Genomic DNA, 57929 nt, shown 5'->3' with positions numbered 1-57929 from the left:
ATTTCAAATTGAAGATTCAATGATGAAGATGATAGGCTAGGTTTTCTTTTGATCATTCTCATGTGAACAATTATGTAAGCCATTATGTTCAATCTTTCTCATACTCATATTGGATTAGATGTTTAATTCTCATTAGTCTTTTACATCTAATGTTGTTTGGATTGTTGAATGATTACTTGTTTATGACTTTGAATGAAATTCATCTATCTTTTGATTTCAAATTATTGTTTATCATGGATTATTGAAAGAATCTCTCATGAACTTAGTATTTTTATTTCAATGAATTAGAAGTATAGTTGTGTCAATTCCCCGGTTTTCATTATCGTGAATCATCATAACCGACTAATCTAGTTCTTGAATTCAGTCAATCCAAATGTTATAACAAATCATGTCTATGTGATTTCCAATGAGTACAAGTTAGATTACATATTAAAAACATAATTGGGAGCATGAGAATGGTCTATCTTGTTTAATTGAATTATTGTGTTAAGTTCATAATCATTTTAGTTTTAACTAAATCAATCAATCAATCGATTTTAAATTATGCCTAGATTAATTAACTTTGTAAACTTGTTTAACACTTTCCCGTGATTCCCTGTGGAACGATATTCGACTTACCTCACTAATTAGTGGTATTTAGTTTATATTTTTGATCGGTCCAACGACAACGATCAAATTTTGGCGCCGCTGCCGGGAATCGGTGTGCAAAGTGTTAAAGTTGTTTTTAATTTGTTAAAATTTTCAGAAAAATCCAAAAGGAAGTAGTCTAGTTTTAGTTGTTAGTTTGTTATTTCCTTTTATTCTTGTATTTCAGTTTTACACTAGGTGTGTTCATTGTGTGTAGGCTACAGGTTGTTTGTATATGCATACGAGGTATTCAAAGAAGAAGTCACCGTTGTTGTTTGATCCGGAAATTGAGAAAACAGCTAGGAGAAACCGAGTACTTCACCGTGCAACTATGAGTGACCCCGGTAATCACAAAGAAACATTCCACCAAAGACCCAACCTGCCGGAATTCAACATGAACCCAACTTTGAACCAAACTACCAACATCAAGACCAATATCAACAACCACCCCGATCCGAGAGGAGTGGTTTTACAACTCCTCACCGATTTGGAACACCAACCTATGTTGGAGATAGATCACGGTATACGGAGGATGTGTATGATCGAGTTGCTAATTGGGATGATGGGAGGTTTGATGACCATTCGGATGGGTATGAATGGAATGATGGGGAGGATTATGTTCAACCACCAAACCACCAATACCCACAATTTAACCAACCTCCATTTAACCAAAGATTTCCTCAAGGACCACCAAACCACAACCGTCATGGAAACCACCCAATTACCCACCACGTAATCGAGCTGCTCCAAACATGAACTATCAACCTCCACCACAAGGAGTTGATAGTCATTTCCGACCCGCCATAGCCGTTAATGCTTCACCTATAGTACCCCGGTGTTGAGGGTAGAGCTTTTGAGGTAAGACCTCAATGTTTGAGTATATTACCATTGGAGGTCAAGGATTCTCACCGGATGAGGTTAAACTAGTTTTGTTTTAGTTTACTTTGAAGGATAAAGCAAAGCAATGGTTCTTAGCTTTGCCATCGGGTAGTATCTTCACATGGGCTGAAATGCAACAACAATTCTTGGATGAGTATTATACAATGCAAAAGACTAGTGATGCAAGAACCTCCATTAGAACCTTTCAACAACAATCGGGTGAAACATTTCATGAGTCATTCAAGAGGTTTAATGAGTTGTTGAGAACTTGTCCACACCATGGGATTGCTAAATGGGAGTTGATCACGGCTTTCTATGATGGTTTGTTACCGGAAGAGAAAAGAGATGTGAATTCTATTAGCAATGGTACTTTCTTGACAAATCCCGAAGATGTTGATTGGGAATTCTTGGAGAAGATGAGTGTGAATTCAAGAGACAAGCTCAATCAAATAGGAGGGCAAGGCATCCAATTGCTTCATTATCATCAACAAGTGATCAAGCAACAAAAGATCGAATTGAGGCATTGGAGCGAAAGTTTGCCAAGTTGGGGAAAGCTGAAAATAGGGGTGTTGCTCAAGTTTCTCAAGAATACCCGATTTGTGAGAGTTGTGATAAGCTTGGGCATACGGCTTTGCAATGTCCATTACTCCGGAAGAAGTTGAAGAGGTGAATCAAGTGTTTGGAGAAAAGAGGTCATTTGACATGAACTCCAACACTTATCATCCGGGAATGAGAAACCATCCCAATCTTAGATATGGGAATTCATCAAACCAACTCAACCCGAACTTTCAAGGAAACAACCAAACCAGTGGAGCACCATCTCAACCGTTCCAAAATCGAAATTACAACCAAGGAAATTATCAAGGTGGCCAAAATCAAGGGTTCAATAGAGGCTACCCAAGGAACTATCAACAAGGTAATAACCAAGGTGGGAATTCGGGAGGTAATGAGGTATCAACCAGGGAGATTATGGAGTACTTGAAGGAAATGGATCGAAAGAATGAGATTCAGGACAAAACGGTTGAAAGTTTGCAAAAGCAAGTTGGTCAATTGGCGGAGGATGTGGTTGCGTTGAGAAGGATCCGGGGAAGCTACCAAGTGACACAAAGATCAATCCACAACACCAAAGTGGCGGCTCAAAGAATATCAAAAATGTGGAGATAAACAATGTAAGTACTCTTCGTAGTGGTAGGATTTATGATAATAAAGTTGAACCTCCATCATCACTTGTTGATGGTGTGGTGGAGGATGTTGATGAGAATGAGGATAGTGAACATGAACCGGAATTTGTTTTGCCTAAACCAAGTAAAAAAGTGTCTTTTAAGGAGATAGAAAACAATAGGTCTAATGGTAAATTTTCAAAAACAAGGAAAGGATATGGAGGGTAATACCATTCCTTTTCCTTTGGCTTTAATTGATCCAAAACTTAGACCGACACTTAAGAAAAGAGGTCCCCATGAGGAAGAAATGTGGGAAATTTTTAAACAAGTGAAAATCAATATACCTCTTATTGATATAATTAAGCAAGTTCCGGCTTATGCTAAATACCTCAAGGACTTGTGTACCCAAAAACGACATCATAAGCTTCCAAAGAAAATTGTTTTAAATGAGGAAGTTAGTGCCGTTGTGATGGGCATACTCCCACCCAAACTCCAGATCCAGGAGCACCTTGATTACAATTCAAGTTGGTGATTTTAAAATGAAAAGGTCACTTTTGGATATTGGGGCGGGTGTGAGTATCCTACCGGGTATTTTGTATGACCAATATGACTTTGGACCATTGGAAAAAGTCGACACCACCTTGGTGATGGCTGATTTGTCACTCAAACTCCCTAGGGAATTGTCCAGGATGTCATAGTTAAAGTGGAGGATTTTTACTACCCCGTAGACTTTTTGGTACTTGATTTTGCACCAAGCGGTAATGTTAGGCAACCCACCGTTATCTTGGGTAGACCCTTTTTGGCCACCGCTAATGCATTAATTGATTGTAGAAGGGGTACGGTTGAAATGACCTTTGGCAACCGTAAGATTAGATTGAATGTTTTTGCTAGTGTTCCTAACCCCGTAGTTAGTGACGAATGCTTTATGGCGGACGTCATTGATGAGTGTATTTCTCATGAAAATGAGGAGGACACACGAGAGTCTTGTGCTTTGGTTGACAGGTTAATTGCGGAGCATAGTGAAACATTGAAGAAGGAAGAGAAGGATTGGGAGATCATGGCAATTCAAGAAGGTAGACCACCATGGACTCATTTGGTGGAAAGTCTACCGGATCATATGGATACTCATCTCAAGCCTTCCATTGAAAGTCCACCACATGTTGAGTTGAAAGAGCTCCCATCTCATTTGAAGTATGCATTTTTGGGAGAAGAACAAACTTTACCGGTGATTATTGCATCAAATTTGGAAGAAGTACAAGAAAAGGCATTGATAAAAGTGCTCAAGGAATACAAGGCGGCCATTGGGTGGACAATTGCCGACTTAAAAGGCATTAGTCCATCAATTGTGATGCATAAGATAATCACCGATTCTGAAGCAAAACCTTCACGTGATACTCAAAGAAGGTTGAATCCTCATATGCGTGAAGTTGTGAAGAAGGAGGTGCTAAAGTGGTTGGATGCTGGAATCATTTATCCAATTTCAGATAGTACATGGGTAAGTCCAACACAAACGGTACCTAAGAAAGCTGGAATTCAAGTGGTGAAAGGAGATAGTGGTGAGCAAATTGCAACTCGACCCATCACCGGGTGGAGGGTATGCATTGACTACCGGAAGTTGAACACCGCTACTTCAAAAGATCAATTCCCATTGCCATTCATTGATCAAATCATCGAGAAACTTGCAGGTCAGAAGTTTTATTGTTTTCTAGATGGTTATTCGGGTTATAATCAAATTGCTATCCATCCCGATGACCAACACAAGACCACATTCACATGCCCCTATGGGACTTTTGCCTTTAGGCGAATGCCATTCGGTTTGTGTAATGCTCCAGCCACTTTCAAAGGTGTATGATGAGTATCTTTTCAGATATGGTCGGTGATTCACTAGAAATCTTTATGGATGATTTTTCAATTTTTGGTCAAACCTTTGATAATTGTCTTGATGAGCTTACCAAAGTTTTGAAAAGATGTGTTGAGACAAATTTGGTTTTAAGTTGGGAAAAGAGCCACTTCATGGTTCAAGAAGGGACGGTTTTGGGTCATGTAATTTCAAATAAAGGCATGGAAGTTGACCGAGCCAAAATCAAAGTCATTTCTACTTTACCCCCTCCAACCAATGTCAAGGGTGTCCGTTCTTTTCTTGGACACGCTGGGTTCTATAGAAGGTTCATCAAAGGATTTAGTGTCATAACAAAACCTTGCGTAATTTGTTACTAAAAGATGTACCTTTTGTTTTTGATGAAGAATGTTTAAAAGCTTTCGAAACCTTGAAAGACAAATTGGTTGAAGCCCCCATTTTGCAATCACCTAATTGGTCCATGCCTTTTGAAATTATGTGTGATGCAAGTGACTTTGCAATTGGGACTGTTTTGGGACAACGGGTGGACAAGAAACCCGTTGTGATTTATTATGCAAGCAAAACCTTATCGGATGCCCAATTGAATTACACAAACACCGAAAAAGAATTGCTTGCTGTTGTTTATGCACTTGACAAGTTTCGTTCTTACATTTGTGGTAGCAAGGTCATAGTGTACACAGATCATAGCGCGGTCAAGCATTTGATGGAGAAGAAAGATGCAAAACCAAGGCTAATTCGATGGGTGTTGCTACTACAAGAGTTTGATTTGGAGATTCGAGACAAGAAAGGAAGTGAGAACGTGGTGGCGGACCACTTGTCAAGGATTCAATCAATGGATGATGGATCAACCAAGGAGATCAATGAAACGTTTCCAGATGAACATTTACTAACTATTTCTATTGTTCCTTGGTATGCAAATTTTGTGAATTTCTTGTCTGCAGGTAAGATACCGGAACATTGGCCTAAGAGAAAGAAGCAACAATTCTTGGCACAAGCAAAGCAATATATTTGGGATGAGCCGGATTTATTTAAAGTGGGCCCGGATCAATTGGTGAGAAGATATGTTCCGGAAGAAGAAATTCAAGAGGTTTTGACTCATGCACACTCATTTACATGTGGAGGTCACTTCAGCGGCCAAAAGACAGGTTATAAGGTTCTTATGTGTGGTTTGTTTTGGCCTAGTATCTTTAAAGATGCCGCTGAATTTGTTAAAAAGTGTGTTAGGTGTCAACAACTAGGTAGTATTACCAAAAGAAACGAAATGCCCATGCAACCAATTTTAGTTGTTAATATTTTTGATGTTTGGGGCATTGATTTCATGGGTCCCTTCCCTAATTCCTTTGGTAATTACTACATTTTAGTGGCCGTAGATTATGTTTCAAAATGGGTGGAAGCCATTGCCACTAGAACCAATGACCATACCGTTGTTTGCAAGTTTGTTCAAAGTAACATTTTCTCAAGATTTGGAATTCCTCGTGTGATCATAAGTGATGGGGGATCTCATTTTAAAAATTTTCAGTTTGGCAAACTTCTCAAACGGTATGGCGTGAACCACCGAATTGCTACTCCTTACCACCCACAAACGAGTGGTCAAGTGGAGGTTTCCAATAGGCAAATCAAAGAAATTTTGCAAAAGACGGTTAGGCCCGATAGAAAGGATTGGTCAACAAAATTGAATGATGCTTTATGGGCTTATCGAACCGCTTTTAAAACGCCTATTGGCACTACACCATATCGGTTGGTTTATGGGAAAGGTTGTCATCTTCCAATTGAGCTTGCACATAGGGCTTTGTGGGCCGTTAAGGCCGTTAACATGGATTTTGAGAGTGCAGGTAAGGAAAGAAAGTTGCAATTGTGCGAATTGGAAGAACTGAGAAATGAAGCATATGAATGCGCATCAACATACAAAGACAAGATGAAAGCGGTTCATGATGCCAAATTAAAGAAAAAGGTGTTCGAAATTGGCCAAAAGGTGTGGCTTTACAATTCAAGGCTCAAATTCTTTCCGGGAAAACTCAAGAGCAAGTGGATGGGTCCATATGTTATTACAAGAGTTGGAAAGCTTGGTGAAATTGAAATTGAGGATCCAAAGGATGGAGTGAAGCAAATGGTCAACGGGCACCATTTGAAGCCTTATTTGGATGCAAGTGACATTAATGGCTCTACAAAGGAAATGGTGAACTTCATCTCAAGTCCACCATCTTATGATCTTGCATGAATCAAATTGAGGTAATGTCGGGCTGAGGACAATAAACTTAGCGCTAAACGGGAGGCAACCCGTTGTTTGTTTGTTTTCTAGCTTCATTTTCGGTAAGTTAGCTTGTTTGCATTTTTATTTATTTGTTTGAGTGTTTTGTAGCATAATCACACATGAAAACTTAATTCCCAGCACTTATGTTTGAGAATTAAGTTGGGGAAGGTCGGTTTGGGTGAAAAAGGAAAATGTTTTGCAAGTTATGTAGTTGAGTAACTCATCTCTAATTTCGGGCGTACATTGAGGACAATGTGGCTTTAAGTTGGGGAAGGGAGTCTATTTTTATAACCATTTGAAATCAATGTTAAACATGATTTGTGGCTGTAGTTAAAAAATAAATAAATAAATAAATAAAATCATAAGGGCGTAAGCTACGGCCTAACTGGCGTAACTTACGGTACAAAGGAATTGCAAAAGTTCAATGTTAGCGTAACTACGCCACAACTGGCGTAGGTTACGTTGCCCTGGAAGTGCTTGTTTTAGTTTACGCCAAAAATCCTCTGTTTACGCCTCCGAAGACGCCAAAATGGCTATTTCCAGATAGGCGTAAGTTACGGTAAGTGTTTTTGATCAGGCGTAGGTTATGCCTACATCTGGCATAATTTACGGTAGGTGTAACTGAGACATGTGTCTGAAACCAATGAGCGTAAGTTACGGCCTGTTGTAGCGTAGGTTACGGTAACACCAAACAAAGTCGGCGTAGGTCACGCCCAGTTCTGGCGTAATTTACGGAAACAGATGGTCGAAATTTTTATTTTATTTTAATAAAATCTAGAAAATTTTAAAACCTTTTAATTACAACCACAACCAGAATTCTTTTTCTTTTCACCCACACATATCTGAACATATCTTTATATCTCAATTCTTTCTTCCCCAATTATTTTCCACAAAACCCTAACCTTCAATCTCTAATTACTTCTTCAATTCTTCATCAATTCTAACAATTCTTTAGGCTAAATTGCATAACTTTTCGAGGGCTACAAAACCCCTATCTTTGTTTGTTTAATTTCAGCCTAATTTTCAAGATTCATGTGAGTTTAATTTCGAATTTTTTGAAATTTCTTCTTAATTTTTGTTTAATTCACTAACCTTTGCTAAAGTTTGTTACTTTGTGTTAGTTGTTGACATGGATGCTCTAAAGAAGGCAGGAAAGATGGTCAAGAATTTAAGCAAGAAAGGTGACACTTTTTCTAGTCAACAAAAGAAGAAGAGAAGGCAAGTGGTTAATCAAGAATCATCATCATCATCATCAGAAGAAAACTCACAGCAGAGAAGTGATGAAATGGAAGTTGAAGTGGATAAACCGGAATGGCGTCAAGGTATCCCCTTATTTACATTACCTCTTGAATGGCAACCAATTTTGTTTAAAGAAAAAATGGGGGAGGCTAGACATCTTGAGGATCAATTGTTGGGGGAAAGGCCACTTGATTTGTCAGAATTTCGGGGATTTGGGATGATTGAGGCCTTTGAGCAAATGGGGTGGAAACAAGCCTTGGTTTGGACCAATAATGATAATTCTGAGGTGTACTTAAATGGTATTATGGATTGGTTAAGTACCTTAGAATTAATTCATGGTAGTAACCCTCCTGTGTCTTCTAAGTTAGTAGGCACGGTAAATGGAAAGAAGGTGATAATGTCTTTTGCTACTTTAGATAAAATAGCAAAATTTGACACGGGTGCTACATCGGGAAGGGCTTGTGATTATGTGGATGAGAAATATTTGGAAGGGACGGAAACGCCACCTAATTGGATTGATATGCTTTCTGAGATTTTTGATGTTAGAAGAGACAGTTTAAGCACAACATTTAGGTTGGAGCGTTCTTTGTTGAAACCACTGCCCCGGTTGATAATGTCAATGTTACTTTGGAATGTTTGCCCCAGAACCAGTGATAAAAGTATGGTTAGGCATCAGGATGTTATTGTTTTATATGCCTTGGTAACGGGGAACCTAGCCTTATCACTTAGACAGATTATGATGTTTAATATTTGGGAGGCAAGGAACAAGAGGAACAAGCTTGTCATCCCTCACCCGAAACGTATTTCTCGCCTACTTCAAATCAATAAGGTAGTCCCAAAGGATACCAATTTACAGTTTTGGGATGGTATACCATCCCAAAACTGTAAATTGGTATCCTTTGGGACTACCTTATTGATTTGAAGTAGGCGAGAAATACGTTTCGGGTGAGGGATGACAAGCTTGTTCCTCTTGTTCCTTGCCTCCCAAATATTAAACATCATAATCTGTCTAAGTGATAAGGCTAGGTTCCCCGTTACCAAGGCATATAAAACAATAACATCCTGATGCCTAACCATACTTTTATCACTGGTTCTGGGGCAAACATTCCAAAGTAACATTGACATTATCAACCGGGGCAGTGGTTTCAACAAAGAACGCTCCAACCTAAATGTTGTGCTTAAACTGTCTCTTCTAACATCAAAAATCTCAGAAAGCATATCAATCCAATTAGGTGGCGTTTCCGTCCCTTCCAAATATTTCTCATCCACATAATCACAAGCCCTTCCCGATGTAGCACCCGTGTCAAATTTTGCTATTTTATCTAAAGTAGCAAAAGACATTATCACCTTCTTTCCATTTACCGTGCCTACTAACTTAGAAGACACAGGAGGGTTACTACCATGAATTAATTCTAAGGTACTTAACCAATCCATAATACCATTTAAGTACACCTCAGAATTATCATTATTGGTCCAAACCAAGGCTTGTTTCCACCCCATTTGCTCAAAGGCCTCAATCATCCCAAATCCCCGAAATTCTGACAAATCAAGTGGCCTTTCCCCCAACAATTGATCCTCAAGATGTCTAGCCTCCCCCATTTTTTCTTTAAACAAAATTGGTTGCCATTCAAGAGGTAATGTAAATAAGGGGATACCTTGACGCCATTCCGGTTTATCCACTTCAACTTCCATTTCATCACTTCTCTGCTGTGAGTTTTCTTCTGATGATGATGATGATGATTCTTGATTAACCACTTGCCTTCTCTTCTTCTTTTGTTGACTAGAAAAAGTGTCACCTTTCTTGCTTAAATTCTTGACCATCTTTCCTGCCTTCTTTAGAGCATCCATGTCAACAACTAACACAAAGTAACAAACTTTAGCAAAGGTTAGTGAATTAAACAAAAATTAAGAAGAAATTTCAAAAAATTCGAAATTAAACTCACATGAATCTTGAAAATTAGGCTGAAATTAAACAAACAAAGATAGGGGTTTTGTAGCCCTCGAAAAGTTATGCAATTTAGCCTAAAGAATTGTTAGAATTGATGAAGAATTGAAGAAGTAATTAGAGATTGAAGGTTAGGGTTTTGTGGAAAATAATTGGGGAAGAAAGAATTGAGATATAAAGATATGTTCAGATATGTGTGGGTGAAAAGAAAAAGAATTCTGGTTGTGGTTGTAATTAAAAGGTTTTAAAATTTTCTAGATTTTATTAAAATAAAATAAAAATTTCGACCATCTGTTTCCGTAAATTACGCCAGAACTGGGCGTGACCTACGCCGACTTTGTTTGGTGTTACCGTAACCTACGCTACAACAGGCCGTAACTTACGCTCATTGGTTTCAGACACATGTCTCAGTTACACCTACCGTAAATTATGCCAGATGTAGGCATAACCTACGCCTGATCAAAAACACTTACCGTAACTTACGCCTATCTGGAAATAGCCATTTTGGCGTCTTCGGAGGCGTAAACAGAGGATTTTTGGCGTAAACTAAAACAAGCACTTCCAGGGCAACGTAACCTACGCCAGTTGTGGCGTAGTTACGCTAACATTGAACTTTTGCAATTCCTTTGTACCGTAAGTTACGCCAGTTAGGCCGTAGCTTACGCCCTTATGATTTTATTTATTTATTTATTTATTTTTTAACTACAGCCACAAATCATGTTTAACATTGATTTCAAATGGTTATAAAAATAGACTCCCTTCCCCAACTTAAAGCCACATTGTCCTCAATGTACGCCCGAAATTAGAGATGAGTTACTCAACTACATAACTTGCAAAACATTTTCCTTTTTCACCCAAACCGACCTTCCCCAACTTAATTCTCAAACATAAGTGCTGGGAATTAAGTTTTCATGTGTGATTATGCTACAAAACACTCAAACAAATAAATAAAAATGCAAACAAGCTAACTTACCGAAAATGAAGCTAGAAAACAAACAAACAACGGGTTGCCTCCCGTTTAGCGCTAAGTTTATTGTCCTCAGCCCGACATTACCTCAATTTGATTCATGCAAGATCATAAGATGGTGGACTTGAGATGAAGTTCACCATTTCCTTTGTAGAGCCATTAATGTCACTTGCATCCAAATAAGGCTTCAAATGGTGCCCGTTGACCATTTGCTTCACTCCATCCTTTGGATCCTCAATTTCAATTTCACCAAGCTTTCCAACTCTTGTAATAACATATGGACCCATCCACTTGCTCTTGAGTTTTCCCGGAAAGAATTTGAGCCTTGAATTGTAAAGCCACACCTTTTGGCCAATTTCGAACACCTTTTTCTTTAATTTGGCATCATGAACCGCTTTCATCTTGTCTTTGTATGTTGATGCGCATTCATATGCTTCATTTCTCAGTTCTTCCAATTCGCACAATTGCAACTTTCTTTCCTTACCTGCACTCTCAAAATCCATGTTAACGGCCTTAACGGCCCACAAAGCCCTATGTGCAAGCTCAATTGGAAGATGACAACCTTTCCCATAAACCAACCGATATGGTGTAGTGCCAATAGGCGTTTTAAAAGCGGTTCGATAAGCCCATAAAGCATCATTCAATTTTGTTGACCAATCCTTTCTATCGGGCCTAACCGTCTTTTGCAAAATTTCTTTGATTTGCCTATTGGAAACCTCCACTTGACCACTCGTTTGTGGGTGGTAAGGAGTAGCAATTCGGTGGTTCACGCCATACCGTTTGAGAAGTTTGCCAAACTGAAAATTTTTAAAATGAGATCCCCCATCACTTATGATCACACGAGGAATTCCAAATCTTGAGAAAATGTTACTTTGAACAAACTTGCAAACAACGGTATGGTCATTGGTTCTAGTGGCAATGGCTTCCACCCATTTTGAAACATAATCTACGGCCACTAAAATGTAGTAATTACCAAAGGAATTAGGGAAGGGACCCATGAAATCAATGCCCCAAACATCAAAAATATTAACAACTAAAATTGGTTGCATGGGCATTTCGTTTCTTTTGGTAATACTACCTAGTTGTTGACACCTAACACACTTTTTAACAAATTCAGCGGCATCTTTAAAGATACTAGGCCAAAACAAACCACACATAAGAACCTTATAACCTGTCTTTTGGCCGCTGAAGTGACCTCCACATGTAAATGAGTGTGCATGAGTCAAAACCTCTTGAATTTCTTCTTCCGGAACATATCTTCTCACCAATTGATCCGGGCCCACTTTAAATAAATCCGGCTCATCCCAAATATATTGCTTTGCTTGTGCCAAGAATTGTTGCTTCTTTCTCTTAGGCCAATGTTCCGGTATCTTACCTGCAGACAAGAAATTCACAAAATTTGCATACCAAGGAACAATAGAAATAGTTAGTAAATGTTCATCTGGAAACGTTTCATTGATCTCCTTGGTTGATCCATCATCCATTGATTGAATCCTTGACAAGTGGTCCGCCACCACGTTCTCACTTCCTTTCTTGTCTCGAATCTCCAAATCAAACTCTTGTAGTAGCAACACCCATCGAATTAGCCTTGGTTTTGCATCTTTCTTCTCCATCAAATGCTTGACCGCGCTATGATCTGTGTACACTATGACCTTGCTACCACAAATGTAAGAACGAAACTTGTCAAGTGCATAAACAACAGCAAGCAATTCTTTTTCGGTGTTTGTGTAATTCAATTGGGCATCCGATAAGGTTTTGCTTGCATAATAAATCACAACGGGTTTCTTGTCCACCCGTTGTCCCAAAACAGTCCCAATTGCAAAGTCACTTGCATCACACATAATTTCAAAAGGCATGGACCAATTAGGTGATTGCAAAATGGGGGCTTCAACCAATTTGTCTTTCAAGGTTTCGAAAGCTTTTAAACATTCTTCATCAAAAACAAAAGGTACATCTTTTAGTAACAAATTACGCAAGGGTTTTGTTATGACACTAAATCCTTTGATGAACCTTCTATAGAACCCAGCGTGTCCAAGAAAAGAACGGACACCCTTGACATTGGTTGGAGGGGGTAAAGTAGAAATGACTTTGATTTTGGCTCGGTCAACTTCCATGCCTTTATTTGAAATTACATGACCCAAAACCGTCCCTTCTTGAACCATGAAGTGGCTCTTTTCCCAACTTAAAACCAAATTTGTCTCAACACATCTTTTCAAAACTTTGGTAAGCTCATCAAGACAATTATCAAAGGTTTGACCAAAAATTGAAAAATCATCCATAAAGATTTCTAGTGAATCACCGACCATATCTGAAAAGATACTCATCATACACCTTTGAAAGTGGCTGGAGCATTACACAAACCGAATGGCATTCGCCTAAAGGCAAAAGTCCCATAGGGGCATGTGAATGTGGTCTTGTGTTGGTCATCGGGATGGATAGCAATTTGATTATAACCCGAATAACCATCTAGAAAACAATAAAACTTCTGACCTGCAAGTTTCTCGATGATTTGATCAATGAATGGCAATGGGAATTGATCTTTTGAAGTAGCGGTGTTCAACTTCCGGTAGTCAATGCATACCCTCCACCCGGTGATGGGTCGAGTTGCAATTTGCTCACCACTATCTCCTTTCACCACTTGAATTCCAGCTTTCTTAGGTACCGTTTGTGTTGGACTTACCCATGTACTATCTGAAATTGGATAAATGATTCCAGCATCCAACCACTTTAGCACCTCCTTCTTCACAACTTCACGCATATGAGGATTCAACCTTCTTTGAGTATCACGTGAAGGTTTTGCTTCAGAATCGGTGATTATCTTATGCATCACAATTGATGGACTAATGCCTTTTAAGTCGGCAATTGTCCACCCAATGGCCGCCTTGTATTCCTTGAGCACTTTTATCAATGCCTTTTCTTGTACTTCTTCCAAATTTGATGCAATAATCACCGGTAAAGTTTGTTCTTCTCCCAAAAATGCATACTTCAAATGAGATGGGAGCTCTTTCAACTCAACATGTGGTGGACTTTCAATGGAAGGCTTGAGATGAGTATCCATATGATCCGGTAGACTTTCCACCAAATGAGTCCATGGTGGTCTACCTTCTTGAATTGCCATGATCTCCCAATCCTTCTCTTCCTTCTTCAATGTTTCACTATGCTCCGCAATTAACCTGTCAACCAAAGCACAAGACTCTCGTGTGTCCTCCTCATTTTCATGAGAAATACACTCATCAATGACGTCCGCCATAAAGCATTCGTCACTAACTACGGGGTTAGGAACACTAGCAAAAACATTCAATCTAATCTTACGGTTGCCAAAGGTCATTTCAACCGTACCCCTTCTACAATCAATTAATGCATTAGCGGTGGCCAAAAAGGGTCTACCCAAGATAACGGTGGGTTGCCTAACATTACCGCTTGGTGCAAAATCAAGTACCAAAAAGTCTACGGGGTAGTAAAAATCCTCCACTTTAACTATGACATCCTGGACAATTCCCCTAGGGAGTTTGAGTGACAAATCAGCCATCACCAAGGTGGTGTCGACTTTTTCCAATGGTCCAAAGTCATATTGGTCATACAAAATACCCGGTAGGATACTCACACCCGCCCCAATATCCAAAAGTGACCTTTTCATTTTAAAATCACCAACTTGAATTGTAATCAAAGGTGCTCCTGGATCTTGGAGTTTGGGTGGGAGTATGCCCATCACAACGGCACTAACTTCCTCATTTAAAACAATTTTCTTTGGAAGCTTATGATGTCGTTTTTGGGTACACAAGTCCTTGAGGTATTTAGCATAAGCCGGAACTTGCTTAATTATATCAATAAGAGGTATATTGATTTTCACTTGTTTAAAAATTTCCCACATTTCTTCCTCATGGGGACCTCTTTTCTTAAGTGTCGGTCTAAGTTTTGGATCAATTAAAGCCAAAGGAAAAGGAATGGTATTACCCTCCATATCCTTTCCTTGTTTTTGAAAATTTACCATTAGACCTATTGTTTTCTATCTCCTTAAAAGACACTTTTTTACTTGGTTTAGGCAAAACAAATTCCGGTTCATGTTCACTATCCTCATTCTCATCAACATCCTCCACCACACCATCAACAAGTGATGATGGAGGTTCAACTTTATTATCATAAATCCTACCACTACGAAGAGTACTTACATTGTTTATCTCCACATTTTTGATATTCTTTGAGCCGCCACTTTGGTGTTGTGGATTGATCTTTGTGTCACTTGGTAGCTTCCCCGGATCCTTTCTCAACGCAACCACATCCTCCGCCAATTGACCAACTTGCTTTTGCAAACTTTCAACCGTTTTGTCCTGAATCTCATTCTTTCGATCCATTTCCTTCAAGTACTCCATAATCTCCCTGGTTGATACCTCATTACCTCCCGAATTCCCACCTTGGTTATTACCTTGTTGATAGTTCCTTGGGTAGCCTCTATTGAACCCTTGATTTTGGCCACCTTGATAATTTCCTTGGTTGTAATTTCGATTTTGGAACGGTTGAGATGGTGCTCCACTGGTTTGGTTGTTTCCTTGAAAGTTCGGGTTGAGTTGGTTTGATGAATTCCCATATCTAAGATTGGGATGGTTTCTCATTCCCGGATGATAAGTGTTGGAGTTCATGTCAAATGACCTCTTTTCTCCAAACACTTGATTCACCTCTTCAACTTCTTCCGGGAGTAATGGACATTGCAAAGCCGTATGCCCAAGCTTATCACAACTCTCACAAATCGGGTATTCTTGAGAAACTTGAGCAACACCCCTATTTTCAGCTTTCCCCAACTTGGCAAACTTTCGCTCCAATGCCTCAATTCGATCTTTTGTTGCTTGATCACTTGTTGATGATAATGAAGCAATTGGATGCCTTGCCCTCCTATTTGATTGAGCTTGTCTCTTTGAATTCACACTCATCTTCTCCAAGAATTCCCAATCAACATCTTCGGGATTTGTCAAGAAAGTACCATTGCTAATAGAATTCACATCTCTTTTCTCTTCCGGTAACAAACCATCATAGAAAGCCGTGATCAACTCCCATTTAGCAATCCCATGGTGTGGACAAGTTCTCAACAACTCATTAAACCTCTTGAATGACTCATGAAATGTTTCACCCGATTGTTGTTGAAAGGTTCTAATGGAGGTTCTTGCATCACTAGTCTTTTGCATTGTATAATACTCATCCAAGAATTGTTGTTGCATTTCAGCCCATGTGAAGATACTACCCGATGGCAAAGCTAAGAACCATTGCTTTGCTTTATCCTTCAAAGTAAACTAAAACAAAACTAGTTTAACCTCATCCGGTGAGAATCCTTGACCTCCAATGGTAATATACTCAAACATTGAGGTCTTACCTCAAAAGCTCTACCCCTCAACACCGGTGGTACTATAGGTGAAGCATTAACGGCTATGGCGGGTCGGAAATGACTATCAACTCCTTGTGGTGGAGGTTGATAGTTCATGTTTGGAGCAGCTCGATTACGTGGTGGGTAAATTGGGTGGTTTCCATGACGGTTGTGGTTTGGTGGTCCTTGAGGAAATCTTTGGTTAAATGGAGGTTGGTTAAATTGTGGGTATTGGTGGTTTGGTGGTTGAACATAATCCTCCCCATCATTCCATTCATACCCATCCGAATGGTCATCAAACCTCCCATCATCCCAATTAGCAACTCGATCATACACATCCTCCGTATACCGTGATCTATCTCCAACATAGGTTGGTGTTCCAAATCGGTGAGGAGTTGTAAAACCACTCCTCTCGGATCGGGGTGGTTGTTGATATTGGTCTTGATGTTGGTAGTTTGGTTCAAAGTTGGGTTCATGTTGAATTCCGGCAGGTTGGGTCTTTGGTGGAATGTTTCTTTGTGAATTACCGGGGTCACTCATAGTTGCACGGTGAAGTACTCGGTTTCTCCTAGCTGTTTTCTCAATTTCCGGATCAAACAACAACGGTGACTTCTTCTTTGAATACCTCGTATGCATATACAAACAACCTGTAGCCTACACACAATGAACACACCTAGTGTAAAACTGAAATACAAGAATAAAAAGGAAATAAACAAACTAACAACTAAAACTAGACTACTTCCTTTTGGATTTTTCTGAAAATTTTAACAAATTAAAAACAAACTTTAACACTTTGCACACCGATTCCCCGGCAGCGGCGCCAAAATTTGATCGTTGTCGTTGGACCGATCAAAAATATAAACTAAATACCACTAATTAGTGAGGGTAAGTCGAATATCGTTCCACAGGGAATCACGGGAAAGTGTTAAACAAGTTTACAAAGTTAATTAATCTAGGCATAAATTTAAAATCGATTGATTGATTGATTTAGTTAAAACTAAAAATGATTATGAACTTAACACAATAATTCAATTAAACAAGATAGACCATTCTCATGCTCCCAATTATGTTTTTAAATATGTAATCTAACTTGTACTCATTGGAAATCACATAGACATGATTTGTTATAACATTTGGATTGACTGAATTCAAGAACTAGATTAGTCGGTTATGATGATTCACGATAATGAAAACCGGGGAATTGACACAACTATACTTCTAATTCATTGAAATAAAACTACAAGTTCATGAGAGATTCTTTCAATAATCCATGATAAACAATAATTTGAAATCAAAAGATAGATGAATTTCATTCAAAGTCATAAACAAGTAATCATTCAAACAATCCAAACAACATTAGATGTAAAAGACTAATGAGAATTAAACATCTAATCCAATATGAGTATGAGAAAGATTGAACATAAATGGCTTACATAATTGTTCACATGAGAATGATCAAAAGAAAACCTAGCCTATCATCTTCATCATTGAATCTTCAATTTGAATTGTAATCTTCATGAATTGGTGATTTGATGATGATTTTTGGGGTCTTCTCTATGTTAGGAACTGATATTGTGAGTGAAAATTATGAATGGTCACTTCCCAAGTCGTCAATTGAATGGTATATAACTGAAAGTTAATTAAAACCATAAAAATCGAGTTTCTGATCTGCAACTAGCGTAAGTTACGCCCCTCCTGGGCGTAGCTTACGCCCATGTGATTTTGCCTGGCGTAACTTACGCCTATCCCAGCGTAGGTTACGCCTGTTGTAAATTCCAGAATTCCAGATTTTGCTTCTTTGGCTCTTTCGACTTGTTCCTTTATTCACATTAGCTCCAATTGTCACCTATGGCCTGAAATCACTCAACAAACATAAAAACATCCTACTTGTCTATTAACAAGCACAAATTACTCCTATTTAGCATCTTAGAATCATGCATTCTAGGCGTTTATCAGCCAGTCAAATTTAACTGGTTTTTATTTTTTCTATTTGTCAAATTGCCTTATCTTAACCCAAACTGGCTATAAGTTAGTGGTGATTAGGATTTTTAGTTGGCATGGGACATGCTTTTCCTGGGTTGATCTTGGAGTTATAAGGATGAAAATTGGTGTTTTTTTAATGCATTTTAGTCCCTCATGGACTTTTATGTTCCTTTTTAGTTCTTTTCTGCTCTGTTCATAGCCAACCTACTTGTACTTCTGTTGGATTGTTAGTAGAGGTCTAAGTTGTAGATTCTGGTGTTGGTATTGTGATAGAATCTGGTCTCTTTATGGTCAGTGTGTCTGCTTTGGTTTCTGTTTCTTTGTTTTGAGTCATATATGGTTGTTTGTTATAAATGGGAGGGCTTTTGGGTTATGGTTAGGCAGGGTTGGTGTTATAAGGGGGGTTATATTGGTAGAGCTTATTGTGGACATTTGTTTATTTACATTGTTGCTAAGCATTTGGTGCTGGTGGTTTGCTTTAGCTATTTTTGTGTCTAGTCCTCTCTTTCTTATAGACTGTGTCTTGGGTGAGTTAAAAAGCCTAATTGTGGTCCAAATAAGCATAGGATTAGAGGTGAGTAGGTTAGGAGTCATGCATGGAGTATGCTCTTATTTTATCCTTTTTGGTGATATAAGGAGGATATCTATATTTTTTGTGTTATACCTAAGTTTTGCACTGACTTTGGTATTCTATTCTTCATGTTCAGCTGTTCATCTCAGTCATCAGGATTGGGATTCTTTGAGTCTGGTTTGGTTGGTTAACCAAGTTTATCTTCTGACTTGGTTGACTTTCTTTTGGTGCTGTTGGGGGGCTAAAAGAGTGTGTCTCTTGGGTTTGTTTTCTTTGTTGAGTAAGTGTCTTGGGCTGGGTATTATTGGGAAGCTGGGTTGGGGCTGCAGAATTATGGTTGGTTATCTTGTAATTGGAAGTTTTGTAAAGTTGAAGGTGGCGTGGGATCTTATATTGCTTAGACTGAAATGCTGGTTGTTGGTTATTAATCGTATCAGATTAGGGTTTGTGAATAGATGGATCATTTCTGATTCTGGGTTTCTGGATAGCAGCAAATGTCATTTGAAATGGTTGTTATTTTGGGATGGTTTAATTAGAATGAAACTTTGTAAATTGAAGTCAAATCATAGAGAGATTGTAATGTTTATTAGTTTTAGGGTTGGATTTGTATTTTTTGGACAGGCTTATGGCAGTATAAAGGAGTTGTTGAGGGTTTTGATTGTTATTGATGAGTCTAGGGGTGGTTTGATTAAGGAAATCAGAGGTTGTAAGGTGATGTTGACTTTGGCAGTTAAAGGGTTATGCAGAATTCTGGTGATCATAGTTGGGAACTGGTGTAGCATGCAGAATTGTTTGATTATATTGGTTATTTTAAAAGAAGTTTTTGAGATAGAGGATTGGCTTGGAAAAATGTTTCTAACTGGATTGATTTGTTTAGTCAATTGGGATTTTGATCAGTTTGTTGTAAAGGGTTTTGGAGGGAAACTATTATTAGAAATTTGTAAAGGTTTTTTAATTTATGGGGTTATTAATGGAATAAAATGGATAAGTGAATGCATGGATAGTTTATGGAATTTGGATATGATATGTGAGAGGTCTTGTTTCAGTTACTGGAATACGAGAATTGAAGATCATACAACTGTTGGTTTGTGGATTTATGATGGCAAAAGTGATCATGTTTTGGTTTTGAAATACAGAAGAGTTGGTTTGGGGCTTTTGATTGGCAAAAATGATTGTTCTAGTCTTTGATGGTTTTGGTTTCTTTATATAAATCGTAAAAAACTCCTTTATAGTTTGTTTTTTATGTACTTAGTTTATAGTTTTAATATTTGGGATGTGCATTAACTGTTTGTAAAATGCAATCCCCTATGGGTATGCCCATAGTTTCCTATGTATGACTTTTTTATTCTTTTAAATAATATTATCCAAGGGTTTTACCCTTTTACCCAAAAAAACCCTAAACCCTATGGAAAATTCATTTCGCGTTTTACTTTCTCTCTCTTACTTCTCTCTCTAATTTTTTCTCTGGGCGATTTTTGGCGATTCAACAAAAATCCTCATTTTTTTCTTCTTTTTGTCTTAAATCCGTTGTTTCCTTGTCTGAAATTAATGATTCCATCACCTAAAATGAAGATTGTTCCTCCGAAACCTCCAGATCCATGTGATTCCACCCCTGATGCGAGTTATCATACTCCCATTTCAGGGTTTTCTGAGCCACCTCCGGTGTGTCGTTCTGAGATTCCTAAGATGAAGAAATCGAGTGTGAAGAAAAAGGGTAATAAAGATAATAAATCAGTGACTTTTGCAAGTAGTATGAAGAAAAGGAAGCATGGGTTGAAGAAGATGGTTACCAGAGGTAGTAAGGGCCTTGTTTATGGTCCTTCAAAAAGGCTTAAATCTATTGCTTATTCAGGTAGCGTGTCTATTCCTAAAATTGTGGATAATAATGAATTTAATTTTGATAAAGATGATATTGAATTACCTGAGAGTAACTTGAATCGTTTTGATTTGGGGGGTGCTATCAATAATATGAAGAAGAAAACTGTTTTGACTCAATTATCTCTTAGAAATTTAAGGAAAAAGGTTGTTAATGGGGATAAAGAGAAAAATTGTGATGTTAACTCTAAAAATGTTGATACTATTCCCCAGAGTATTGTTGATGAATTTGTTAAAGTTATGGAAAATGGGGGAATTAAAGTGGATAATGCTAGTTCTTCTGCTGCTCATGTGGGAGTTGAAGGAAAGAGCTCTAGTAATAGTGGTATGGAGGATGTAGTTTTTGATTTTGGTCCTACTTGTAATAGTTTTGGAGAAGGGGCTAAGTGTAATGCTGAGATTGATGAGTCTGTTATGATGGATGAGGAAGAGAATGGATTTGAAAAAGTTGAAGTTGAAGATGTTAGTGATGAGGAGGAAAGTGATTTTGAAGGAGAACAAGGTAGGAAGGAGGCTGATGTGTAAGGAAAGGGTTTTTTGGACTCAAATCTCCCTTATGTTCTTGATTCTATTAATGAAAATATTAATGCAGGGGGTAAAAATGATAATGCAGGTGGTAAAACTGATTATGTCGGGGGTAAAAATGATAATGCAGGTGGTAAAAATGATTATTCAGGTGGAAAAAATGGGGATTTAAAGGAACAGGGTGGTGTTAAGAAAGGAGAAGTGGAGAATAAAAAGCAAGTTCCAAATGTTTGGAAGGATGCTAAGGTGTCTTTTGTTGATTTAATGAAAAAGGCAAATGAAGATGAATATGCTAAATTGAATTTTGTGGCCCCTAGTAAGTGTTTAGATGGGCAAACAAGAGTTGTTTTTACTAAGGAGGAATTAAAAATTTGTGATGAAATTGTGTCTCTCCATCTGTATGGATACTTTGTGGGGACATCTATGGATTATCAAGTAGTGAGTTCTAACCTTAGGAGGATGTGGAGATCCTATGGTTTAGTTGATATCTCTAAGAATGCAGCTGGATTTTTCTTTTTTAAGTTTAAAGAGGAGCATGGGATGAGAGATGTTTTGGCAAATGGACCATGGCTTATTGAAAATGTACCTTTGATTTTGAATGAATGGGAGCCTGGAGTTGGTGTTCAAAAAGTTGAGCCTGCAATACTTCATTTCTGGGTTTGTTTACATCAATTGGGGCTAGAAATGTGAAATGGTTTCTGCATTAGCAAACTGCTAAGCTATATTGGAGTTCCTTTATTGATGGATAAAGTTACAAAAGATAGATGTGTTAATAGAACTAGAAGAATGGGTTTTGCTAGGGTACTGGTTGAAGTTGTGGCTGATAAAGAATTACCAAATGAAATTGAGGCAGTGTTTCCTGGTGTGGGGAGGAATAAGGAAAGAATTGTTAGGTTTCCAGTTACATATCAATGGAAGCCTCCTTTGTGTGTTTTTTGTAATACTTTTGGACATTCTACTAAACAATGCAAATTGAGACCAAGGATAGAGGAGGAATTGGCTGCTGAAGTTCTTAAAAGTGCTGCAAAAGTGAATGTGGTGAACAGTATTCATATTGATACACAACAAGATTTTGATGATGGTTTTATTAGAGTTGAAAGAAAGAAGAAAGGAGGTAATGCTCAGGGTTTCCATTTTGGTGAAGGTAATCAGGCTAGGCAACAAAGTAATGGAGGGTTTAATAATAGAAGGCAACAGGGTTATTCTGGGGATGAGAGCTTCAAGAAACAGTAGGGACTGAATGTTGAGTTGGAAGAACAAAGTAATAGAAAGGGCAGAACAAGTGTTTTTCATAGAGTGGGGAATAATGGTAATAATGTATGGGTTCAAAAGAATATTAATAAGGAGAAGGAGTTTAAAACTCATGGTAATCTTGGTGCAGCAAAGGACAGATTACAGGAAAATAATGAAAATTCTAATAAAATTAAGAAGGTTAATAAATATAATCAAGGTAGGGCCTTTAATTCAGATATTAATAATGGTAAAGGTAAGAATTATGTGGAGTCTGTAAAGTGGAATGGTAAGGGAATGGATAATAAGTCTGGAAAAGGTTTGAATAAGGATTTGGAGGGAAACAGAAGTGGTAATTTAAGAGATGCAGTAGTTCAACATGATTTTGTTGAAAACTCTAATAGATTTGGTGTTCTTTTTGATAATGCTGAAGATGTAGATATGGAGGATGAGGATGAGGATGCTGAGTGGGATACTGAATGTATGTTATATGAGTTTCAGAAAAAAGAGGTTATGGTTTTTGTCAACTCAAGTCAGGAACCTGAAAAGGAAATATTGGAGAAATGGTCTAAAAAACAGTATGCATATTATTTGGAAAAATGTGATCAAATTGGTTTGAAGGTTGTTTTGGAGAGTGGTGAGGTTGAGTCTGATAATGGTGAAACTGGTCAATTTATGAAGCTGGATGGTGAAGGTAATTTGGGGGTACCACAAGGGATTCAAGGTACTAGTAATAATCAAAATTGTTAAAAAGATGATACAGATTCTTTCTTGGAATGTTAGAGGGGTATCTAATCTCTCTAATTAGGATGAGGTAATGAGGTTAATGCAGGAGAATAGTTTTAGTTTATGTTGTTTTTTGGAGACTCATGTATATAAAAATAAATTAGTTAAAGTAGCTAATAGATTACTTGGCCACTGGAACTGGATATCAAACAGCTCTTTATGTGAATGAGGCACAAGAATTCTATTGGGTTGGGATCCAAGTAGTGTTACTTCGTGTGCTGGCAATTAAAATAGGGACAATTACATACATCTCCTCTAAAAGTTTACTAATTGCGTATATACCCAATCTATATTTAAATTTACAAGTACTTACAATTTATCTAATTATATTTAGAATATTAAAATTATTCAAACTTCGGATAGTTTTGCCCTTTCATCTTTAATAATCATCTAGATGATTCAAGCTAATTCATGACTATCACCATCCAAATGATTATTAAACATAAAAGTATAATGAAAATGGATATCTAAATATTAAATGTTGTAATAATAGAGAACATGTCAGAAATTTCGACTACAAGTTTTTTTAAAAACAGAATACTAAATATTACGTGGTTTGATCATTTGTACGTGTGCCCCTTAATGTGTTGTTTATCATTAGTAAACTGCAGGTGATAACATATTACGAAAAGGTAGAACACAAAAATGAATCAGAATTGTGACTTTGTTTAATTTAAAGGATTCATGATCAATAACAAATTACTACACCACAAAAATGGAATATTAAAAAAAAATACTATGAGATCAAAAGATGAAAAATATTACAAAACATTCTTATAATGACAAAAAAATCATAAAACCACTTACAATTGTTGATTGGAAAGCAAATACCAATTATGAAAGAAATGTTCGTATTTTGACAAGGCGCAATGACCTAAATGGAGGAAGTATTTGCCTATTTGGTTTAATCTTGAATGAAAGAAAAAGGGGTATAAAGGTCGTTAAGTAAGAAAAGCTAAAAATGAGGATAATTGTACATTTAAAAATAGATTGTGCATATACGTAATTAGTAAACTTTTAAAGGGGATGTATGTAATTGTCCCATTAAAATAAAAAGTAGTTAAATATAAGTCTCAAATTGGTGTCCATTACAATAATTTTTTTTAAAAATTACCATGATTAAAGAAGGTATAATAAATACATAAAAGAGTTACTATAATTAAAATATCTATGTTTGACTTTTAGTTTCAAAGGTTGAGATTAATTTGAACTTTAATTTGAGTAATCAAGATCAAATGTTAAACTTATTTTTTTCTCTTAACTATGGTGGCCATATATATATATAATATGATGATTATGATTATAAACTAAAATTTAATCACATACGTAATTATGAAAAGTTGTTTTACAGTTAGGATTCTTACCAATGACAATCCTTCTTACTCCCCAACTTATATCATCTAATTAACCTTTATCAATATATATATTTACGGTTGTTACATAATATATTATTTTTGCTTGCTGTTTATCATGCTGCTTATCATGTGTTTTACTCCATCAATTAGATACATGGATAAAGGTTTGATAGTAGTTCCTACTGGAGATTTGATTTTGATTATTATTAATTATGATCTACGTACAATCAAGGTAAACATCTTAGTTCTAAGTTTTTAACTATAGGTCAATTTTGATATTTTTTTTTATCACAAAAGATTAATTGAACTAATTACTGCCACATGATATTCCGACTTAGATTCACAAATTAGATTTATTACTTATCTACTATCTACTATTATTTCTATATTGATATAGTATAATAAAATATGTTCTTAAATTAATTACGAATTGATCTGTAAAATTAAAAAATATGCTCACGTATGTATGCTTTGCTTATATAAATCTTTGTGGTTTGTGTGTATTTAAAATCGTAGTACGAGTATTATGCTATAGATAAGTAGTATCTTTGTCGGTGCTAATGATTATGAAACTATAGTCTATATTCACCAGAGTTAGTTCTATCGTATTTAAGATAGTGCATCGAATCTTATATATTAATGTAAAATAAATAAGATAAGATCTTGACCTTTAAATCATAATAAAATTGATACACGAAGATTTACGAAGTACATATAAATATATTAATGCACAATGATTTTCACGATGCACGATTTATTGAAAAAAAATTTATAGTTTTATTTGTTTTAATTTAATACTTACTTTATTATACATAAAACCTTAATACAAACATAATAGGCGTTAAACTTATCATTGTATATTGGATAAAATTATTTAGTTTTTGTCTTATCCAACACATTGTACTTGGATGACGTCTAAAACAACTATAAAACTAAATTTTCAAATATTGCATATGAATTAAATATTTTACTAGCCACACATTGTATTGCTGATATTATGGTTAACTTTACAAACATGTCATCACATTTTAGGTGGGTTGTTAGAGTCCTTACTTTTTAGTGTAAAAGATTAAATTTCAATCTTTAGTAGTGAATATAATTTAAGATTATTTGAGATATATAGTTTTAATGTTTGATGTTAAAAGAAAAACTCTCCAACCATGCGTTTTTATTATATGAAAGACCAAATGAAATTACATGAGAAAGCCGTGCATCCTGCACAGGTATTAATACTAGTATAGACCTATAAGAGATGGGTTTTTTTTTTTTTTTAAGTCTTTTTACTTACTGAAAAATAAAAAGAATTACCCTCGTCAAGTATTTATTAAGATTAAAACAGGCCACGTAGCTGAATGCTAGTTGAGTTTTACAAACGTCCATGTACAAAAGTGCCCTACAAAAAACCAAAATAACGACCCCAGCCTTCTCAATACTAGACAACTATAACTCGACTACTCCAAGAATTAAACTGAAGTGATCGGTAATACGTAATGACCAGGTGTTGTCCACCTCGCTTTGCGAAGCCTTTGTTTTTGCAATTTCGTTCACACGCAATTGAAAGACAGACGCCGCAAAAAATATCAAGAAAAAATAGTCTGCCCCGAAATATATAGGATCCATGGTCACGTGAAGTATATAGCGAAAATATGTTTGTTTGCTGCTATTTGTTAGCTGAAAATCGCTGCTAGTGTACATTGCACACAACCTGTTCGCTTTAATGCCTGAATGGGAGTAAGGATTTCATTGATTGAGTTTATCCTTAGTATATATTGCTTTAATTCTTGATTGATAATTGTTTGGGTAAAAACGAGTCCAGAGGAACATATAAAAACTTGAAGCATGTTTTCAAGTTTGCGGGTTACTCTTCGTATTGTGATACGGTTTTAGGATGGAACCCCAATGTTACCTGTTTTGACAGCTTCATATCTAATTCACATTATCGATTGCAACCATTTGGTGGTTCAACACTTTGGCCCGACCCGGCAACCCGTCTATTAGTTAACTGAGTGATGCTACTGTTATAAACATTTATGCATTTTATGAGGAGAATATTACTGTTGATTATAGTGTTTAAATTCAAATTTTCTCAATACTACACATCTCTTGGCAATGAGGCTGAACATCGAGATATCTCAATCTGTCCTCCTTTTGATCAATTTATTAAGAGGTGCCAAGAGTTAGACAAGATGACGGTATAGGTAGCTGAAGCACAAGTGAGTAGTTTGTGTGTGGAGGCACATGAATGTATGGTTGGTGGTAGATGGTTTGATTTGGCTTCATTGATGCTTACTTCTGCTGATTTGGTCTTTCCTAAAGCGTCTGAAAAAGGTTTTTATGCTCCGCCATTCTCGTGTTGTTTTAATTTTATTTATTTCATATATATACTTTTGATTTGCATTATGTTACGTTGTAGCGTGGTTAATGATACAGATTGTTTGTATTTCTACTTTTAACTAAGTAAAATTATGCGTCTGCGATTGTGTTGTGATTCAAGGTGCTGTTGATGCTTAGTATTGGAACTACATGCTTTAGACTTTAGACCAATGTTAATTACCTGAAGTAGTATAGATAGTTAATCACTCATCGGTTATAAATGGTGATATAAGTCTGGACCTATAATTGTATGACGTTTGTTCTGTTACCGCCGATAATAGTGCAATAAGATGTATTGATTTTTGAGATGTTGCTTCTGTTACCATTATTCTCTATCTCTCTTCTTGTATAATGCTGGTTGGTTAACTGATGCGGATACGGGTCTATGAAAGTTCACGGAAGTGGGCTATCTTTTCTTAGTGTGCAAGATTAGATAACTATCCAATTCATTATTTTAGTTTATCTTAGTTTAATTTCAAATCTTTATTTATTTTATTTTTATTCCTTTCCTTTTTTTTAGGATCTTTGGAATAGTATTTATAGGAGATAAATTTCTTGTAGTTTGATAGTTTTGTTTTATTAATATTGAATGATAAGAACTTTGTTCTTGAACCTTTATGGTTTATTTAGTCTTTGATTTAATCTATTAGCATCGAGCCATTTGATTGCGTGTGAAACTGCATCAGTTAGCATCAGAGCTCAGGTTGATTCAAATGGCTCTACGTGAAGAGAGTTACATTTCTTTTCGCAGATTTGCCGACCGAGGCAACGAAGAGAGTGTTTTTTATTCACGTGCTCATGGAGATCGTTTCTACCAAAATCGTAGATTCGCCGACCGAGGCAACGAGATGGTGGACCGTGACCCACGGGATATCTTTGAGATAAAACGACTCCGGAAACGAGTCCGAGATCTTGAAATACAACATAAGATCAGGAAAATCCGGAAAAGGATTCGCGATCTCGAGCTGCAACGGGAGACAAGGAAGGAAACCGAATCGATAGACGTCGTCTAGGACGATGTGAACGAGGAAGAGGAGTATCCTTCTTTTAATTCCAATCCCCGGTTCTTTGAACCAGTCTATCGAGTTTTTTTAACGGAAAACACACCGAGGTTCGATGAAAATGAGGATGAGTTTGGCTATGCTTCTCCTCCGGTCTTTGATATATATGAGGAAGAAGAAGAGGTTTCATCAGGTATGTATCAGTTGTCACCTGTGATTGGTGAATCTTTTGAGAACAAGGTTGAGGTTCCGTTAGGTAGTGGTGGTAAGGCGCTAGGTATGGATGATCCAATATTTTGGCCTTCAAATACGGAAAGTTTGAATTCTGAAAGATATAAGATATCATTTTCTATTAATATGGAATTTAAAATCAGAACTGATTTTACAATAGGTGGTAAAAATATTGAATGATAAGAACTTTGTTCTTGAACCTTTATGGTTTATTTAGTCTTTGATTTAATCTATTAGCATCGAGCCATTTGGTTGCGTGTGAAACTGCATCATTAACACTCTGTTGGTTTGGCATGTGTATTTTCAGTCTTCTGTATTACATTATTCACCTTGATTTCCCTTCATATATATATATATAATAGTGTAGAGATCCAGAGAAAAGGTTCTTAAGGAGAGAAGGTCTTTTTTTTTTTTAGCTTGTTTTTTTAATATTTTTTCATTTTTTCACTTTTTTCATTCTTTTTTTAATTAACTCAATCCATAGAAAAATTTTAAAAAAATTTAGAAAAAAAAATAAATTCCAACCCGAGTTAGTAAGTTATACATGTAAGGGTACGGTACGGGCTTCTCCCTTAAGGATATTAATAAAGGGTAGCTGGTGGGAGTGATAGGTCATTGAGGGTGATAGGTCATAGGGGGTGATCGGTGATGGGGTGATCTACTTACGGGCTTCGCCCTTAGCTATCATGGCTCCGCCATAGTATGAAAGGCTTCGCCTATAGCTTACGGGCTACGCCCCTTGAAAATAAAATATTTTTAAAAAAATTTAAAAATTTTTATATGAATTTGGTCACTTAAAGAGAGAATGAAAAAAGTGAAAAACGGAAAAAAAGTTCAAAAAAAAAAAAAAGCTAAAAAAGTAAAAAACGAAGCTTCTCTCCTTAAGGTACCTTCTCATTTGATCTCTATCCTATATATATATATATATATATATATTGCTATTTATTTATTTATTTTTTTTAATATAAACTATGAGATATCTGCAGTCTTCTTTTTGAGACGCATCTCATCTTTGGATGCCCTGGCACCCATTTTCTACTAATTCTTTAGATACGAAAACCAAGACGTTGTCGATTTAATGCTTCTTTAAGTGATACTTAAACGGTTATACAGCTGTTGATTTAGCTTTCTTTATAAAAAAAAAGTTTCTAATCTGGCATTTGTGTTTACTACTCAGATCTCGAGTGCATTTTCACTATCATCTGCAGTCTTGTTAAGAAGCCTGAAAGCCTTGACGAGTCACTGGAGATTGCAAAGATTGCCCAACAACCAAATGAAAAACCTGCATTGCGATTAAAGATGTAAGTTAATTTATTATATCATACCTTTTGAACAAATCATCTTCTCGTGTTAATTTCATCCAACTTTTACAGCTTGTTCAATCTGTACAACATGTTAGAGAACCCTTACGGAAGGTTCCTTGTTTATATGAAGGCCCTTGAAGTGGCAGACAATGGGAAGGTCACAGAACATATCATTTCTTCCTTTAAAAAGATAGACACCTTATTGAAGGAATGGAATATAGGGCTGCAGGATCAAAGAGAACTTTTCCTTGCCATCTCTAATATTTTGAAGGAACTCAAGAGGTATCACTAACCGATATGGCTTTCTGAATTGAACTGGCTTTTACTTTGACTCGAGTAATCTTTTTTAATGGAATTTCAGCTCAGCTAAAGAGAACTTTAAATTCCTGACCAAGTATCTGGCGACGTTCTCTGGTGAGGCTACTCATGATATGGATGAGGCGAAGGAAAAAGCTACTTACACCATTATTGAATTTGTCAAAGCACCAGACATGTTTCAGGTACCATAAAGCGACTGTGATCGGGTAACAATATATGTGATCAGTTAATTACTAATTAATGAATTGTTTGATCCAGTCTTAGAGTCTCCCTTAATACGTGGTTCTGACATATCCTTGCAGTGCTTGTGCATGTCTCTTTATTTTAAGCAGTAATATATGAATTTATATATATAGGATGCAAATTGAGTTTCATGCATGGGGTTGAATTCTGTAGTAGGGATTGTGCTGTAACTTAAGCATATAAATTAATTTATTGAAAAAAGAAAAGAGAAGAGAGATCGTTTGTTATAAGGTTTGCTTAGCCAGCTTACATTAAATGAGTTCTATTGCACAGAGGAACACATGACAAGTCCAAAGAACGATATGTGGTGTAAAATTCTTGAAATAATTCCTTTACTTACATAATCAATGTACATTCTTACATTCAAATTTAGTTGTCTTTTCTTGCGAATGCTATTTTTTAAGTTTTAATTGGACAGGAAGGATAAACTATCTTTATGCAATCAAGTAAAGGAATTACTGAAGTATAAATTTCAGAATATGAGAACAAGATTATCTAATCTCGTTGGATGAAATTGGAAGTTTGGAAAGTGTAGGATGAGTGCCTGAAACTGGTTAGGATAAGATATATTAGAGGCTTCAGTAGAATTGGGTAAACTATACTTTGGCACGTGACTTTCCTAGGTATTTTGTGTAGTTTAAATGATTGGCATGGATTCGGGATTGTAGGTTTAGATGATTGTGGTCCTGTGTCAGGGCCACATTGTAACTTACTCTTGTGTTGCTAGCATGGTAATGTTTTGTTTTGTATTTTTCAATTATCTTGGCTTACTATCTCTGTTTTTAAACCCGGATATACTCGGTGAAAATGTTGATCATACTGCTCAATATTCTCGCAGTGTGATCTGCTTGATATGCCTGCTATAGCACAAGTGGAGAAAGACGCTAAGTATGCACTAGTTTATCAGCTTTTAAAGATTTTTCTGACTCAGAGGCTGATAGATAACCCTTAGAGGGGGGTTAGGCTCCAAGAAACATAGAGACGAGAGAGAGACAATTACTTGCCAAATATTTTCTTCACTAATTTCTTAATGCAACAAAGTACAATTTATAAAGAAAACTAAAGCAGTTAACTATTCCTAATGCAATGCAGAAATGGAAAATGCTATCCTAAATACATGCACTTTATGCGGATAAACGTGGTTTACATAATATGAAAAGTAAATACTTTAATTAACTAACATGTAAAACTATAAATCATGAGACTGCTTTGTTGACCACGTCTATAACCAATAGAAACGTATCAATACTCCCACCCTGAAAAAACGTCCTTGTCCTCAAGGACGGGTCGATTCCACCATGGTGGTCGCCATTCTTGTCTTCCATTGGTAAGGGTATCTTTATTCGTCAATGGCAAAACGGGAGGAGCGTGTGGTGCATTGTGGACAGATTGTTTTGTCGGGTCACATGTGGAGATAGTTGCTTGGGTGGTTGAGGTTTTCGGGTCCATCCTTCGTTGCTTTGTGGTGGAGCGAGGGTTTGTTTTTGAGATTCGTTTGGGTTCAGTTTTTAGGACCGCTTTGCTGGTTTTTGAGGCTGGTGGTTTCAGTGATGGCGGGGCAAGGAATGGTGTTGGCAGAACTGTTTTTGGTACCGGGGAAAAGGTCGTTAGCATGGTGGTAGTAAAGAACTTCCATGTGAGGGGTTGAGGACCACGATACCAAGAATTGAACCAATAAAAAGGTTCATCATCAAAGAACTCAACTACATATGAAAGCCGTTCTTCATCAGAAAGCGCATAGAGGGAAAAGTAGTGTTCAACCTCACAAAGCCAATGGGCAGGATTGGAACCGGTGAAGCGAGGTAGAGATACCGAAGAGGGCTCGAGTTCTTCCAAAGCCATGGAGGCTAAGGATGAATGAAAGCACCCATGATAGATAACCCTTAGAGGGGGTTAGGCTCCAAGAAACATAGAGACGAGAGAGAGACAATTACTTGCCAAATATTTTCTTCACTAATTTCTTAATGCAACAAAGTACAATTTATAAAGAAAACTAAAGCAGCTAATGCAATGCAGAAATGGAAAATGCTATCCTAAATACATGCACTTTATGCGGATAAACGTGGTTTACATAATATGAAAAGTAAATACTTTAATTAACTAACATGTAAAACTATAAATCATGAGATTGCTTTGTTGACCACGTCTATAACCAATAGGAACGTATCAGGCTGAGTGCATATCTGGATTTTCATACAGCAAATCTGAGTTACTTAAAAGCTATGGTGGTTACCAGTATTGGATTTAACTTTTCTTAATCGGCTGCTTGTTCCTGTTTCAAATGACACTGGTAGGTATCTTATTATTTTCCCCCCTTCTTTTGGCATTGTCCAGGTCTTGTTCACGAAGATTGTATAAGCTAAAATGAGGTTGATGTCAATTGTGGATCTTGCCTCCGACGAATCTGGCCAAGTTTCTTATCTTTCTGTCAAGGACACTCTTCAGGTAGGCAATCTGACTTTAGGTTTGAGGTGTCAAAGAAGGTTGGGTAACAGATTATAATGGGTCATCCTTTAGTAGTTTAGTGTGGTAAATATGATTACAAAAATGCCTGTTATTGCAATAATAGTTATTTCACTTATTTGCTCTTTGAATAGAAAAGGTTACAAGGTTATACTCGTTAAAAATAGACTGTGGAAGACTATCAGTTGTTTGACCAAATTTTGACTTATTCATCGCTATTTCTTTTTGTTTTGACCCATTCATAACCTGCATCTTTAAAGACAATAGTAATAATCTAAATCTAAATCTTTAATTATTCTTTTATTGTTACTATGATTTTAAGTTTTGATTAAAACACAATAATGATCTAAATCTTTCAAGAAACTGGATTTTGGAGGTTTGTATGCGTTGATTTAAAGTAAAAACACACAAGACTTGTCACTCTGGATAGTCAATCCATGAGATGAGATAAAAGCGGGGAAATTTCGACAATGGGTGACTTCAACATATAGTTAACCAACATTTTTTGGTTCGGTTTTGCTTTTAGCGCAAAACGGATCTGAATTGAGCCATGTTCATGCCTACTATAATTGTGGTTTTTGTTTAATTGAACCTTAGGTTTGAAAGTGAAACACGAGCAGAGTATTTGATAGCCTATATACTGACTGCCCATATTATATAGGCCTTCCATGAGTTTATTTTTGGCATGATTCAAAATCAAAAAAGTCAAACTTTGACTTTTCTGATTTAGGGTTTCTCACTCCGATACTTGGTTTCTCGTTGCGATACTTGGTTTCTCGTTGCGATACTTGGTTTATCATTGCGATGGGTTTCTCACTGCGATACTTGGTTTCTCATTGCGATACTTTGGGTTCTTATTGCGATACTTGGGGTTCTCACTGCGATACTTGGGTTTCTTACTGTGATACTTGGGTTTCTCACTGCGATACTGCGTTTCTCATTGCGAAACTGTTGGGTATTTTGTGAAATTTGAAAAAAAGTTGGCTAAAATAGTATATTTTTGTTGAAAATTGAGTATTGATGTTATTTTCTCTTTATTTAATTATTAAATATTTCATTTATAATTATGATGTCATTAAATAAAATAGATGTCCATAAAGTGATTAGAAAATACCAAGTCATTAAAAATCTTATAGAAACAAGTTTACTTTATTAATATAAAAGAAAAGATTCATCGTCTTCAACAATAAAGAAAAAAAAATCTCACATAATTAGTTAAGGCTTCAAAATTGATTGTCATCAATCCGCTCTTTTATTTTCTATGGGAGAGGATCCTCTTAAGTTGAAGAAATCTAAGATTCAAATATCATATTTGAATCTTGCCCTTTAATTTTCAATATAAAGTCAAAATTTTTTCAATTTGACGAAAATAAGTTGAGGAATTCTTTCCCAATTTCTATTTACTCTCTATATACTTCAGATTAAGGGTGTGTTTGGTAGGAGGAATTGAGGCAGGAGAAATGGAAATGAAATCTATTCCACTGTTTGGTTGGCCAGAGAAATAAGTACACGGAGAAATGTATTTTCTCGGAGAAATTGTTCCTTCACGTTTTAATTTCCACTCCTTTTGTGAAGAAATGAGTTTCCCTCATAAAATTTCTCTGTGTCTTTTACTTGAGAAATTGGTTATATCTAAAAAAAAGAGTATATATTGTAAATCACGTTAATGTTGTTTAGACAGCTTGTAGAAGCAGGGGACGCTCGCAAGGTTCTTGATAAGAATCGTTTGGGACAAGAAATGGAGGAATATGAGATGTTGATGGCTGTAAGAATTGCAGCAGTTCCAATGCTCTCCCAACTCCATAGTTTTTAATACACAGTTGCCTGCGGTGCAATTACCATTACTCCGTACAATTGTTTTAGTGGTTCTCGGGCTACTTATTTTGGATACGAAAAGGGTGGACTGGAAACACGTAGTGAGTAAGCCAGCTCATCTTGAAGATCTAGACATCGATATGGGTTTTGATTCAACCGGGGGACTCAATGGTTGAGTTGTAAAAGCAAAACAAGCAAGTGTGGGTTATCTGTTTTTTGATATTGATCCGTCAAACTTTTGCTTCTTAAAGCTAGTCGTACGTATTTCGTTCAGAATTGTTGTATACTTTGGAGCCTTGGAGCTTATGGAACTTCATTTTCATTTTGATAGCTCGTTGGTTTAAGGAAAATGGAAGGTGATATGTGTAGTTTGATGAGGTTGATATCTTGGATGTATTTTGTTCGTAAAAGTTCAAGTTCGAAAATGTATTCGTGTAGTGCATTTTGTTTTGTATACATTTAGCCATATGAGAGATCATTATCATGTGTGTCAATATTTGGTATTGCAATAAGTATTACTGTATTAATATTGTACTTTGTATAGGTGTTCTAAAGTTTAATGTTGCTTCTTTTATTAAGATTTCAAATAACAAGATAATATGAGTATAAAAAAAATAGTTTAAAAAGTTTAAAACTAGATTTCAATTTTATTTCTCTACAACTGTCACTACCAAACAAAAGAAATTATTTAATTTCTCTATCAATTTCATTTCTTATCATTTCATTTCTCTGTTTCATTTCATTTCACTGAATTTTCTCCCTATCAAACTTGCCCTTAAGATCAAGGGATAATTTCAACTTTATAGTCGTTAATGTATATTTTCTATATTTTAATGTGCCCTCTTTTTCCTGTTTGCCATGAACACCCCCGTTTTCGGGAAATGAAAAGGGTGCAGTTCATGTATAAGTCAGACAAATCACAAATATACTAGATGTAACACTGTATCATGTATCTCAATTATCCCATTTCCCAACTTCCCCCACTCCACATGATATTTGACCAAACACAGCACCACCCTTCTCTTTCTTCTACACCACCACAACCGCCCACTTTTCTTACAAATTCCCACCGGAATCTCACGAAAACGTATATTTACTTCATGAACTACTTCAAGTTCTACTTAAAATCCTAAATATGTCCAATGTACTACAAGATTTCCAATTTACTTCAAGATCTCCGGCCGTTTACTCTAAAATCTCCCATTTAACGATGGGTTGCAATGGAAGGTTGGCTGGTGGTTGGCGGGGGCTAAGCACCGGCTAGCCCCCCTGCTACCTCCGCCACCCTATAAGCATTGACAACGAAAGGATTGCTAGCTTTTGAAATCAAAGAAATAAAAATACGTATTACAACCATAGGTGATAAGGTTTGCAGAGAAAGTGATAGGTGGCTATATAATATAGCCTTACAATTCCGAAATTAAAGAAATAAAAATACGAATTACAACCACATGTGGTAGAGTTTGGAGAGAAAGTGGTGACTATATAATATAGCCTTATGAAGTCGACGTGCTCGCTTCAGAAGGTAAAAATAAATCAGCCGTTGGCAACTTCTCGGTACCTGCTTCCAGTTTCTGTGCCCTTGCCTTCGCGTTGTTGAATTGTTCCCTATTCTTTGTCGTATGACTCTTCACAAACCTGCACCAAAGTCGACATTTATATTTGGGAACTTTTATGCTAGGACTAAATCAACCAAGTTAAATCTATCAATTCTCGATAAAGGCTTTTCATTTACCGGAATTATATTAATGAAATTATGTATTTGAGTTAAACTAAATATTGATACAATTAAAACTTGCCTTTTGTCTAAAACCAATGTTCAATTTTAGTAAAACACTCAAACAAAACCAAGCAACTATTGATTTAAAATGATAGATGGGCCATGAGGCTAATATATATACATACCCATTATAGTCATTCTCATCCTTCTGGAGACTTATGTCCTTTAAGTTAAAGCCACTAAAGTACATTTGCAAAGCTCTTAGAAACTACAAGACACAAATTTTCAATTCATTAATAACAAACTCAAAAGATTTGAAGTAATATCGTTTCATGAAACTTACGGGGCAGGGATCAATCCGATAACCCGGTGGGATATCAAGTGCACGAAATCTGAATGCAGGATCTGTCTTTGCAACATTTGCCTTTCCCGTAATCATGACAATAAGTTGTGTGCTATAAAAAGTAAGATCATTTAACCACTATAGTCATAGAAACAACTATAAGTGTTTATTTATGATATAAATAATTAACCTAAATGGATGTACTGTGACGCTCATGCCATGAATGGTGATGGGTGAAGCAGTTATGACCTATTACATTTAAAATGTAAACTAAGTTAATAGACAATCCAACTAAGAATTGAAAGGAGAAAACAAAAAAGATTATATATAAGTAAATAATCATACCTCATTTACCCTATCTGTGCTTGCCATTACAAGAACAGCAGCATTACCATAATTATAATTAGAACGAGCATGGATAAGTTTCATATCCTCCACCCCATATGGTTCAAAGAAAGGCATCCTGTGAGATTCAACAATATGTTTTAACAATATAGATTTAGATCCTGTTTGATACATTAATCTTTACTTTGAATTTATGTAAGTAAGTAAGTAAGTAACTGCTCAGTGTCGCCTTCCACGACCTCTGTCTCTAGAGGTCAGGGTATTTATCACTGATCCAAACCACGCTGCTTTACTTATATATATATATAATTATTAAAACAGTAGGAAACCGAACGGTTCTAGAACCTCTAAAAAATTAAGCCTATTTTATAAATTTGCCACATAGGAATACAACTTATGTCGCATTCTCATACATTTTTAGTTTTAACTATACAATATAAAAGAAAATAACATTATAAAATAACAGGTATAAACTTAACATATATTTTTAAATTTGGAAAGTATTTATTTATGAAAAACATATAACTTTTTATGAAAACCTATAATTTGTGTTTTTATCCTTTTTCTTATTCCAAGTAATTTTCTTATTCGGTGGGTGAGAAACCATTTTCTTTTTATGTTTTATACGGGTTTATAATATTAAAAATATTTACAATCTTACTTTTTTTCAACTTTTTTACCACGCGCACATCATGCGGGTAAAATACCTAGTATATATATATATAAGTAACTTTTGTTTCAATGCAAGTAATAAATAATAAGTCCTCAATAATATCTAAGTACACAATATACTATTGCTTGACATCAGTGGAAATATTCCTTTCCTTTGTCATATTAATGTGAATTTGTTTTCAGACTTTATGGAAAGAATGTGGGTTGTCAATGAGATGATATGAAGAAATGATTAATATTCTTTGTAGCCATTGTAGGGTCTACTCTGTATGTACAAAGCTGATAGTTCAAGTTGAAGGGTTGTTGTGAAGGTCGGTTGATACTTCAGGGGGGCTGTTTGGAACTTTTATCGATACTTCAAGGGGTTGTTGTGAAGGTCGGTTCATTTTTTTTTCCGAAAATTCAGTTTATTAATAAAGGGAGTTGATTTGCTTAAGAAAAGAAATACTATGCACAAGGATTAAATTATCAAATGACCTTCAATACCCCCAATCTTATTTTTATTAAATCCCCTTTCACTTATAAATTTTAACCTTAATTCCATACGTATAGATATATCATTAGTCCAAAGAGTAAATATGTGAATTCTGTCATAACCTTTTTGATATTGAGAATCACATAGTCGAAGGCACGGGCACCATTGATATGATCAAACATTTTATTTCGTAACAACTCATGAAAATCTTATATAATTATTCCTTGATTCACGTATTTATTTATCCTAATTTCTATAAATAATACGTATTCAATATTATTATTTTATGAATGATTTCATTTAACTCCTTATGTATATGTATATATAATATAATTGTTGACGTTGATTTATATATATGCTTTTTATTTGCTAGAATATTACAGAAAGCTTATATGTTTTGTATTTTATTTTATTAATAAATAGATTAGACCCGTCCGATGGACGGGAACACTATAAATATTACGTCATTACTAACTACCGATGTATATTACTTTATCAAATGATAAAACCAAATCGTATGAAAGATCATGTAAATATAATAAGAGATTATTAAAGCTACTTTTATGATGAGGTTTGAATGAAACTGGTTGATAAAAATTCACCAAATACATTTTACATTATGTTTATAACACTTAAATGTTGGTGGTTTAGAATAAGCTAGAAAAATAAAATATATAATATGCATAAACTAATTACACAATAACGCATTAAAACAAATATGCATTATAACATTGTGTACTTTAAATTAATAAAATAAAACTTACTTAGAAAATAATATTAAAAGAAACATAGTTTTAGATATATGAAATGTTAGAGATATATAAATCTTAAACTTCAAGATGCAGCCGATTTAAAGATATATATTTATTACTTTTTATTTTTCATATTAATTCATGATGATTAGGACTACTGATTAGGAATATAATTTAAATGATTAATGATGATGATTAGGCTAAGGTATAATTTTTAAAGTATGTTTTAATGATGATTAGGCTAAAGTGTAATTTTTTAAATATATGCTTAAAATTAGGAATTTAATTTCAGTATGACACCTAAGAAAAAATCCTACATGACATGATTTCATAATTGCCACATAATCAAAAACATATCATCTCTTAGTTATATAGAGAGATACATATATTATATTTAAAAAGTATGAGGATTATTTGCTTTAAGCTGATCTTGTTGTTTATGCGACTACCGTTTTTAGATTCTTATATTATGGTTTTGGCCACACTTTATGGTATAAAAGTTAACTTGGATTCTTTTTTTCCATCTTTTTTTCCCATTTTTTACGTTGTAATATATAGTTTGTTTTGTTTAAGAAAAATAGATTAAATCATCATTGTGTTATTCATTTTCATGTTTTGTTTTGTAAAGTATGTTCCAGTAACATGTTAGCATGGTAAACGGGGGACTAATGATATGTATTTATACAAAATAAAGATCAAAGTTTATAAAGTATAAGGGGGTTTAGTAAAAATAAGATTAGGGACATTGAAGTTATTTGATAATCTATTTCTTGTGCATAGTAATTCTTTCCTTGAGCAAATCACTTTCCATTAATAAAACTAGCAAGGTGCTAGAAGAAAAGTACAACACAAGTGAGTTAAAAAGTAAAATTACACCATTTTGCCCAATCTAAACGAGAATCCTTTGAACTGTTTGTCATCTAGAGGAAGGAAGGTCGGTTGATTACTTATGTATGCAAGTTTTATCGATTTTATAATCAACCAATATACTGTACTATTATTAATAGCGAATCTGCGATCTAAGAAAATATTAATATATTTGAACCCATGAAATTCACATATGACGTTAAATATTGTACATATTAATGGATATAATATTTGTTAAATGTAAACTAATAAATGTAACATATATATACATATACATATACATATTATATAAAGGGGTAAATGGATGGACCCTGTTGATTTAAAGACTTACAATTCGTCGATGAATGAAACACGTGGAAGATTCTGCACGATCACACTTCTCTCCTGCATCAAACAATAGCAATAAGTAACCAAATTGAAACATACTCAATTAGGGGGGGGGGGGGGGACTGTGATTGTTTATAGTGTGAATGAAACTCAAATTTAACTATATTTTACTGTGTGTGGTTTTAACTCGGTTTGAGTGAGAAACCAAATATGACGATAGACACCTTTGACCATTAAATGCCTTAATATTTTTTATGAAATAACGGTATGAATTGTTGTATTATGACATTTTATAAAAAATGATAGAGTTTTTGACCCAAATGCATTACGTGAGTTACATGACGAAAACATTAATCACCGCCTTCGGTTTGATCTTACGGAGCACATTTCCGAAATTGACTTGGCTTTCCCTGATGATCCGACGACTTAACTAATTCCGATTGAATACTTAATTTAGTTTTTTAGTTTTTAAAAATAATGTTGCAATGTTCTTTTTATTATTTATGTACAAATTTTAATAAAATGTTATGTTTTAATAATTTTGTGTTGTTTTAAAGTTTAGGAATAAAAATGAAAATTTTGGAAGAGATGAAATCTCATGGCTGCAAATGAAAATGATTGAGAGAGTTTGAATAAAAATTTGATACTATTGGTTTATTTTGGGAGGGATTAAGTTTTGGGAGTCTTATGACTTTCTCCCCTAAATCAAAAAGTACATGTGGTTTTTAAGGGAAGTAACTGATATATTACTTCAAATTTTAATTTAAACAATTAAACTAATATTATTCGTAACCTTTTGTTCTTCTGTGAGAGGAGCCATTAGAAGCCTGCATATATTCAAAACAAAACATAAAAGATTGGAAGTGGCAAAGGACCAACGGTTATTTCTAAATATAAATGCAACAATTGTCTTGAGAAGAGAATATGACTTTAAAAATTGGTGATCTATTGTTAAAAATTGATGGTGACAAATTTAAATCTGGATAAATTTATATTTTTAAAAGTAAACCATACTTATCACAACATAAGTTATAAGCTTTAAAAATATATTAGGTTTAACCCCGTTTTTTTTTTATGAAAAAACAAAGATAATACTTTGCAAATGGACAAATTTGTCACGTTATATATAAGATGTATATTTTTGCAATTTGTGATATATATACTGTATAAATATATCTAGTTCTATTAGTGTAGGATGCTAGCAAAGGTAAATAACTAAAAATAAAAGGACTAGGAAGAATTACCGAAATGATTAGGAAAAAGATCTGAATGGCTATTGAAAGTGGGTATAGAGAAAAGATTGGTCAAAGGATTGTATGAATGGCTCTAAATAGGTGTGAATGTGAATGACAAGTACTTTATTTTTAGTCGAAAGATTGTGTGGAGGATTGTTATTGGTTTGGAGGGACTCACATGGATTGGGATATGAAATATTTTGTACTTGTGTGTTTTCTCTTGTGTTTGTGTTTTATGATCCCCACCTAGTTAAAAGGTACAAGTTTTTCACTTACTTTTCACACAAATACTTTTTACCCATAATAATAACATTTCCATCCTTCTTTTAAAAACCACATAATTTCAACATCACTAACTTTATAATTAATTATGTTATTTATAAAAATTTTATTTAACAAGTAATTTTATAACATATAATTAAAAGAAAATCTAGTTAATATGACTTTATCTATCCACCACCACTATCTTATCTCAGTGAAACATTCAAAGTGGTTTTCCTTGCCAAAAGTGCAAGGGGAAATGATAATAGTATCATATACTTCAATGAGCTTACCACATTCATGTATCAACTAGTTGTACTATATATTGTATCACTTATACAACGTGATAAATTAACTAAAAACAGTTGTATGAATATCAATTTTCTTAATTTAAGTAACAAAGTTATATGGTGTGTTTAAGTAACAAAGTTACAATCTTCCTCTCGTTGGAGGAAGCTAGCCAACTTGGTGTGTTACTTCTTAATCTAGTATTGTGTAAATTTACGTCCATCATTTACATAATAATTTTTAGGTACTAACATTATAGGAAGAACTACATACAATTGGGGTTGCTCGGCTATGGATCTGTGTAAATATTTTTTTAAATGACGTATTCTTTATTGGTGATACAGGTCAAAACTTTTGAAAAATTAACCTGTTAATAAAACTCATAATGTTAAGTGGAAACTACCAAAGGGCCAAAAACTCTTTAAAATGATTAAAAATAACCAAAAATCCTAACAAATAACGATAATCATTTAGTCGGTATCTTTATTTTATGCCGATATAAGGTCAATGTTATGTAGACAATCTAAAGTATTAAGATGTATAATATAAAACAAATATTCTGCTAATTTTTGTTGTATAATATAGAACAATATTCATATGAAATTTTTTATGCTTAGTATGAGATGCTATGTAACATAAAACAACTTAAATAATTAACATTTCTAAAATGCTATATAACAATCTAAAACAAACATTGTACTAATTCTTGATGTATTATATAGAACATTTTTCAGAATTTACAATAGATATATTAACTACAATCTAAAGTATTAAGATGAAAAAAGAAATCTAGTTAGTAATTCTGATTCACTCAGCCATTTGTTTTATGAAGATGTCATATGATCAAATTTATTTATTTTCTATTTTCTTTCCATTTTTGTTTGTTTCTTTTTTTTTTTTAATATTTGTGGTGGAGATATATACATTATATAATAGTTTACATATTTATTTCACTTCCAACTAACTTTATATTGTTTTAATAAATATCCATGTCAATAAATTTGCAAAAATAAATCACTATACATTAATTTCACTTTCCTAACAATGTATCATTATTATTTATTTTATTTGTGAAAAAACTTATAGCTTTTATTGTCTGATATCACACTTGTTGTGGTCCACTTACATTAAAGTTCAAGCCTTTGCGTATGGATGATATCTACAAAGTTAAACAACCATCGGATAATAGCAGGCATCAACTAATTGCACTGGGCTCGAGTTGCAAGAGCAATGCCCGAGATATGACATACACTAGTCACAAAGATCATATCTCAAGTCATGAAGGGCGGATACCCGATTTATATGACTTACAAAGAATAGATTGACTCGAGAAGAAATGCTCGAGTCACAGGCATGAGATACTAGTGGCTCGACATCGAGTACGCAGAATATATGTACATATACATACGTTATACTATAGTTCACATATTTATTTCACTTCCAACTAACTTTATATTGTTTTAATAAATATCCATGTCAATAAACTTGCAAATATAAATCACTATACATTAATTTAACTTTCCTAACAATGTATCATTATTATTTACTTTATTTGTGAAACAACTTATAACTTTTATTGTCTGACATTACACTTGGGGTCCACTTACATTAAAGTTCAAGCCTCTTAATAAAAAGTGGTCGAGTAAATGGAGAGCCCGAGATGCTTTGCTCGAGTTTATCTAGGTAAAGAGGGAATGGGGCGGCTAGATCATATCTAACCTAATGGGCCGGCTAATTTCTCAAACACCTAGCTCGAGATGCAAGATGGAGGTATGCTCGAGATATGAGAGGCTCAAGATATGACAAATTGTGCTCGAGTTAGGGATTGTTTATATTTTGTACAATCATTATTTTTTTTTATTTTTGAAGATGATTTTATCCTTTAAAAAAGGTTTATCTGTATATGACATGCCAAGATTTTATACAAATAAATAAAAGTAATAATACTTGTAAGGATCATCGATCTCCTTAATGTTTAGCTAGTGGGCTTATCTTTATTTCTTATAATCATAGAATGATAATATAAACTAAAATTCGCGAATAAATTGGTTATTTCTATTATTATATCAATGGATTTGTTAAGTTAGCGATATGAACCCTCATCATAATAGTCAAACCATTAGTATTCGTTAATAATGGGCATTCATACCCATTCACACTCCTACCAGCTACCCCTTATTAATACCCTTAAGGACCTATCACCCTCTATGATCTAAAGGGTATGAGTATTCGTTAATAATGGGCATTCACAATATTCAATCGTATTATGATGGTTTGACTATTATGATGAGGGTTCATATCGCTAACTTAACAAATCCATTGATATAATAATAGAAATAACCAATTTATTCGCGAATTTTAGTTTATATTATCATTCTATGATTATATGAAGTAAGGATAAGCCCACTAGCTAAACATGAAGGAGATCGATGATCCTTACAAGTATTATTACTTTTATTTATTTGTATAAAATCTTGGCATGTCATATACAGATAAACCTTTTTTAAAGGATAAAATCATCTTCAAAAATAAAAAAAATAATGATTGTACAAAATATAAACAATCCCTAACTCGAGCACAATTTGTCATATCTTGAGCCTCTCATATCTCGAGCATACCTCCATCTTGCATCTCGAGCTAGGTGTTTGAGAAATTAGCCGGCCCATTAGGTTAGATATGATCTAGCCGCCCCATTCCCTCTTTACCTAGATAAACTCGAGCAAAGCATCTCGGGCTCTCCATTTACTCGACCACTTTTTATTAAGAGGCTTGAACTTTAATGTAAGTGGACCCCAAGTGTAATGTCAGACAATAAAAGTTATAAGTTGTTTCACAAATAAAGTAAATAATAATGATACATTGTTAGGAAAGTTAAATTAATGTATAGTGATTTATATTTGCAAGTTTATTGACATGGATATTTATTAAAACAATATAAAGTTAGTTGGAAGTGAAATAAATATGTGAACTATAGTATAACGTATGTATATGTACATATATTCTGCGTACTCGATGTCGAGCCACTAGTATCTCATGCCTGTGACTCGAGCATTTCTTCTCGAGTCAATCTATTCTTTGTAAGTCATATAAATCGGGTATCCGCCCTTCATGACTTGAGATATGATCTTTGTGACTAGTGTATGTCATATCTCGGGCATTGCTCTTGCAACTCGAGCCCAGTGCAATTAGTTGATGCCTGCTATTATCCGATGGTTGTTTAACTTTGTAGATATCATCCATACGCAAAGGCTTGAACTTTAATGTAAGTGGACCACAACAAGTGTGATATCAGACAATAAAAGCTATAAGTTTTTTCACAAATAAAATAAATAATAATGATACATTGTTAGGAAAGTGAAATTAATGTATAGTGATTTATTTTTGCAAATTTATTGACATGGATATTTATTAAAACAATATAAAGTTAGTTGGAAGTGAAATAAATATGTAAACTATTATATAATGTATATATCTCCACCACAAATATTAAAAAAAAAAAAGAAACAAACAAAAATGGAAAGAAAATAGAAAATAAATAAATTTGATCATATGACATCTTCATAAAACAAATGGCTGAGTGAATCAGAATTACTAACTAGATTTCTTTTTTCATCTTAATACTTTAGATTGTAGTTAATATATCTATTGTAAATTCTGAAAAATGTTCTATATAATACATCAAGAATTAGTACAATGTTTGTTTTAGATTGTTATATAGCATTTTAGAAATGTTAATTATTTAAGTTGTTTTATGTTACATAGCATCTCATACTAAGCATAAAAAATTTCATATGAATATTGTTCTATATTATACAACAAAAATTAGCAGAATATTTGTTTTATATTATACATCTTAATACTTTAGATTGTCTACATAACATTGACCTTATATCGGCATAAAATAAAGATACCGACTAAATGATTATCGTTATTTGTTAGGATTTTTGGTGATTTTTAATCATTTTAAAGAGTTTTTGGCCCTTTGGTAGTTTCCACTTAACATTATGAGTTTTATTAACAGGTTAATTTTTCAAAAGTTTTGACCTGTATCACCAATAAAGAATACGTCATTTAAAAAAATATTTACACAGATCCATAGCCGAGCAACCCCAATTGTATGTAGTTCTTCCTATAATGTTAGTACCTAAAAATTATTATGTAAATGATGGATGTAAATTTACACAATACTAGATTAAGAAGTAACACACCAAGTTGGCTAGCTTCCTCCAACGAGAGGAAGATTGTAACTTTGTTACTTAAACACACCATATAACTTTGTTACTTAAATTAAGAAAATTGATATTCATACAACTGTTTTTAGTTAATTTATCACGTTGTATAAGTGATACAATATATAGTACAACTAGTTGATACATGAATGTGGTAAGCTCATTGAAGTATATGATACTATTATCATTTCCCCTTGCACTTTTGGCAAGGAAAACCACTTTGAATGTTTCACTGAGATAAGATAGTGGTGGTGGATAGATAAAGTCATATTAACTAGATTTTCTTTTAATTATATGTTATAAAATTACTTGTTAAATAAAATTTTTATAAATAACATAATTAATTATAAAGTTAGTGATGTTGAAATTATGTGGTTTTTAAAAGAAGGATGGAAATGTTATTATTGTGGGTAAAAAGTATTTGTGTGAAAAGTAAGTGAAAAACTTGTACCTTTTAACTAGGTGGGGATCATAAAACACAAACACAAGAGAAAACACACAAGTACAAAATATTTCATATCCCAATCCGTGTGAGTCCCTCCAAACCAATCACAATCCTCCACACAATCTTTCGACTAAAAATAAAGTACTTGTCATTCACATTCACACCTATTTAGAGCCATTCATACAATCCTTTGACCAATCTTTTCTCTATACCCACTTTCAATAGCCATTCAGATCTTTTTCCTAATCATTTCGGTAATTCTTCCTAGTCCTTTTATTTTTAGTTATTTACCTTTGCTAGCATCCTACACTAATAGAACTAGATAAATTTATACAGTATATATATCACAAATTGCAAAAATATACATCTTATATATAATGTGACAAATTTGTCCATTTGCAAAGTATTATCTTTGTTTTTTCATAAAAAAAAAACGGGGTTAAACCTAATATATTTTTAAAGCTTATAACTTATGTTGTGATAAGTATGGTTTACTTTTAAAAATATAAATTTATCCAGATTTAAATTTGTCACCATCAATTTTTAACAATAGATCACCAATTTTTAAAGTCATATTCTCTTCTCAAGACAATTGTTGCATTTATATTTAGAAATAACCGTTGGTCCTTTGCCACTTCCAATCTTTTATGTTTTGTTTTGAATATATGCAGGCTTCTAATGGCTCCTCTCACAGAAGAACAGAAGGTTACGAATAATATTAGTTTAATTGTTTAAATTAAAATTTGAAGTAATATATCAGTTACTTCCCTTAAAAACCACATGTACTTTTTGATTTAGGGGAGAAAGTCATAAGACTCCCAAAACTTAATCCCTCCCAAAATAAACCAATAGTATCAAATTTTTATTCAAACTCTCTCAATCATTTTCATTTGCAGCCATGAGATTTCATCTCTTCCAAAATTTTCATTTTTATTCCTAAACTTTAAAACAACACAAAATTTATTAAAACATAACATTTTATTAAAATTTGTACATAAATAATAAAAAGAACATTGCAACATTATTTTTAAAAACTAAAAAACTAAATTAAGTATTCAATCGGAATTAGTTAAGTCGTCGGATCATCAGGGAAAGCCAAGTCAATTTCGGAAATGTGCTCCGTAAGATCAAACCGAAGGCGGTGATTAATGTTTTCGTCATGTAACTCACGTAATGCATTTGGGTCAAAAACTCTATCATTTTTTATAAAATGTCATAATACAACAATTCATACCGTTATTTCATAAAAAATATTAAGGCATTTAATGGTCAAAGGTGTCTATCGTCATATTTGGTTTCTCACTCAAACCGAGTTAAAACCACACACAGTAAAATATAGTTAAATTTGAGTTTCATTCACACTATAAACAATCACAGTCCCCCCCCCCCCCCCCTAATTGAGTATGTTTCAATTTGGTTACTTATTGCTATTGTTTGATGCAGGAGAGAAGTGTGATCGTGCAGAATCTTCCACGTGTTTCATTCATCGACGAATTGTAAGTCTTTAAATCAACAGGGTCCATCCATTTACCCCTTTATATAATATGTATATGTATATGTATATATATGTTACATTTATTAGTTTACATTTAACAAATATTATATCCATTAATATGTACAATATTTAACGTCATATGTGAATTTCATGGGTTCAAATATATTAATATTTTCTTAGATCGCAAATTCGCTATTAATAATAGTACAGTATATTGGTTGATTATAAAATCGATAAAACTTGCATACATAAGTAATCAACCGACCTTCCTTCCTCTAGATGACAAACAGTTCAAAGGATTCTCGTTTAGATTGGGCAAAATGGTGTAATTTTACTTTTTAACTCACTTGTGTTGTACTTTTCTTCTAGCACCTTGCTAGTTTTATTAATGGAAAGTGATTTGCTCAAGGAAAGAATTACTATGCACAAGAAATAGATTATCAAATAACTTCAATGTCCCTAATCTTATTTTTACTAAACCCCCTTATACTTTATAAACTTTGATCTTTATTTTGTATAAATTGTGAGTCCCTCGATAGCTATAGATCGCTCTCGAGATCGTCTATGATTATGTCGTGAGTGCGGAATCCTCACGAGATAACTAGTTTGATTAGAAAATTGGTATATCGCTAATTATCAAATAAATAATCAGCCGTATTGTACTATCTTCGTTTCTATAAGCTATAGAACGAACTTAGTTCACTGGAGTACTTGTATGTACTTTAATATATCAGGGTATTCGTTCGTATATATATGTTTCAGGTCGAACTGGGCTTGCTGGGCTTTGTTCTTATGAATTTAGCTGCCAGCCCATGTAACGAAGTTAATCTTCGTTTGTACCAAACGAAGTTTATCTTCGTTTGCTTCTAACGAAGATATATCTTATCTTCGTTAGATGTAATGCTTAGTTATATTCCTAAGTGTTTCATCTTAAGGAATCCTAACACATATTATGTTTGTACTTGTATATCACACAACAAACATCATACATAACACACACACACATATATATATATATAACTCCAAAACATAAAGTTCATAATCTATCAATTACATATATAGATACGACATAAATTAACATAATATCTCAATCTAAACGACATATCAAATCTAAGTTGCTGTTGTCACATCAACGTGCATCAACAAACTCCCCCTTGACAGCAGCACCTTCGATTTCTTAGTCTTCAAAATCTGATCATTCATCAAACAACAATCTTTTGCTATTTGCATGAATATCTTCATGTAAGCAGAGCTGAAGTATCTTACGATATCTACTTTCTTCATGCATCCAAAATGGCAAAAACGAGCACTCCGTATCGTATAACTTCCTCAGATCATTTCTTGAGAAGTTCACCAGCTGCATCGGATCATAAACTCTTCTCAACAAAATCTGCTTCTTTGAATCTGCATACATTTTGGCTTCACCAGAATTTCGATCAATTTCCCAATTATCCATTTTGTCCAAGACATCTTGTGCCCATTTCTTGGCAGGAACCTTGATCATGCATTTAATATCATGTTGAACAAACTCAACTGTTTTATCTGGTTTAACCACTCTTTTCTTCGATCTTGGCTCGATCTTAAACTGTGGTTTATCAGAATCTTTCATGTTCTTCCTTAACCAAAAATCTTTTCTAAGATTCTTACCAACCACATCAGCTAAGCCATCATCGCTTGGATTGATAATCCAGTTATTTCCAAGCTCATGTAAATCTTCTTCACACAAACTTCTGAAATGTCTCTCACACCATGCTAAGTACTGACAACCCTCTGGTCTTTTAAGCACAAACAACTTCAATTCATCATCATAAAACCAACTCCAGATGATTGTCTTGTACTTTGCAGCATCTTTATCTGAGATATGAGTCCAATACAAATTCGGTTTCCACGTTTCCCTAAGTACTATCCAATCATTTACTCTTTTCTCAGGAACACGTCGATCAACAATATGTAATGAATCATCATCTCTGAGAGGAACTGGAAAATCATTTGAATTGAATGGTCTCGTCACATTAATCTCATATTCAGATGGAATCGACACATCACCATTCTTAGTATACACAACAAAATGTAGAATTTGAGTTAGGCTGCTGAATGGGACTTGAAGCATTCTTTCTCTAACATCTGATCTCTGCTGATCCAACACTCTATTTTCTTCAATCAACGGATCTTCAGGAATTGAGTCCCACACTTCATCAAACCCATAAGGCTTCTTGAATATATCTAGATTTGGTTCAGGGACAAATTCGCCTTCCTCGAGCTCATCGCCATCAAAGAATAAATCTGTATAATCTGGATCATCTATTTAAATTTACACAAAATGAACACCATAATAAAAGAATAATCATGATAATTATAATAAAGATGAAATGTACTTGTATTAAAATAAGATAAATTACATTTTCATTACATAAAATGTCATAACTTATTACACACAAACAGTTATACATTCTATCTAATAATCTTTATCATAAACAAAATTAGAAACCTGAATCACGAGGAGCACCAGAAGGACCAGCACCAGAACCAGAAGCACCTTGCTGAGAAGTATCTCCTCCTGTCTCCCCCTCGATCGCTGCACCCTTTCCTCTATCTTCAACTGGGCGAGAAACATTCCTTTCAGCAGCATTATCAGCATCATCATCGTCATTCTGACGTCGTGGTTGAACCTCTGACAATCTGCAAACTTCTTCAGGAACTTCTCCCCCTTGATTCTTGACCCAGTTGATCAAAATGTTAAGGCAGCACGAGTAGCAGTGAGATCTGACTCCAAAGTGCGAACTCTGGTCTCCAAAAGATCAACTCGATGACCAATAACAGGAACAACAGTAGCAGTCGGTCTTGGAGAATCAGGCATTGCTACAGAAGAAGAATCAAGACGTCGACGCTTAATTCTGGTATACTGAAGATCAATACTCCCTTGCCTCTTTGCTGGACTAACCGAACTTGCTCTGTTCACAGGGTCGTCCATATCTTCAAAGATCTCTCGCAATTCAGAATCATGCTGAGCTGCAACATCGGGATCAATCTCAGCAGCAGAAATTGAGTTAGTAGAATCTGAAATTGCTGGAGTTGCGTGACAAGCTTTGCTTCTGCGTTCTCTATGAAACAAAACACCCGCTTGATCAAACGATTGATGCAAATGATCGCTTTCAGAAGCAGCCGCAATGTCATGTATCATCTTAGTTCGACGTTCAGCAGCAGTAGAATCATCTGTGTCTGTCGCAGTTGTAGCAGCAGAACCGTCGGAACTAGCAACATCATCTCCATCATTTTCAACATCCAAACCAGCAGACTCATCCCCAGAGTCATCATCAGAACCATCAACAGAATCATCCGAACTTTCAGAATCACCAGACTCAGAATCGTCATCAACATCATCCACAAACATATCATTCTCAAGACGAGATCGATAGTGTGGATTAATCAGGTGACCAAAAAGTGGTGGATCATGGAGACCAGCCACATTACCCGTATTTGCCTCTAGATCAGCAAAAAGACGCGAAGGCCAAGCATGAAGAACGTAGCGAGGACCTTGGTCATATTCTAAGTCGGGACAAAAATGTCTAACGATAGCCATCACAAATCGAGGATACAGAAGAAATCGCTTTCTCCCCCTAGCATTAATCTGATCAACAAACTCTTGATAAAAATATCAGGAGAAAGGATAAGGGCGATTATATACCAACGCAACCATCTGCGACGCAATCTGTGCAGATAGTTGATCAAAGCCAGCCTTGCGATTGCTCAAACAGACAAGCAATGCATACGCCAGATACCTCCATCTTCCCTGAAAACCACTCTTGTCAAAAGGAAGTTTGACCTGGCCAACAAACCCCATTCTCTGAAAGCAGCGAAGAAGGAGTTCGAACTCGTAAGTCATTTCAACATCGTCCTCTTCTTCTACGTCTGGTTCTGCTCCTAGATGCAAAATAGTGCGGAGCGACTCAGCATTAAAATCAAATGTTGTGCCTTCAACAGTTGCTCGTACAAAACTTTGGCCATCAACCATAACTTCATGAGCAGTGGACCAGAAAGAATCAATATACAGCTTAATCAGTCTCGGCGAATCACAAAAAGCAAAGAATAATCGTGAGCGAGCAATGTAGTTGAACATTTCATGAAAATGTTCACAATTATGCTGATCTGGATCTAGGTTCAGTGCAAGATTGTGCTTTTTCACAAATTGACGTGGAGCGAGAGCCATTTCTGCAAAACCAACTAAAATATCGAAACAACTATAAATAATCACGATAAATGAATTGCCAAGTTGAAAAAAAAACCTTAATATGAAAAACCCTAGTCCAGAATTTCGCAAAACAAGTCTGAACGAAGATAACCAATAAATTCGTTAAGTAGATAGAACGAAGATAGAAGCTAAATTCGTAAGCAATAACTAAACGAAAATAGATCTTAAGTTCGTAAGAATTAAATCTAAATTTACACCTAACGAAGTTTAAGTTCGTAAAGACTAAACTGTACATGCAAGTTCGTAAGTTATAAAACTTATCTTCCAAGTTCGTAACCTATAAACGAAGTCTAAGTTCGTTTGAATAAACCTAAGGGTGTTAAGCTAAATTCGTTCCTCATCAACTTGGGTCTAAGTTCGTAAGGCATAAAAGTAACTCCATGTCTACCAAGGTAAATTCGTTCAATTCAAAATCTAAGTCCATGTGCACACATCTAAATTCGTTTTGAACCAAAGTCTAAATTCGTTCACACAAGTCTAAATTCGTTTGATCAAACCAGATGAATGATTACAAGAATTTTATAAACATAATCAACACAAATCAAATCGAAGATACATGGAAACCTAAATCATATTCGTGAATGAAAAGAACATTAAAAACTTACTTAGATCTCAGTTTGGACAATGAATCAAGAAAACGAATTAAAGTGAGAAAAGAGAAAAGAAGTTTGTGTTTTAGGGTTTATTTTGCTCGAAAATAAGAGTATTTTTCGTTTGATAACAAAATAACGAAGAAAAACCCCTTTATATATGGAACTAACAATGGGCCAACTATGGATCGGGCATAACTTCACAAACGAAGTTAGACAAACGAAAATAAACTTCGTTTGAACAAAGGTGTGTCGAACGAAGATAGCAGTTATCTTCGTAAGAACAAATCTGAAAATAATCCGTAGTTCAGCAAAAATTTCAGAGTTTCATCCAAGCAATCTTCCAAAACACAACCCTTTATCACAATCTGTACATAGCAAAAACTCGTTAGATAGCAACCTGTTCATGCCGTGTACTAAAACGTTCTTAGCACCCAGATTCATAATAATAATGTAAGTAGATAACCGAACATTATAATCTTGAATAAAAACATATGGTTTAAACGCTATCCATAAACAAACCTGAAAATAATCAATTGAAACATGAACCTCATTACCAATTTGATGATGACACCGAGAACTTCCTTGGATCATAATATGCATGACAGCAAACCATCGTGAAACATTTAAGTCCCATACTAAATGCCGTCTACAAAACTTAACAAACAATGAACTATCCAACAAAAATTCACTGAAGAACTTAGTAAAGTTTCCAAAAGTATGTCATAAATCACAGCATGAAATTCAAAGGAAACTAATATGAAATTTGATTATTTTCATTAAATACATGAATCATAAATAAATAACTATTCCAAAAACCAGTTCATGTATTCACCCTTCACATGCTCTAATCTGCACCACAAATATTATCACTACACACCAAGGATCTTATCGTAATGATATCATCCATGTAAATAACAATGCAGGAACAGAAGTCAGCATTCCAACGTTATCTTCTTAACCTGAACACTGCACACTTACCACAAAACTCATCAATGCATTGAGAACAAACAGTATAATGCAGAAAATTCAAGTTATAAACACATTCAATCAGGATTAACAAATATGAAATAACTAAAAATATCAACAGATCAAGAGAGGTCATTTCTTGTCAAACCCTAAAATGTCACCACACAAAATGAACCAAACCCAATTAATAATTTGGTGACAAGTGAAAAGCATGAGATTTCAAATGACTTTGACATTTCACATTACACTTGAAAAGACCATTTTCTAAACTTTAAACAAATTAATGTCCCTATTAGAAAATCTTCTTTGTAAACAATCTACACAACCTCATAAAAATTCACATGAAGGAATTCAGCAAAACATATACTCAGAATTTGAATAGGATCTCTCGTGCAATAAGAATGTATATATAAAAAAAATACTATTTTGACTCAATTAAAAAAGAAAATAACACAAAATAAAAATTGCAGAATAATAAACTAATCTAAATTCTAATTAACTAGACCTTATACATTATTCACATTAAGCATGATTACTGCTGATTAGATCAGTTTAGCATGTTACATAAGCCTGCTGGTGAGAAATAATTCTCTTATTATGAGTTCTGAACCGTGACCCAACAGCGATTACCGGTATGTTGTTCCTCTTAAACACTCGGTACATCCAGTTTCCATTGAGTTATGACACTTTCGACATACCCTGGCCAAGGACAGTCACCATGTAACCCGAGTAGCCTAATATGCCATATGAATAGTTTGCGAACTTATGTAACCCACATTCAGATATACTTTCGTAATCGATATAGGCACTAAGATAAAAAATATTCAATATATTCAAGAACATCCTTAACCAATCATGAGACACTTTGTGGATAACTGAATTGAATTACTTTGTGATTTCACATATATGCTTCTGCATTTCATGATTTATAAGGAACCCGTGATTTTCTATGAGATTCATGTAGCGAACTTTCTGACAACCTATCCCAAGTTGTAAGCTTTAGGTAGGCTAGGTATACAAAGACACCCCGAGGACATACTCGTCCGAATCTCAAAGACCACATTAGCCCCTTAATTTGCATTCATTTGATTGCATAACAATATCACATTAACTTTTATACTCATGATTGGTAGAGGTTCTTGCCTATTCATTGAACAAATCTTATAGTAATGCTAGATCTTTCACAAAATTTAAGGACTAGATCAATTCATTACGGAAAAGCAAGCAATCTCAGCCATATATCTGAATATGTTTCCCACAAGAACATTGTATAATTTAAGTTCAGATTAAAGGAAACCTTGGTACTTTGTGTCTACCGATATATCCCAAATTGTAATCACTGAACTAATGTTATATTACGATTAAGCAGGCTTAAAAGCTAAAGTATCGTCACTTCTAGCATTTAGCGCAGTAACCTTACTTAATTTTTTTTTTTTTTTTTTTTTTTTTTTTTTTTTATATGACACTATCTATGTACAACTTATACTACAAAGACACGAAAAATACATTTAAGTTCTTTGAGAGAAACTACTCGGCATTCTTCATACCATTGAGTTGGAATAACAACTCAAGACGAGGTCCATCAAAAGCTTTAGTGTATAAATCAGCAAGATTATCATCAGTAATAACCTTTTCTAAGTGAATAAGCTTTTTCTCAAAACAGTCACGTATGAAGTGATACTTTATATCTATGTGCTTGGTGACTTTAAAGTTTTTCGGATTCTTGGTAATATCAATGGCAGACTTATTATCAATACAAATAGGAGTATTAGAGATATTCATACCATAATCGCGCAGTTGTTGCTGTATCCAAAGCACCTGAGAACAGCAATATCCAGCAGCAATGTACTCTGCTTCACAGGATGACTGTGCAACAGATGTCTGCTTTTTGCACTGCCACGATACAATTCTCCCCCTAAAAGCTGACATCCACCGGACGTTGATTTCCTATCCGAGTTGTCACCACCATAATCCGAATCAGTATAAGCTACAAAGTCAAAAGAACCATACATGGGATACCAAAGACCTAGACGAGGCTTGGCTTTCACATAACGAAGAATTCTTTTTGCAGCTTTCAAGTGAGACTCTTTCGGATTAGCCTGATATCTAGCACACATAGAAACAGCAAAGGTAATATCTGGACGTGAGGCTGTCAGATACATCAAAGATCCAATGATAGCTCGATATTGAGTGGCATCGACAGATGGATCATTAGGCTTATCAGGACACAACCCATGATTAGTCTTAATTGGAGTAACAGCATCCTTAGCATCAGACATGCGAAACCGAGTAAGCAAATCTTTAACATACTTGGTCTGATGTATAAAGAAACCATCTTCAGTTGATCCACCTGTAGACCAAGGAAGAAGGTTAATTCCCCCATAGCACTCATCTCAAATTTAGCCTTCATGCTGTGTTCAAATTCCTTGCACATATTGTCATCAGATGAACCAAAAATAATGTCATCGACATAGACCTGTACAAGCAAGTAGTCCTTCCCTTTCCATTTAATAAACAACGTGTGTCTATAGAACCTCTAGTAAAACCACTGTCCTTCAAATGTGTTGACAATTTTTCATACCACGATCGAGGAGCCTGATGTAAACATATAAAGCCTTATCGAGACGATATACTTTATTAGGAAAGTCCGGATCCTCAAACCCGGCAGGTTGTTCGACATACACTTTCTTTAATATCACCATACAAGAAGGCACTCTTTACATCAAGCTGATACACCTTAATACCTTTATAACTAGCATATGCTAGAAAAATCGAATAGCTTCAAGTCTAGCTACAGGTGCAAATGTCTCATCGTAGTCAAAACTTCTTGTTGCTCAAATCCTCTAACCACCAAGCGAGCCTTATTTCGAGTGACTACACCCTTTCATCGCGTTTACAACGAAAAACCAACGCGTTGTTAAAGGAGATTCACCAGGAGGTAAGGCAACTAACTTCCATACCTCAAGCTTTCTAAACTGAGCCAATTCTTCTTGCATCGCCTCAACCCATGACGGTTCCTTAAGAGCCATTCCAACATCTTAGGCTCAACCTGAGAGATAAAGCAGTAATACAAGTACCAAGTAATTGCCCCAGTATCCTTAACTTCAGCAAACATACACGACGGTTTCTTAGATTGATTCCTCGTGCGAACAGAGGCAGAAGAAGCATCACCAATGATTTGCTTGACTGGATGATCCTTGTGGACTCTGGTTTGAGGAACCTTATCGATAGAAAGATCATCACCCAAATTCGTTTGCACATGTTGCTCTGGAGTTTATAATCTGGAGTTTAGGCTCTTCCTGAGTGTCACCTTCCGTGTCATCAGTATCATAGAAAGGAAGAGGTAGAGGTACATGCAAAGGATCAGTAGGAACTATAGGAGCAGGCTCTAAGGTTGAATCTGCTACTTTTGTCCACTAGATTCTCCAGATTCAGAGGTAGGCTAAACATTGGTGAGGGACCGGACGAAGAAGAACCAGAAACCGGCCACCATCCAGAGGATCATGAAGAGTAACGACATCCTCCATGTTGGAACACCTGCAAAAGAAACAGGACCACGAAAAAGAAGTGAAGACACCATCATAATCAAAATGATTAGCAGGACCAAGTGTACAGCAGGTTTGTGACTGACAATTACGACATTTGTACCAAGATCTACTTTGCCAGTCTTCTGATTGTACACTCGCCGAATCGGTGTATTGGAAATAACCCAAAAAAGAACCCTCCTCAGATTTAGGTTCAAATTTCCCTTGAGGAAGAGTTTTAAGAAAAGTGCACGGAACACCGAAAGGCTCAACATTCTGTAAATTGGGCTTTTTGTTGGCAATAGTTCATAACTAGTCTTCTTAAGCGTTTCACTGTTAAAACCGATTCAGAATGTGACAAGCTGTATTCACTGCCTCTCCCCAGAAAGTAGTAGGAAGCCCTGAATCAGCAAGCATCGTCCTGGCTGTCTCAATTAGCGTCTGTTCTTCCGTTCAGCCACTCCATTCTGTTGTGGCTCATACGGTGCAATGTACTGATGTTGAATTCCTTTGGTCAAGCAAAATACAGTAATAGTATTATTCTTGAACTCAGTGCCATTGTCACTCCTGATTCTCTAACTTTGACTCCATGGACATTTTCAACTTGCTTGACAAAATCCATAAATCGTTCGGCAGTCTCATCTTGGTCTTCAGAAAAAATACCCATGAGTACGAGCGAGTAATCATCAGTGATCACCAAACAGTAAGACAATCCCTCCATGCTTCTGCTGTCACAGGACCAAAGAGATCCATAGAAGTAATTCGAATGGTTGGAATGGAGTTGAGTACCT

At 34.9% G+C, this 57929-nt stretch overlaps 2 protein-coding genes across 7 annotated transcripts; one reads left to right on the top strand and one right to left on the bottom strand.

The window, feature by feature from the left end:
* The first annotated feature begins 25992 nt into the window (after positions 1–25992).
* LOC122606489 (eukaryotic translation initiation factor 3 subunit M-like) lies at positions 25993–34889 on the top strand. 6 transcript variants are annotated; one of them, XR_006324917.1, is made up of 6 exons: positions 26001–26932; positions 29387–29510; positions 29583–29795; positions 29875–30013; positions 32409–32519; positions 34219–34889. XR_006324917.1 is itself a non-coding variant. In XM_043779346.1 (5 exons), the coding sequence occupies exons 1-5, from the start codon at positions 26851–26853 to the stop codon at positions 31024–31026; spliced, it is 672 nt and encodes a 223-aa protein (XP_043635281.1). In that variant the 5' UTR covers positions 25993–26850; the 3' UTR covers positions 31027–31136. The 6 variants fall into 6 exon arrangements, 2 of the variants coding, with proteins under 2 accessions (XP_043635281.1, XP_043635282.1); XR_006324916.1 differs by having other exon boundaries at positions 34215–34889; XR_006324919.1 differs by lacking the exon at positions 34219–34889 and adding an exon at positions 33268–33547.
* Positions 34890–35848: 959 nt separating this feature from the next.
* Positions 35849–50663, bottom strand: LOC122607188. The gene is made up of 7 exons (XM_043780114.1): positions 50589–50663; positions 39858–39910; positions 36761–36878; positions 36606–36664; positions 36416–36527; positions 36258–36340; positions 35849–35990 (listed from the first exon to the last, which is right to left on the bottom strand). Exons 1-7 carry the CDS (start codon positions 50661–50663, stop codon positions 35849–35851), a joined length of 642 nt encoding a protein of 213 aa, XP_043636049.1.
* Positions 50664–57929: the final 7266 nt, after the last annotated feature.

The sequence above is a fragment of the Erigeron canadensis genome, chromosome 7, assembly GCF_010389155.1.
Source record: "Erigeron canadensis isolate Cc75 chromosome 7, C_canadensis_v1, whole genome shotgun sequence".
Classification (NCBI taxonomy): Eukaryota; Viridiplantae; Streptophyta; class Magnoliopsida; order Asterales; family Asteraceae; genus Erigeron; species Erigeron canadensis.
The sequence above is the reverse complement of the archived record's forward strand: the minus strand, read 5'-3'. Positions and strand labels throughout refer to the sequence as shown.

What these genes read in the sequence shown, in the direction of transcription:
- LOC122606489 (XM_043779346.1), top strand. Translation starts at nt 26,851, where the DNA reads ATGGTTGGTGGTAGATGGTTTGATTTGGCTTCATTGATGCTTACTTCT. An exon ending in TCCTAAAGCGTCTGAAAAAG is followed by an intron (nt 26,933 to 29,386) that starts GTTTTTATGCTC and finishes TTTACTACTCAG; the next exon opens with ATCTCGAGTGCATTTTCACT. An exon ending in AAGCACCAGACATGTTTCAG is followed by an intron (nt 30,014 to 30,912) that starts GTACCATAAAGC and finishes ATATTCTCGCAG; the next exon opens with TGTGATCTGCTTGATATGCC.
- LOC122607188 (XM_043780114.1), bottom strand. Translation starts at nt 50,663, where the DNA reads ATGCCTGATTCTCCAAGACCGACTGCTACTGTTGTTCCTGTTATTGGT. An exon ending in TTGATCTTTTGGAGACCAGA is followed by an intron (nt 39,911 to 50,588) that starts GTTCGCACTTTG and finishes TGTTTGATGCAG; the next exon opens with GAGAGAAGTGTGATCGTGCA. An exon ending in GTCACAGTACATCCATTTAG is followed by an intron (nt 36,528 to 36,605) that starts GTTAATTATTTA and finishes TACTTTTTATAG; the next exon opens with CACACAACTTATTGTCATGA.